The sequence below is a fragment of the Salvia miltiorrhiza genome, chromosome 7, assembly GCF_028751815.1.
Source record: "Salvia miltiorrhiza cultivar Shanhuang (shh) chromosome 7, IMPLAD_Smil_shh, whole genome shotgun sequence".
Taxonomy (NCBI): domain Eukaryota; kingdom Viridiplantae; phylum Streptophyta; class Magnoliopsida; order Lamiales; family Lamiaceae; genus Salvia; species Salvia miltiorrhiza.
The window spans coordinates 28,366,191-28,437,995 of record NC_080393.1 but is presented as its reverse complement, the minus strand read 5'-3'; the positions used below and the strand labels follow the sequence as shown (position 1 = coordinate 28,437,995).

At 37.5% G+C, this 71,805-nt stretch overlaps 6 protein-coding genes and 1 long non-coding RNA gene across 10 annotated transcripts; 2 read left to right on the top strand and 5 right to left on the bottom strand.

Annotated features, from left to right (window-relative positions):
* The first annotated feature begins 4,280 nt into the window (after positions 1-4,280).
* LOC130995845 (isopentenyl phosphate kinase) lies at positions 4,281-10,414 on the top strand. Of its 3 annotated transcripts, XM_057921289.1 has the most exons (12): positions 4,281-4,554; positions 4,966-5,184; positions 5,456-5,553; positions 5,763-5,805; positions 6,014-6,075; positions 6,155-6,211; positions 7,177-7,212; positions 7,289-7,366; positions 7,756-7,822; positions 7,928-7,990; positions 9,990-10,093; positions 10,204-10,414. In XM_057921289.1, the coding sequence occupies exons 1-12, from the start codon at positions 4,464-4,466 to the stop codon at positions 10,297-10,299; spliced, it is 1,014 nt and encodes a 337-aa protein (XP_057777272.1). In that variant the 5' UTR covers positions 4,281-4,463; the 3' UTR covers positions 10,300-10,414. The 3 variants fall into 3 exon arrangements, with proteins under 3 accessions (XP_057777272.1, XP_057777273.1, XP_057777274.1); XM_057921290.1 differs by lacking the exon at positions 6,155-6,211; XM_057921291.1 differs by lacking the exon at positions 10,204-10,414 and having other exon boundaries at positions 9,836-10,040.
* Positions 10,415-11,119: 705 nt separating this feature from the next.
* On the bottom strand, positions 11,120-13,365 carry LOC130995847 (eukaryotic translation initiation factor 5A-2). The gene is made up of 5 exons (XM_057921292.1): positions 12,952-13,365; positions 12,272-12,394; positions 12,123-12,179; positions 11,618-11,692; positions 11,120-11,514 (listed from the first exon to the last, which is right to left on the bottom strand). Exons 1-5 carry the CDS (start codon positions 13,072-13,074, stop codon positions 11,413-11,415), a joined length of 480 nt encoding a protein of 159 aa, XP_057777275.1. The 5' UTR covers positions 13,075-13,365; the 3' UTR covers positions 11,120-11,412.
* A 26,830-nt stretch (positions 13,366-40,195) lies between these two features.
* On the top strand, positions 40,196-43,171 carry LOC130995848 (uncharacterized). The gene is made up of 3 exons (XR_009092294.1): positions 40,196-40,442; positions 42,373-42,434; positions 42,952-43,171. It is a non-coding gene; the product is annotated as an uncharacterized LOC130995848 (long non-coding RNA).
* Positions 43,172-43,960: 789 nt separating this feature from the next.
* Positions 43,961-44,521, bottom strand: LOC130994035 (uncharacterized). The gene has a single exon (XM_057919074.1). It carries the CDS (start codon positions 44,519-44,521, stop codon positions 43,961-43,963), a length of 561 nt encoding a protein of 186 aa, XP_057775057.1.
* Positions 44,522-44,614: 93 nt separating this feature from the next.
* LOC130994034 (uncharacterized) lies at positions 44,615-45,751 on the bottom strand. The gene has a single exon (XM_057919073.1). The coding sequence runs from the start codon at positions 45,749-45,751 to the stop codon at positions 44,615-44,617; it is 1,137 nt and encodes a 378-aa protein (XP_057775056.1).
* A 2,418-nt stretch (positions 45,752-48,169) lies between these two features.
* On the bottom strand, positions 48,170-52,401 carry LOC130995844 (mitotic checkpoint protein BUB3.3). Of its 2 annotated transcripts, none has more exons than XM_057921287.1 (9): positions 52,239-52,401; positions 52,025-52,161; positions 51,381-51,463; positions 50,850-51,101; positions 50,468-50,537; positions 49,889-49,969; positions 49,732-49,813; positions 49,490-49,590; positions 48,170-48,556 (listed from the first exon to the last, which is right to left on the bottom strand). In XM_057921287.1, the coding sequence occupies exons 1-9, from the start codon at positions 52,341-52,343 to the stop codon at positions 48,325-48,327; spliced, it is 1,143 nt and encodes a 380-aa protein (XP_057777270.1). In that variant the 5' UTR covers positions 52,344-52,401; the 3' UTR covers positions 48,170-48,324. The 2 variants fall into 2 exon arrangements, with proteins under 2 accessions (XP_057777270.1, XP_057777271.1); XM_057921288.1 differs by lacking the exon at positions 48,170-48,556 and adding an exon at positions 48,746-49,094 and having other exon boundaries at positions 52,239-52,400.
* A 5,923-nt stretch (positions 52,402-58,324) lies between these two features.
* LOC130995819 (cell division topological specificity factor homolog, chloroplastic) lies at positions 58,325-61,027 on the bottom strand. The gene is made up of 2 exons (XM_057921263.1): positions 60,783-61,027; positions 58,325-59,131 (listed from the first exon to the last, which is right to left on the bottom strand). The coding sequence occupies exons 1-2, from the start codon at positions 60,873-60,875 to the stop codon at positions 58,520-58,522; spliced, it is 705 nt and encodes a 234-aa protein (XP_057777246.1). The 5' UTR covers positions 60,876-61,027; the 3' UTR covers positions 58,325-58,519.
* Between the last annotated feature and the right edge of the window lie 10,778 nt (positions 61,028-71,805).

Here is a 71,805-nt window from a genome sequence, read left to right as displayed (position 1 = left end):
GAAGTATCAGCCGAACTATCAATATCAACCCCCTTAGTCTCTAGAATGGCGAAGGCGTTAGAAGTGACAGTGACAGTGCCACCAACCGGCACTGAAAGTGGGGATCCTCCCTCGATAGTGTCTCTAATAATACCATTGTCAGGTTGCACAGCATCATCAGTAGTCTTTGGAGGGAATTTCCCGCCGAACAATCGAACGACCTTTAAGCTTCCGACACCTCTTATGCTTCCGTTTGTGATCCTGCTCGGCTGTCGGAGAAGAGGGATCCGTGTCCGTACGATTCTTCCTACAATCTTCAGTACAATGGCCAACAGCAGAACAAATCCAACAGAAATATGAGAGATTTTCATATCCAAATTCAATCTCAAAAATATCATCACCACATTTGACATCAAGAAACTCAGGGATCTCATAGCGACATTCATTTCAACAAGAACACGAGCAAAATATCCAACAGAGGCTCGAGCAGAACAACCATCAATAACAATCGGCATGCCAATATGTCTAGCAATACCAGTGAGGACCTCAGGATGCCATGCGGAAGATTGAAAATGCGAAGCCAAACTTGGACAAGAGTGGACGCAGCTTTGTTAGGATTAAACTTGGGAACCCAGGCCTGAAGATGGAGAATGCCAGTACGAAGGGGCCACGAAGCTTTAGAGAAAGCAACAGTGTAATCTTCCTGCGAGGAAAACTTCAGAGTGAAGTATCCTTTGCTAAGAGGAATAATCTCCCACGGAAGGCCAGGCTTCCATAATCCAGTGAGCTCATAGAAGAGATCAGCAGCAAATCACGGAGAATCACCTTTCCAGAGAAATAGTCGGCCATGGATGGCGAACTGAAATGAACGTACCTGCCGCTGGTGAAAGGCAGGAGAAATAGTGAGGCACGGTCGATCGTCTGCAACCGAAGGCTTGAGAACTGCGTAGTCGTGAGTCGGGACGACGTCGGCTAACCGACCTGCCCTTTGCTCGGCAGGGCGGCTAGCCCTAGCTTTCAGCTTATCTGCAAAAGAGGCCTTCAGTTGAGGTGGAGGCGGCACCTTCTGAGGGATCACACCTGACGGCGGAAGTTCAGTCGTCTCCAGGAAGAGAACACCGGTAGAGCCGTTCGTGGAAGAGGGCCTATGGTTAGTGTGCATACCAGTCGGCGCCCGAGTCTCAAGGATACCGTCGAATAAGTTGTTGGGCGTGTCGAGGGGGAGCGAAGTAGCAGCATGAGATAGAATCCGCGCTTCAACCTAGTCTGATTAGGATTAGCGTGCGGTGGCAGCAATTGAACAGACGCACACGACGTAGTAGAAAAGTGCAGAATCAGCGGATCGATGGCGATCATCTTGGAGGAACCCTCGGCAGTAGGAACGCCAGCATCGACCTCTTGAAGACCAGTCGCTGAAAAGGAAGTCATGGAAATCCTAGAACTCGAACTTGCCTCCGCCAGCATCGACCTCTGGGAACATGGCAATGACGATCGAGAGCAGCAGCGCAACAACCATTCCCGATTGAACGTGGAGAAAGGCCAATCGACGCGGGATAGAAGAAGGGACAATCGAAATTGCATGAAATCTTGGGAAACGCTGAAGGTGTAGATGTGGCAACCATCGCCGATTCGGAGAAATCAAGCCGGACGGTGAGAAGAGGTGGCCGGGAAGTTTACGGCGAGATGAAGGAGTCATCGCTTCAAGCAGTAGAGAGAAAACCTAGAGAGAGCGACATTATTTATTCACATCAATTCTCATGGATATAGGAATGAAATGAGTTCCTACAAAGAAAATATACCAAGCAAGGGAATGGAATAAGGTAGGAAATCACCATTTCATTCACACCTCCATTTCATCATACCAATCACCTCCTAATATATATTAAAAAAAAAAAAAAAAAAACAACAACAACAACAACAATTTTCAATTTGAAATCAATTATTTTTTAAATTGAGTGGCAATAAGGTAGGAAATCACCATTTCATTCACACCTCCATTTCATCATACCAATCACCTCCTAATAGATTAAATAAAAAAAAATTCAATTTGAAATCAATTAATTTTTAAATTGAGTGGCAATTTTGTAGTTACAATAAAATTGAATTTCTAATTTTTTTTATTTTTTGTTTATCTTTTTTTTATTTTTTTATTTTTTAAAATTACAAAATTTGATTCATTATTAAATATTTAATATGCATGACAAATTAAAGATCACGATAACAGCTGTAATTTGATATATTTTATGTAAATATTTGATTTAAAATGAAAAAATTATATTTATTTAAAGATTAAATTTTAATATTCTCTCTCATCTCTCCTATTTTTTTTTGAATAAATCAATTTTTAATTCTTTTTTTTTTTTGTCTTTCATAATAACCAAATTTTATCATTGTGAATTCTTCTTTATTAATATCTAAGTCAAATGCATTCAGTTTAAATTAATTTTTTTATTATATTTATAAGGGTTAATTGCCCCTAAATACACCACCTTTCATTGAATTCTATAATTGCACTTCACCTTTAAAATTCGCCCCAAAATACATCACCTTTATATTTTTTCTGTTTTTGCACATGATCAAAAAATTCTCAGTCAGAAAAATGACTTGGCAGTCGGAAAATAACACGTAATCACGTCGGAAAAGCATTTAAATGACGTGGCTTCCAGATTGACAAAACCGTGTCATTTTGTTATTTTGTCAAAATCCTAAAATCTGAAAGCCCTCTAAATCAAATTACACTCAAATTACACTCACGCATAACTCACTCAAATTACTCTTCAAGCGCGGAGGCTTTGCTCACGACGGCGCGGCGGAAGAGGCTCACGACGGCGCGGCGGCCGCAGTGTGTTGATTTCAGGCGAGCAATAGGGTGCCGATTTCGTGGGATTCAGGCGAGCGACGACGAGCAACAGACCACGCATAGGGTGCTGATTTCAAGCGAGCAACAGGGTGTCGATTTCGTGGGATTCAGGCGAGCGACGGCGAGCAACAGACCACCATAGGAGTTTCGTTCTTCCCTCTTCTTCCCTCTGGTATCCCTTGAGGTTGACGAGTTCGACATTGATGAGTTCGCCAGATGAGAGATTGAAGCCTCAAGGAAATCGACTACTTTCAAATTAGGGCTGGTTTCAAGAGCGACTCGTTTGCTTGGAAGAAGAATGGAAGAAGAAGGGAAGAATTCCGTTGAATTTCTGAATGGAATGGTGTGTTCCTGAAGGGCTGGTGTTCTTGCGAAGAAGAAGAAGAAGAATGGAAGGGCTGGAAATTAGCTAGGGTTCGATTATTTTAATTTGGATTTCACTTGTGGAGTATTAAAAATGACAGTTTTTTCAAGTTGGGTGATACGTCATTTTCCAGGTGTTCCGACGTGATTATGTGTCATTTTCCGACTGCCAAGTCATTTTTCCGATTGAGGATTTTTTGGTCATGTGCAAAAACAGAAAAAATATAAAGGTGATGTATTTTGGGGCGGATTTTAAAGGTGATGTGCAATTATATAATTCAATGTAAGGTGGTGTATTTAGGGGCAATTAACCCTATTTATAAATATGATAATTGAATTGTCATCAATTTATGTAAATATTCCCTTCGTCCATGAAAGAATTTCCTTTTTTTTTTGGACGTCCACAAAAGAATTTTCTATTTATTTTTTAACTATATCCCACTATTTATAAATATCTTATTTATCATTTACTTTTTACCTATTTTACTACTCTCAATATTAATTAAAACATATTTTTATAATTTCTAATAGGCTAATTATTATTTTTCTCTCTCTCAATTAGGGGTGTAATCGAGCCGAGCCGAGCCAAATAGTGTCTTGTTCAAGCTTGGCTCGTTTAACTAATCGAGCTGTTTGATTAATTATCGATTGAGTTTTAATCGAGTCGAATACAGTGCCAAGCTTAATCGAGCTTTTTAAATTTAAATTTTTATTTAAAATTTTAGTTATTTTCCTAATACATAAGTTAATTTTCAAATATATAAGTTATTTTGATTCACAAAAATAGTATATTTACTATTTTCTTGTGAATAAATGATGTTAATTAGATACTTAATCCAAATATATAGTATAAAATATAGTAAGACATTTAATGAATAATGTTATATTTTTAAGATAAATCCCTTCACGAGCTAACGAGCCGAATATCTTCATGCTCAAGCTTGGCTTGTTTAGCTAAATGAGTTGTTCATTATCGAGCTTTTATCGAATCGAACGTCGAATAGCTCACGAGTAGCTTGTGTCGTTTGCAGCCCTACTCTCAATATATTCAAGGTGTCACGCCCTCTTAAAAAGTGCATTCGTGAGGGAGTATATAAAAGGAATATTGATTGCGGTACAGTAGTTTTCGCCATTGATTCACACAACGCTAAAAGCATGGTCAATTATGCAACTGCACCCGTTCTAGAGAAGCAATAAACCAGCTTACTATTATATTCGGAAAGTATTCTACTTGTCGACATCGCTGCAGCTGCGAAATCTGATGGATCGGCGCAACAAATCCACCACCACTAACTCCGCCCCCGCCGCCGCCGCCGCAAATGCTAAGTCACTTCACTGCATAGTCAAGCTCGGTGAGATGGCTTTACATGTGGATATTATCTTCTAAACTTAGCTGGTTTAGTTAGTTGATTCATCAACTGCATCTGAGCTCTTTAATCAGTTTAACTCTGATGCGTTGAGCTGATCGATAATCTCTGTGCGATTAGACGCATTTAGCTCTGTTGAGATTAATTAGGTAAATGATTCTGGTTGTCCAATTTTACTTGTTATAGTAGCTAAGAAGTAATATAATAAACACAATTGTTTCAATTAAACATGGCATACAACTTAGAATCTTCATCGAGAACTTTTGTGATTGAACATTCATTTTGAGCAACACAATCGTGATTACTTTTGCGCTCATCATGCTTCGGATTATTAGATAGAAGTTTTCCTATTATATGTTCGTTTAGTTGGTGGAATGTTATTCTTTTGGCATGCAGGGGGTTCTGCAATTACTTGTAAAAATGACTTGGAGACAATAAATGAGGATAATCTTAGTGTCGTTTCATCACAACTGAGGCAAGGAATGATTTCGGGACCATGTCATGGGATGGATTGGAGCAGGAGGCCCGGGTCCACAGAAATCCAAACTGTAGCTGATGAATTAGATGATAAACTAGAATCAGACTGCAGACGTCTTATAGTTGTCCATGGCGCAGGTTGACATTTTGAGCTTGATTTGTCATACTTTTTGATTGACTATGGGACTTTTTGTGTGATTTGTAATATATCGTTTCCAGTAAGTCAATGCAAGTGAAGAATATAATCGCCTTGAATAGTGTATATGAGTGTTTTTATTGTATTTTCAATTAATCTGCCTTGTTTGGCTGGTTGAGTTGAATTAGAGACATTGGAGCATTTCTTCTTTCACCTTTTGTTGTCTCTTAATGTAATTTAGATTATTTTTGGGTCACTGATTATAGTCTCCAGGTTCTTTTGGCCACTTTCAAGCAAGCAGGTCAGGAGTTCATAAGGGCGGATTAAGCAAACCTCTTGTCAAGGCTGGTTTCGTTGCAACACGAATATCTGTAAGATCTACTTTGTCTTGTTCAGATTTTGCTAGTTCTCGTCTTGTGTTGTTCAAATCCTTGTGGGGTGAGAACCATGTAAACATGGTACATTGACATATTATCTGCTTTTAGGAGATACTATGATGAACTTGCTATGGTTCTTTTCTTTTTTGGGTTGTTCAAGATTTTGTCTTATTCTATAATCTCACATTTTCTTTTATTTTCAGGTCACTACCCTTAATCTTGAAATTGTCAGAGCACTAGCAAAAGGTATGAATTGGTTGGTCTTCTTAAGACACTTTTGGACCACTAATATGTTTCATTCTGTGGTGAATAATTGATCTAGGAGGCATATTATAACATTGAATTGGATGGCAATGCCGGATTTCATTGTCTTCCCTCATTCTTTTTTCAAGCTCCTCTAATGCTTGTACTGTGTTTGCTCTTTTGACATGCTGTGTGTGAATCTTTCCTACAGAAGGTATTCCCTCTATTGGAATGTCTCCATTTTCATGTGGCTGGTCAACTTGCGAAAGAAATGTAAGTCATCGAAGAATGATCAGTTTACCGATTTCTTTTCTTGCTATGGCTTTGAAATTTATACCCTTTACATTCACAGATAGCTGTAGCAGATACCTCAACAGTGGTTAAAGCTTTAGATGCTGGATTTGTACCTGTGAGTTTTAATAGTCAATCGTGCATATAGAGTTGCTACGATGGCTTTGAGTGCCCATTCTGCTGTGTGCTTCTTCATCTCTTTGATCAGTCTATATCTTCTCTTGTTCATTGGTTATATGACTGACTTACTGATTATAAGATATTATTTTTAATTATAAATCTATTAACCTTTTTTTGTTGGGGGGGGGGGGGGGGAATGGGAATCTGGTGCCTCCACTTTGTAAAAGGCTGGAAAGAAAACTAAAATATCAAGGCTTTATGATTTTCCTTGTGGTGTGCTTATTAACGAGATTAATTTACCATGCACATGGAGTTCCATTAGCAGTTCTGTATGTTCGATCCACCAGGTACTCAAGCTACAAGATTTACCTTTGGGCTTTTTGTTTAAATCTTGTAATGACAGAAAAGGATTAAGAGAAAGAACTTTTAGGCTGAGGAGTTTCACTGCAAAAGGTGTTCACAGAGATTTTCCAGCCTATACACTAGTGTCATAATGGGGAATAAACTAGCATCACAACGCGAGCAAGAAGTAATTAGCAAGATATTCAAATTCAATGACATTTCATCAGTTTATTGACTAATAGATTATACTCTAGCGTTATAATGGGAATAAAATAGCATCACAACGCGAGCAAGAAGTAATTAGCAGGATATTCAAATTGAATGACATTTCATCAGTTTATTGACTAATAGATTTGGAGAAGGCCTAATCGCACCATGCTCTGACATTGTTGCTTGGGGGGGGGGGGGGGGGGAATACGCAATTCCAGTTAAATGGCATTGCCAGTTGGTTGGTCACATTGTTACATATATTCACTAACTTTTTCGGTTTGGGTATCCTAACGATGTAGCCAGGAGAACTTCCTGCCATAGAATTCTTGATTTGATTATACTGTATGCTTAGAACATTCTCCTTAGTCTGAAGTGAAATCGAGAACTTATGACTGCTTAACAATGTTTCAGGTTTTGCATGGGGATGCTGTTTTGGATACTTCACGGGTTTGATATTTCTGTATATTCTGCAGTCAAGTTTCTTGGTATTCAAACGCTGCCAATTCATTTAAATCTTTGACAGGGTTGCACTATATTAAGTGGAGACGTAATTATTAGTCATCTGGCAGAACACTTAAGACCTGACTATGTGGTGTTTCTTGTATCCACGGCTGGTCAATTGATTTCTGATGGCTATTATTTGCATGACTCGATCTTATAGGCCAAGATACATCTAGTGTGAGTTAGTCCCAACTTCAAACTGATCATTACCTCTCATATATTTGGATGCTGGACAGATATAGACACACCAGTATGCCAGCACTGTCAGTAGTTGGTTTTTTTGGATCTTCTTTCTACTTCCTCTTCGGATATGAGAAAGCATAATCCTGGATCTTTTCTTAATTGGACTTATATCTCATAATTTTCACAAAATTTAACGTTTTGGTAGAGTTCCAATAACCCATGTGATAAAACCCCCAACTTTGTTGTTTGCTACATGTGTCATACGAAAAAACATATATGTTTATCCTATACACTGCTCGCTGTTAGACAGATGTTTTTGGGGTGTATGACCGCCCACCAACAGAACCCAGTGCAGTGCTTCTTAGGGAAATTGGTGAGTGTCTGATTGTACTGCCATAACTCATACTGGATCGAATATGTGTTTCATATCAGGTTTGCTCACTCTGGGCTGAAGGATGACTGATGTCTAATATTGCAGCTGTGCATGAGGATGGGAGCTGGTCAGTGCGGCAACCTAAACTGCAAGACGTGAGTAGGCAAGGTCAGTGAAGATATATGCTTGAAATTGCAAGTCCTAATAGGGCCTAAGCCACTTCGTGTAATTCTCTATAACACCCTCCCCTTCGCATCCAAGACACAATTCAGTGATGGCGACGGTCCAGGCCCAATTTTTTAATATATCTCATTAATTATAGGCTTTGTGTATATTAAAAAATATTAGATAACATAATTTATTGTCAAAAATTCAAAATTCAATACAAAATCAATTTCAAGTTAATTTGATGATAATTTTGTAACATAATTTTGACTTTTTGAGGGCCCAAAGTTTTAAATATATCTCATTAATTATAGACTTTATATATACTAAAAAATATTAGGCAATATAACTTATTGTCAAATTTATATTATATTAAAACTTCAAAGTTCAAATCGAAATATAAAATTATGCTGAGAATGCTAGTTACTGACTTAGTGTTCTAAAAGGAGCTTCTCAAGTTTAAAATTGTTGAAAACGTATTTGAGATCGTCAATGTTCCTAGAGAGATTGAATGATTTGACTATATATATATATATATATATATATATATATATATATATATATATAAGCTCAATCATTATAAAAAATAGTAAGTTATGTTTTCTCGCCAAAGTCACCTTATTATTTTTGGAAATAATTTTTTGTTTCTAATTTTTTTTATTAATTTCGTCTACTCTAGATAATAATAATAATAATAATAATAATAATAATAATAATAATAATAATAATAATAATAATAAAATTCATACAAAAACATACTAAAAATTTAATAAATGTAAATCATATTAGAAATTCTATTTTTAAGAGATATATATATATATATATATATATATATATATAATTATATAATTATTTATCTACAAATTTATATTTTAGGCTAAAGAAATATAAGTTTAATCTTTGTAATTGCATTAAATTGTTATAATAAAAAATATAAATATAAAAATAATACTATCTAGTAAAAATATAAAAAACAAAATAAAATAAACAAATTTTAAAATGTTATGATCCTTGATCATGACAAATTTTAAATTTCATGTTTGCTAGGTTGTATTTGTTAATTTTATCAAAATACAAATTTTAAAATTAAACTATATATTCATTAAATATAAAAATATATATATAGATATAATATATTAACACACTCACACACACATATATATATATATATATATATATATATATTAGTACTGTGTATATTTCAGTAGAAATTTTGTATAAGTTATTTTAATATAATGTGTATATATTATATCATCTTTAATTTTGTCAGGTATGAACGAAATTAAAATTCAGGGCAAATTACGGAATGAGCTAAAGTTTATGTATTTATATTGCAACTTTATAAAGTCAATTAACACCTCAGAAAAATATATTATGAAATGCAAATCAGTAAAAAATAATTAAAAGTTCCAAAAATCCTTTCAAAACTAATAGACAATTTGAAAGAAAAATATATAGATATTTTGGTGGAAATTTTTTAAATAGATAATAATAATAGTTAGTTAAAAAGATTTTGTCAAGATCTTGATCATTCATTTTATATGCCTTCAATTATAAGATGATTTTATCTTCATTTTAATGCTATTATCTTTATTAGAGCTATTTTATATAATAATATATGTAACTTATAGAATTTTATTTTTTAAATATAATGCTAATTATGTATAGAAAAGAGATTAATAAATTTTAGATAACATAGATTTGAATGAATGATGTCGTAGATGATTTTATAAGCAAAAATGCTAGATGAAGTCATTTTTTATAAGTAATGGACAATTTTATTTTTCCAGCGTTAATATATTGAGGGTTCATTTTTATTAATTTCGTCCATGGTCTCATTTTTCTCAGGACCGGCGTCTTTGTTGACATGATCAGACTTATAGCTTTATACATGCTGATTCCTTGACATGATCGGACTTATTGCTTTATATATGCTTACTTCAAATAAACACTTTCAAGAAATAACATTATTTTTTTAACTCCGGCAATTTATTTCCAACAGTTGAAATAACAATAGCAGCACATGATACAACTGGAGGCATGGTGACCAAAATAACAGAAGCGGCTATGATTGCCAAATTGGGAATTGATGTCTATATAGTGAAGGTAATTTAGTTACCCAGTTCAAAACAATGTGTTTGTATGTATCTTCTATTCCCGTTTTTCGTTTTCCATACAAATGTCAACACAACACACAAACCCATTCATCAATGCAGGCAGCAACGGAGCACTCAGCGAGGGCTCTAAAGGGACAACTCCCAAAAAATATACCGGATGATTGGCTTGGGACAGTCATACGCCTCGCCAACTAGTATAGAAACAGTACAACATAAACATCGTTGTTGCTTGTTAAACCACTTTGTATTGCTCACATTCATTTTCATATCTAACTTACTGAGCTTATGAGAAGGCAAGTCCCATAACCAACTTACTGAGTTTACATTCATTTTCATATCTAACTTACTGAGCTAACTTACAATATCTAACTTACTGAGCTAACTTACTGAGCTTATGAGAAGGCAAGTCCCATAACCTCATGTCACTTGTTGCGTCTCCATCGTGTCCCATTTATACACTCTCGCTCTATAAAATCCATCGTGTCCCATTTATACACTCTCGCTTTATAAAATCAACTTACTGAGCTAACTTACAATATCTAACTTAAGGCAAGTCCCATAACCTCATGTCACTTGTTGCGTCTCCATCGTGTCCCATTTATACACTCACTCTATAAAATCCATCGTGTCCCATTTATACACTCTCGCTCTATAAAATCTCCTCATGTCACTTGTTGCGTCTCCATCGTGTCCCATTTATACACTTACGCTCTATAAAATCTCCTATGCGTCTCCATCGTGTCCCATTTATACACTCTCGCTCTATAAAATCTCCTATGCGTATACACTCCCGCTCTATAAAATCTCCTCTGCGTCTCCTCCCTTGTGTCTTAGGTCGAGAGGAGGCTTTATCAGTTATTCATAGATATGATTTTTCCTCTAATAATCAAAATGGCACTATATCGCCTATCTTATTTATTTCACATTGTGCAAATTATACAAAGTACAAACCCCTCACCAACAATCATAATTCAACACATATATATAAACACATTGTTACGTAAAAGGAGTCTCGTAGCCAACACATCAAATCTAAAATACCACACGGTAATAAACATGACAAGTAGTTCAAACAGAGGCTAAAGAAAAACAAAAATGGAAATAAGAAAAGAAACATAATAGCGACCTAGACATCCTAAGCAAAGGAAAGTGGTCTCTTCATCGTCGAGGACACAAACCATCAATAATTCAGTCTAAAACTATCCTGAATAATAAGATGGCAAATGGTCCTCCCATCATTTACTTAAAACTATAAATCATCATATCATGTCATGTCATATTCCAGTAATCCATGTTGAGTGCAACCCTCTACTTAGGACCAATATCCTTGAGAGCACAGATCTGCTCCTCACCCATTGCAGACATAACACTGACAACGAGGTCCTTCCCTTCAGCAAACCCATCTTTGATCTGCAAAGTGAAAGTCATAATCAAAGAAGTCGTGAGATGGCTAGAGCCGTATTTGACGTATTTGAAATGATTATGGAAAACCTTACAGACATCATGTCATTACCTGGGTGAGGAGATTGTCGTCAGTGGGAAGCCTGAGGTCATCCTTGGTGTTGCCATTGTCAGTCAGCAAACTCACCTATGGATTTATTTATTTCATTATGGTGTTAATAGTATATTTATGTAAGCAATGTAAAACTTGAACAATCAACATAAGCTAGACACATACAAGATATCATAAGCTAATTCATTAGGCTCACCTATGGATTTATTTATTTCGTTATGGTGTTAATAGTTTATTTATGTAAGCAATGTAAAATTTGAAAAATCAACATAAACTAGACACATACAAATTCATCTTCAGAGATGTCATAAGAAAATTCATCCTCATAGATGTCATAAGAAATATTCATCCTTAGAGATGTAAGCTAATAGTTAGTGGATTTATTTATTTAATTACGGTGTTAATACTTTATTTATGCAAGCAATGTAAAACTTGAACAATGTATATAAAATTATTTATGTAAGCAATGTAAAACTTGACAAATCAACATAAACTAAACACGTACAAATCCATCCTCAGAGATGTCGATAAGCTGGTAGTCAGTGCGATTAACATGTGGGACCTGGAGAGAAATACAAATACAAATACTAATATAAGAATATAAGAATACTGTGCACGGATGAGATTGATAACAATACATAGATGTATCTATACATCACAATTGTGAGAAGAGGGAACGATATCCTCGAGTTTCTTGGAAGTGAAGATATCGATAGCTACAAAGTGGCATTTGGCATGGCCATGCTTCCCAGTTTTGGAAGTTGAAACCTCCACAACCTGTTGAGATCAACTATTAAAAATTGAAATAAGGGCATTCATGTTTTTGGAACAATATAAAATTGAAGATTATTTTCAAAGTATGGATCAAAATACCCTCCTATTATATTTTGCCATAATCAATCGCAGGTGTGTAAAGCTTGTATTACACGTTGAATTGAATAAAGCACAAATAAATCGACCAAATCAATCAAAACTATGGATCTATTTAAAGGTCAAATATCAGAATTCAATCACGAGCTATTATGATTAAAGCACACAAGTCATACTGGATTACTACTATATGTTAATCATAAACTAACTTTAGAAAATTCAATAATCAGCAACAAAAACCTAATCAATGAACCGCAGACTGAGCAAAAACAAATAGGCAAATAAATTAAATAGATCATATTAGTCAGATCCCAAGGAACTAAAAATCAACAATGGGCAGTGGCGCTAACTCTTGCAGGCTTCAAATTGAAATCAAATTCGAATACACTATTAAAAACAAAACGAACAGCTGATATCAAACCAAAAAAATCAATTAAAAAGATAAAACAAAGCGTGAAACAAACCTTGCAGGGGCGGCCTTTAATAACAATGTAACCGTTCTTACGGATAGTTCCGGCCTGCTGGGGGTAAGTCTTGGAGGCGCCGGCGTCAGCCTTTGACTCGAACTGGTGTTCCTCGTCCGACATCCTCTGACGGCGGCGGTTTGAACGAGGACGATAATAGCTGAAAACAAACTATTTAATGTTATGTATACTGAAACCAAAACTCAAAGCCAGAGTAATAGCAGGAGTAATGGCGATGTGTTTTTCTATATATAGGGTTTCAGTTATAGAGAATTCAGAGAAAGGATAATTTAGAGTTTTCGCATCTGAGATTGATTTATGGCTGTTGATTGCGAGATGAGTGGCTGACGGACGAGATTTTCTGGAGAGATCTGCGTTAAAACGACGCAGTGTCTGAAGAGGGCTTTTTTTTTGGGTTTATCTCTTTAGCAAGACTTTTATATTTATATTTAGGGATTATAGCCAAAAAATACACGAACTTTGATAAAAGTTGTAATTTTCATCTGAATTTTTAAATTGGCCAAAATATACGTGAACTTATATTTTTTGTTGTAAATTTCACCTCAACGGAGTTCAATCATTGCAAGTTCAGGTGAAATTTACAACAAAAAATATAAGTTCAGGTATATTTTGACTAATTTGAAAGTTCAGGTGAAAATTGTAATTTTTATCAAAGTTCGTGTATTTTTTGGCTATAATCCATTATATTTATAATATTGAAGTGGGGCTATACAGTGATGTTCGCGCACCGGCTTTAATGTGGACCGAACAGCTGCTTACCGTGGATCTATTATGGGTTAAATACATCTCCTCACTTAAAACTTTATTGAATAAAAAGTTGTGTGGAATAAATTGATGGAATAATACCGGCAAGTTATCTCTATATATTTATTCCAATCAAGAAGTTACATTTAATTAGTTTTACTCGTATAATATATACTATTACGATATTTATTTAATTAAAATAATAAGAAAATTATATGTTTTTAAATCAACAACATTTTTCAATAATATAATTGCTTAGTAATAATATCACAATTTAAAAATAAAATTTATGATTTTTTATATGATACTCTCTCTATTCTCTAAAAAAAGTCTTAGGAATAAGGGATGTTGAGAACTTAATGAAATATCATAATTCTTGTTTTGATGATACCAAAATTCTTAGGTTTTCCTTGTAATAGACTAGAACTGTTCGAACTCAAGTGTTAGAGTTATTTTTCTAATTTAGTTAGTGTTCTGGAGAGTGAAGATTGAAGATCGGAGGATTGAAGACTGAAGACTGAAGTTGCCGACTGATGTAACGAACTAAGGCAGAGTCAAATACTAATATTTGACTGAACAGTCCAAGAATCAGTTACGACTGATTACTTAATGCGGGCCACGTGGATTCAGCGGACTGATACTAAAGTCAAGTATCAGTTAAACATTCTTTCTGGGACTGAACCTCCAAAGTTAAAAGGAAGCCACGCACTCCCAGAGTACAGCCGCATTAAATGCAGGGATCTCAAGCATCGTCTTTTCTCTGCAGAGCCTTCCTTTTTGGTGATTACCTTTTTCAGAGATGTCCTATCTCCTGCTCCTTGTAGCCGTTCTCACCAAATAAGGAGCCTCGAAGATTGAAGCCTCAGCAAAGTTCAAATCTATCTCCAACGGATGAATTCTCAAAGACCATTTTAGCCAACGGATCTATTCAAGATCTCTCCTATAAATAGAGCTCGATGATCACTTCAATCTTCACCGATTCAACTACACAAGCTGAAACGCTGCCGAATTCGTCACTCAGCAATTCAAAGCCATTCTAAAGTTTGAATCGAAGAAGAGAATTACAAAGCCAAAATCAGTCACTACTGATTACATACATTCTCTTAGAACATAGGCAAATATTGTATATCCAAAGCCTAGGTATAACTGATTACAGAGAACTTGTTCTTTGTAATCTAGTTGGTAAGTTTTCGAACCTCTATTCAACTAACCGAATTGAGATTTTTAGCCGAGAGGAGTTCAGACCAGTGCTCTGACTCCGTGAGATCTTAGTCTTTGCGGAAAGGCATAGTTTTGTCTCAGTAAAGTTAAGAATGAGAAATCCAACCCAGTGTGTTGGTACTGAAGATTGGATTTTCGGTTGTTTAGGTCTACTGTGCACCCGTAAGCACAAGCCCAGTGAAGTTGTCAGTGTGATCAACTGACCGTGGATGTAGGAAGTATTTTCCGAACCACGTAAAAATCCTCTTGTTGTTTATCGCTTTCAGTATTTACTTTCCTTATCTGTGCACAAACCTTTCGATAACTGAAACTGATTAATAGCAAAGTGAAACATAAATCTTGACAACTTGTTTAAATCACAAAGACTATTTCAAAAGAAAAAATTTCCGCTGCCAGTGTTATTAGTCTAACTGATAAATTTTTGGATAGTCAGTAAGATTCATAACACTCCTCTGTTTTACATACTCGACTGAAGCCTAACGTGTATCAGTTAAAGTCTTTGACTTAACTGACTGAAGAGTATTCAGTATTAGTCGTCAACCTAAGTTTTGCTAAACTCATTTTACTGAAAAAGATTGTGTCAGTTTATTTTCGATTTAAAATAGATTATAGGTGTATTCCCCCCATACACCTATTCGAGACCCTCAAGGACCTAACAAGTGACATGGAATTTTAATAATAAAAAAAAGTTAAGTATAATATGAGTGGATAAAGAGTTTCACCTTAAAGGTAAATATTAATGATGATAATTAATTGTATTATGAGTGGAGAGAAGGTCTCACCCATTAGTAGAATAGGTATATAAGTCGTTAGTATGATAGGTATATAAGTTAATATATGAAGAATAATTTATTTTGATAGTGTCCATAAATAGAATATGACAATTCTGTGGACAGAATATAAAATAGCTCTATTATTTCATAGTTTGAGGCATCAAATTAGTGACCAATACCTTGACAACACATTTTTTTTTATCGAATGAACATTATTATATGGTTAAAGTTTTCATCAAATTATCTAGATATGTTTTCTTCTAAGTTTCTAAGAGTAATTTTTGGAGCTTTTAATTACTTTTTATATCTACATTTGACAATATATTTTTTGGAGGGTTAATTGGTTGTAAATCTATAAACTATTAGTGAATTTTACTATTTTTCTAACTCTATAAAGTTAAAATATATAAACTTTTGTTCATTTTGGGATTTGCCCCGAATTTCAGTTTCGCCCAAATCAAAAATTGGCATGGCGAAATTAAAGTTGATGTAATATACACAAATTATATTAAAATAACATATAACATCCATATCCATTGAATAAGGAGCTTACTCAATAGACTAGGGGACCACTTTTGAGTAAGCAACCCACATTGGGGAGACTCATTCACCTTACTCATATTCATTATAAAAAGTGGATGAGTAAGTTATTAGTAAGCCCTTATATCCGTTGAGTAAGCATAAAAATTGGCGCGTGCATTGCACGTATTTTTTAAATCACCCGTCAAGTCTTACTCATATTATCGAATAAGCCCCTCATAGGAAATTCTTTCGTGGATGGAGGGAGTAATATTTTCTTTATTTCTTTTTTCTTTTTATTCTTATTTTGTTCTTAAAAATATATATTTTAGTAAATAATAAAATATTCAATATACATATCAAATTAAAGATTGTGAAAAATTTATATATAATATGTAAATAATAAATTTAATATAAGAAAGTTATACAAGTTAAAAGTTTCAAAATAATATATTCTTCACTCGTCTTTTTTTATTTTACACAATGTTACTTTTACTGCATTTGAAAATATTATGTATACATGTAACTATTTATGGAACTTTTGGACATGGTGAAATAAAAATCAAGATAATTGTTCAAATAATATATGATTTAATATTATAATTTAATTTAAATACACGTTACAATTTTTATGTTTTGACAATATCACAATCTTAACCTTGAAAATAAATTAGAAAAATTATTATAGTATGTGTTATATTTACAACTTGATACTATACTCAAGCATGATAATTTATACTTCTATGTACTTTTCTCATATAGTAAAGTGTAAATATAGATCATTATTGTTTATAATAATAAGCAAAATATAATTGAATGGCTTCATATTACATTCTTCAGGTTATTCATGATATTTTCTTTTGTTGGATGATACAATTAAATTATGTTTTTAAAAATTTCTTAGCATTAAGTTACTCATTATTTCTATGTGATTTTTTCTTTATTTATTAATCTTTTGTTATTTATAGTTTATTTAATTTAAATCAATTCAACTAAATAAATAGTTTAATTAATTTAATTTGATCAAATTGGTCATCCCTAAATGGATCCAAAAATAATTATCTATAAATATATAACATTATGAAATACAATTTGGAAAAATGACATCGACTAGGGGTGTGAATTCCTAGAAAATGAGAAGATATATGGATTATGTAACTTTAAAAAATATGATACTTTTATTTATTACACAATTGTTTATGTGCAAGAATAAATTAATTTTAATTACAACGTCTATTTTTTCCAATCACTTAAATTTTATCCCTTCGTATGCCTACATCTTTGCATTATATGGATGATCAAGGCCACCAAAAATCATAAAATTAAGTGAACATTTTTACCACTCAAATCACTAACATTAAAAAATACTCCCTCCGTTTCATTGGGTTTGTCCCATTTGATTTGGGCACGGTTATTAAGAGAGTTAAATTAGAGTAGTAAAAGTATGTAAAGGTGTGGGGCCCATATTATTTGTAGTGTAAAATTATTACCAGAAATAGAAACAGGACAAGATAAATGGGACAACCCAAAAAAAAAAACAGGACAAGAACAATGGGACGGAGGGAGTAAAATGTACTCCCTTCGTCCCGCTATTTATGGCTGGTTACTTTTCGACATAGAGATTAAGGAAAAGAAAATTAGGGATTAATAATGTGTTTAAGAATTTGTTAATCACCAATTTGTTCAGTTCGATTTATGAAAAATCCAGAAATGAAATCTGACCAGTTTCTTACTAAAAATCGAAACAAATTTTAGAGATCTACAAACAAATTTCAGAGGTCTACAAATTTCAGAAATAATTATACAAAAACCCACAAACAAAATCGAAACCCAAATGAAAACAAAATCAATACCCAAAATTCAGTTCCACCCCTTCCCCAGCACCGAATCCACCACAAACGGAATCACCTAGCGCTGCTCGCACTCCATCACTGCTCTGCCATTAGGGTTCACTTAGAGGGGGTGGACGACTGGTAAAATTAGGGTTTGATAGACGGTGGCTTTTTCTCCGCCGGTGATTTGCTGAATTACAGAGGAGGTGGCGGCGTGGAGCAGGCGGAAGGTGAGGTAGGCGACGTGGGTGGAGACGCGAGAAGGGAAGACGGTCGAGGCGCGATGAGGGAGGTGGCGGAAGAGGGTGGAGACACTAGAGGCGCGAGGGGAAGAGGGTGGAGGGTGGAGGCGTGAGGGGGAGAGGGTGGAGCCGGCGCACAGAGAAGGGAGGGTGGAGGGTGCAGCGTGCAGGAGGCGGCACACAAGTGGAGGGTGGTGCCGGTGAGGTACAAGGATGGAGGCGCAAGAGGGTGGAGGAGGTGAGGTGCGGCGGTGGAGGCGTGAGGGGGAGACAGTGGAGGCGGCGCGTAGAGGAGGGAGTAGCGGGATGTTTGTAGAAGTGAATGGATCAAATGTTTTAGGGTTAAAATGGTGTTATTAAGTTTATATATGAGGGTCAATGGAGGTAATATCGAGATCCTCCTGACTATTCTATTTTTGAGGAGAATAATCAGGAGGATCTCGATATTACCTCCATTGAGGCTGTGATTGATGAAGTGGTTGATGATTATCATAATAATCTTCTAACCCGCATACCTGACAGTGACGAGATCAAGGCAGCTATCTTCGGAATGGACGCTAACAGCTCATCGGGTCCCGATGGCTTCTCTGGGAAGTTTTTTCAGAATTGTTTCTGTGGTGTTCGACAGGGAGATCCTCTTTCTCCTATCCTTTTCGAGATCGCTGAAGATGTCTTGAGTGCCCTCTTCAGGAATTACGTTGAGTTCGGTCATCTTACTCCTATGACCATGTGCAGAGCTTGCCCTTTTCCTACTCATCTTTTATATGCCGATGACATTTTAGTTTTTTTTGCAAGGCTTCTGAGCAGAATGCACATACTATTCGGCATATTCTGACTTTTTATGGTTCCATCTCGGGCCAAGTTTATAGTCCTGAAAAGTCTCACATTTATTTCTCTGACCGCGTTTCTACCACTTTGAAACGTGCCATTGGCAGATCCATTGACTTCTCCCCGGGGTCATTTCCCTTCATTTATCTTGGGGTGCCTCTCTTTGTGGGAAGGATTCGAGCTTCTTATCTTCGGGTTATCCATGATCGTATTCTGTAGAAGTTTGCTCGTTGGTGTGGAAGACATCTTTCTATGGCTGGGTGTGTATGTCTTGTCAAGTCCGTCATACAAAGGCTCTCTTACTCATTCCATGATGGTTTACCACTGGCCTCTCTCTCCTTTGAAATTTCTTGATATCAATTGCCGTAATTTTATATGGACAGGGAATATTAAGAAAAGATTGGCTTGTCCGGTTGCTTGGGCGAGAGTATGTGCCATTAAAGAAGAAGGCGGTCTTGGTATTCGCTCTTTTACTCTCATGAATAGAAGTTTTCTTATGAAACATGCCTGGAATGTCATTTGTGGAACCGATTTTGGCATGAACATTATGAGGCAAAGATACCTCAAAACTTTCGGCCAGGTGAAGGCTGTCGCGGCTTCTTCTTCTGTTTGTCTTGGTCTTCGGCCGGAGATTGTGCCTTTGATTAACGATTCTTATTATTACATCGGCATGGGGGATTATACTAACTTCTGGAATGACGATTGGGTGGGATACTCTCTTGCTCACAAATGTGGTGTTCCTCACTATATTAGGAATTTTTTAATTATTCTATCGCTGATTATTTCTATGACAGAATCTGGCACTTCACTCAAGATTTTGTGGATTCTTTCCCAGAAGTTGTTTGCGATATTCTTCTGTTTCCTATAAGCGAGGATCACAATACTAAATTCTGGAAATATTCGCTCCACGGTAATGTGACTGCCTCGTTGGCCTTCACTTATCATTGTAATCATTTTCCGGCTGTGCGGTGGGGCACTTGGATTTGCGAACGGTACATTCGCACTCGCCGATCCATAATTTATTGGCGGCTTCTTCACCGCCGCCTTCGAACCTTTGATACCCTCATTGGTCAGGGCCTTATCATTCCTAATTATTGTCCTTTTTGTTTCCAAGATTGTGAAACAATTGAACACCTTTTTCTGGAGCTACTGTAAATCTGTCTGATGTGGATCAATTTTCTGCGTTGGTTCAATCATATACAAGACACACATAACTCGGATATCATGAGTATGTTGGTGGCGGCTTGGGAGCTACTAGAAAGCGGGCATCATTACTTTAATATGGAGCATCTGGATGCAGCGCAATAGATGTATCTTTGAGGATGAAAAGTTCGATAATAGGAAACTGCTACTTTCGGTCAAAGTAGCATTTAAAGAGATGGAGCAGAATTTTAGCTTGGGTTCTATGTCTAATACTTGTGAGGAGCTCTCGGTTCTTAAGAAGATCGGCATCAAAGGCCGCGTATCACCGCCGCCTTCCTTCATATTTATTTCTTGGTGGCCTCCGTCTAATCATTGGATTAAGGTTAACACGGATGGGTCTGCAATGGGGGCTCCGGGAAAGATTGCAGCTGGCGGGGTTTTTAGAGACAATTATAGTTGGGTTAGGAGATGTTTTCACATAAAAAGGGGCATCGGTTACGCTTTTGAGGCCAAACTTCTCGTTGTTATCACTGCTATTCAGATCGCGTATGATCGCCAATGGCATTATCTTTGGATTGAATCAGATTCAACTTATACTGTGCATCTTTTCACTGTCCGGTCCTTATCGATACCTTGGCGTTTTATTGCTTCTTGGAGACGTGTGCTCTCTTTTTTAAAGCATTTTCAGCTTCAAATCACTCACATATACAGAGAAGGGAACAAAGTTGCCGATATTATGGCAGATATTAATAGGGAGGAAGGTTGGTGGCCTTTCAAAATTGATGCAATTAAAGCTGCGGTTAGACTCGATATGTCCTCCCATAGCCATATGCATATGGTGCGTTAGTTCTGTTTCCATGGTTGTTGTTGGGTTGGAGGTTCTTGGCTTTTCGGTTTCTCTGCTTGGTTTTGCAAGGTGTTCTGTTCATGTGTGGAGGGCCGGTTTTCTCTTCATTCCATTTGGTCATTTCTTGGAACACTTAATCTGCATCATTGGGGTTTTGGCGGATTGGATTTGGTTTGATCTGTTGGCTGGCGTAAATAGGTGGATGGTTGGGACATCATTCCTTCTTTTTACAACTTTTGGGCGAGCTCAAAGCTGGGGTCGGAATGCTCGGGTCCCCTTGGTAGCTCGGCGATAAATTCTTCTCTTTATCGACGTCGAGAGTCTGGACATGGCAGTATGCAGTCGTTGACGTGCCATGCTCGGTTTCTTTTGGAACATTTTCTCTGCTTGATTTACATGCATTTTTCACTCCTTTATCGCATTATTCTTGGTACTTTGGGCGCTTTTATTGAGTCGTTGAGTTGTCTATTGGTTATTTTGCATATTTTTTGTAGAATAGACTACTCGTCCATGTTCGTGCAATTTTTACAGGTTTTTGGACTCGATTTGAGAAGGTTTTGATGATATTGAAGAGTATTACATGATGAGACGAGTCCATAGGCGCAAACGGAGCTCAAATCGGACATCCGACGAGCAAAAACGAGCATCGGGAAGTCTGCGTGTCGGGTGACACGTGGCCGCGAGCAAGGATCACACGGCGGGAGGTCGCGCGGTCCGAGCATGCGGCCGCGCGACGAGTTAGAAATTTATGTACAATCGCGCGGGCACGTCACGCGGCCGCGCGAGAAAGCCGCGCAACGTCGCGCGGCCAGAGCATGTGTTAGGTCCGGAGGGTCTCGAATAGGTGTATCTATAGGCTATTTTTAAACAAGTTAGACAATATCTCAATACAGAGATCAAAATGAAACTTTAAACACAAACTCAGACACCTATTTACAGAAAAGAGTTTTGACCAAAACAGGGTTGACGACTGATACTGAAAGACTCTTCAGTAAGGAGTTATCAGTTAAGTTATGAGAACTTAACTGATGCACGTAAGGATTCAGTCGAGTTTGATAAATAGAGATGTTATAAGTCTTACTGACTATCAGAGGACAGATCAGTCAGACTGATAACACACGCAGCAGAAATCTTTTATTTCGCAATAGCCTTTTGGGTTGAGCACGTTGTTAGTCTTTAGTTTATCTTTCCAATTAATCAGTTTTCAGTTTATGAAAGGTAAGAGCACAAGTAGGAAAGTAAAACTGAAAGCTGTAAATAACACAAATATTTTTACGTGGTTCGGAAAACACTTCCTACATCTACGGTCGGTTGATCAGACCAACAACTTCACTCTGCAAGTGCTTACGGGTGCACTGCAAACCGATGCTTGTGCTTACGGGTGCACAGCAAACCGAACCGTGTGCTTGCGGGTGCACACAACCGAATCAACTAAAGATCCAATCTTCAGTACCAACACACCTTGTTGGATTTCTCACTCCTAGCACGAACTGGCACTAGGATCTCCAGAGTGAGAGTACCTTCCTGAACTCATTTGCAACTCAAACACTCGATTCTATCGGTCGAAGGGAGGTTTGAAATCTTGCCAACTAAACTTCAAAGAACAAGTTCTTTGGAGTTAGTTTGACCTAAGCTTTGGATAATCAAGGTTTGCCTAAGGTCTAAGAGAATTTATGTAATCAGCAGTGACTGATTTTTGGCTTTGGGATTCTCTTCTTCGATTCAAGCTTTGGGAAGTTAGAGCTTTGGCTGAGGAGCAATTTTGGCAGATCTTCAGCTTATGTTGTTGAATCGGTGAAGATTGAAGTGGTCCTCGAGCGCTACTTATAGGAAAATTCTTGAATAGATCCGTTGGCGGAGAAGGTCTTCAAGATTTCTTCCGTTAGAGAATAATTTGAACTTGGGCTGAGGCTTCAATCTTCGAGGTTCCTTGTTTGGTGAGAACGACTATGTTGAAGAGCAGGAGATGCGACGTCTCTAATAAAGTAGTCACCAAATAGGAATGACCTCTGCAGAGAAAGGACGATCCTGAGATCTCTGCATTTAATGCGGCTGTACTTCTGGAGTATGTGGCTTCCTTTGAACGTTGGAGGTTCAGTCCGAGGAAGAATGTTTAACTGATACTTGACTTTAGTATCAGTCCGCTGATTCCATGTGGCACGCATTAAGTAATCAGTTCAAGATTGATTCTTCGACTGATACTTCAGTGTTCAGTCTTCGGTCTTCAGAACAGCAACTAAACTAGAAAAGAACTCTAACACTTGAGTTCGAACAGTTTCTAATCTATTACAAACAACGCCTATGGATTTTGGTATCATCAAAACAAGGATTAAGATATTCTATTAAGTTCCCAACAGCATGCGGCCGTGTGATTGGACCGCGCAAGTCGTCGTATTTTAGCCCAAAAGTCCGTTTTTCTGCTGCTGACATAATTTTGGGGTATTTTTGGAGCTACAAGACCTAGGGCATATAAATACTCCCCAAGAACTTATTCTCTGCACCTTTTATCATTTTTTTTCTATCTTTTGGAGAGCTTTGAGAGACGGAGGACGGAGCTAGAGCAAGAACTGAAGATTCTCGATTTTACTACGGTTTTTATTGTTAAATGTTTTACTGTCTTATTGAGATATTGATTCTAGTTCATATGTCTATGTGTCGCTAGAATCCATTTTCCCAGGGTTTAGGGAGTAGACATGATTTGATTTCCTAACTGTTTGATTCAATCAATTGAGATTTTTATTCCTTTTTATGTTCTTGTATATCTTGTTTACTTTATTGATTGGCCGCCAATTTAGCATAATCATAGGTTTTAATTTGATATCGAGAGATGATGATTAATACCTGAACTAAGAACATAAAACAAATTTATTTTAATTCTAAAGGGAATTGATATTTGTGAGGGCATTAATCCTAGGAACTTTTAGGAGTTGCATGTTAGAAGTGTGATCTGGAGACAGTAGCCTTGCATGTAGTCAACGGTTTGTATGCCATGAGAGTGGGTATAGACTAGTTTGGAGATTACCTTAGGAATTATCTTGATGATTGAATTGAACTTGTTAGTTATGAGAATCTGTTGAAACCTTTGTGAGAATTTTTGCTCATATCTGTTTCTCTATATTTCTCAGCTTGATTTATTTCTTTCATGTGTTTGTTCATTTTGTTTTTTAAAACAAAAACTCTCAATTTTGATTTTCCAGATAGAAGTTATAGTCTAGGATAGGAATTGGTTTTAATCAGTCTCTGTGGATTCGACCTTGTTTGCCAATATACACAATTGCACCCGTGCACTTGCGGCGTGTAAAGAAAATAATAGGGGTGAGCAGAAACCGAACCGACACTGAAAACCGAACCGAACCGAACTAGATTGGTGCGGTTCGGTCCCAATTCTATTGGTTCGATTTTCGATTTGGTTTTGAAAAGTAAAAACTGAAAATTTTCAGTTTGGTGTCGGTTTTCATTTTTTGGTTCTGTTTTAAACCGAACCGAACCGATACATATTAATATTTTATTATATTTAATTATTTTATAATATATAATTATTTTTCTAATTTTTTAACCTAAAACTAAAACCCTAATTCACAATTATAATATATAATTATTTATCATGTTCATGTTGTGGGGATTTGACATTTGAAATTTGTGTATTTTACAATTTTTAATTGGTATTTTCGAATAAAATAAAATAAAATGAATTGCATTGTTCGGTTCGGTGAACCGAACCGAAACCAATGGTTTTTTCGGTTCAAGTTTCAGACCCCCAATTGGTGCGGTTCGGTTCCAATTTTAACCATCGGTTCGATTTTTAGTTTTGAGTTTTTGGTTCGGTTTTGCACCGAACCGAACCGATGCTCACCCCTAGAAAATAGCGAATAAGTTTTTGGTGCCGTTGTGGGGGACTGATTTATTATCAGTACTATCTGTTGATTGTTTGAGACTACTCTGGATTTGATTTTTGTTATTTATTTAAGTTCTGTATTTCTTTCTTGTGGTTCTAATTTGAAACAGGTGAATTGTTTAGGTGGTATATGAACACAAGATCTAAAAATTTACCTTTAGTAAATTTTGATCCAGAACTTGAAGCTATGCTCCGCCTTAACAACAGCCAGAAAACTAAAGCCACACTTAACACGGTGGCTACTGCAGAGGAAGTCCGTGCTTTGAGAGAACAGTTGCAAACGTTGTTGGATGCTCAGAAAAAAACTGGTGAGCATAAATAGGCCCCAATTGATGAGGCGTTTACTCCTTTGTATCAGTACCGAAAGCCACCAAGAGTCAACGCAAATAACTTTGAGTTGAGGACTTGGGCTGATTACCATGGTGCAACAAAATCAATATGGAAGTAGTGCCGTAGAGCAGGGGCGGATCCAGGATTTAAGGTTGGGGGGCTGAATTTATTGATCTCCGACGTCTAAAGACATTGACACGGGGTCAGCGACGAACCCGTGCGAGGATCCAACATTCCCTGAACTACCATGTGGTCCAGGAGTGCGGCCACTCGAGGTCGCACGGTCCAGCCATGTGGCCGCGCGACGCGCCCACGCGACCTGCGCCTTGACCCGCCCAGACCGGTTTCCACCCTATTTCTCCCTCTTTTCACGATTTTTACACACACAACACCCACTTTTGCACACACAAACACCCACATTCATATTTTCTTCAACTTTCTTTCTTCAAATCCATTCAAGGTATGTTTTTCTTGCCCCAATGACTTGTGTTATTCAATTCTTGGCATGATTTACTAGCTTTTGACCGATTGTTTTGCTTTATTTCTTGATATATGTTCTTAGTTCTAAACTAGGGCTCACTTTGGGGATTTTTAATTTTTTCTTGATTTCTCTAGATTACATGCTTCTAGTTGGACGAATTCTTGATTAGGGATGTCTTATATATCATGGGTAAACTTAATTGTTGGTCAATTTGAGCTCTTGGTGTGGATCTGGTTTTTATGCTATGATATGGGGGATGGATTTCTTTGGCTTTATTCTCTTGCTCTATATTGTTTTAGCTTATGTATGTACTCACATGCCACATGTTTTATGCATAAGCAACAAATGAGTTTGGCCTTTGAATTGTTTTGATATGTTGGGTGGTGGCATGATTTGCCTTAATTTTTATTGTCTTATATGTGTAAATTAAGCTTGAAGGGTTTTGCTAATGAGGCATTTTTGGGTCTTTGTAGTACCCTCATCATGCCTCCCAAAGGAAAAGCTACGCGAGCCGCCAAGGGTAAAGGCAAGGCAACCGGTTCCTTTTCTCGAACTACTCGTTCGGCAGTTCCTGATTCTGAGTTCGCGCCATCTCACTTTGGAGTCGAGCTCCCTGATGATGCATCATTGGGTAAATGGGAGAAGCTCATTCACATCCCCGTCAAACCCACCAAATATATATGTCTGACTACTATTCAAAAGTTGGGCATCGAAGATGATGTGTGGACATTGCTTGATAGAGTAGGACTTCGGCATATGTTGACCGGGAATTGGCTCACCTATAGGATTCTAACGATCGAGTTCCTTTCGACCTTGACAATCACTTACGATCGGACCATTCCTATGGAGTGTTCTTTTCGCCTGCAGGACTACAAGCTTTCTTGCAATAATTTCATTGACATACTCGAAAGTCCGCAGAGCGGGGTGTATGGTATTTCCGGTTTTCAACCTCAGACGTTCTGGGCCGCCATGGCCGACTTAAATCTTGAGGATGCCAAGCACTTTGTCACCGGCCGTGCTAAGGCAAAGGCGTTGAGAAATCCAGTATTCGGATATCTACAGCGGGTGACGGCATACAACTACTTTGCTAGGAAAAATGTGGGCAACCTCCAATCTGACGAGTTGCTACATTTCAAGTGTATGCTCAAAGGCGACAAGATTGACTTAGCTCCTCAGTTGCTTGATCAGTTTCACAGTCAACTTGCCTCCCCGATCGTCTCCATTGGCATTGAAGGATTTGTCACCGCACTTGCTGACGAGTTGAACATCGAGATCACGGAAGACGCGGTTTCTGAAGATATCTTGGTGGATTTAAAGGTGTTGAAAGTCGCGGGACACATTGCGGGTGGCCGGAACTTATATTGGGTTTTGAAGCCTAAGCTGTACTTTCCATTGCCCAACCCGCATCTGACTACTATGCTGGATGTGGCGAATCGCTCGAATTGGCTGATGAACACCCACGAGAACCTCGCCCTCATAGTCCAGCGTACACCAACAGCACAGGCAGGACGGGCCGCTGCAAGAGATGAGGCTGTAGAGGAGGAAGCAGCTTATGAGGCAGGGGGCGACGTGCCCCAAGGTTCTGAGGCGGGGACTTATTCCTACTTTTTCCACCACCATGCTCCGCCGCCGCTGCCCGTAGGATATGATTTCAATGCTATGGAGCAGCGGCTTTATGGCCACATGGATGCCGGCTTTGCCAGAATGCATCAACACCTTTATGGCCACATGGATGTAGGTTTCCAAAACCTGCAAACCAACATGTACGGCCATATGTACAATCAATTCGCTGCATTTCAGAGGCAGCAACAGGGCTACTTTGATGCCCAATTTGAAGCTGAGCGCGCTGCCCACCTAAAGAAGTATGAGGAGTACGTACGCCAACATGAAGCGTACATGAGGTTGATGAATGACTGGCAGCGAGCCTTCCCAGGACCACCGCAGGATCCTCAGGGTCCCCAGGACCTTTGATCACCCCGGTGAGTTCGACTCCATGCCCTACACTTCCTTTTCAAACTTATTCTTCCTTGTGTAGAATAAGTTTGGGGGGATGTGGTTGTGTGGGCACTCTATCTTTTCTTTTGCTTTAGTTTGCTTGTTTTAAGTTTAGAGTCTTTGTTTTGTTGTCGTGTCTTTTAGTCTTGCTTTGGTGGTTTCTCTGTGATGTTACCTTGATGAAAAGATGAGGAGTGTAGAGATTGGTTGGATAACTGGCTTATGATGATTTCTGGGAATTGCATGTGTTTGTGTTGATATTATTGAGATTGAGCATGATTGATGAATGATAAGCATGGTCTCTATGTGTTAGCAATCAATGAAATAAGCTGTGAGATTTGAGCCTTGACTGTCACCATTTTTACAGTATTATTTCTTATTCTTGAGTGATTGTTCGAGCATATATGTATCTCACTAGAACTTGTCTTGGTTTCTCCCTTGAGGTCACATAGTGTGCTTAATAACTTCGAGATTGAGATGATAGAAGGTCATCTTTGCTAGCCTATATATCCCATTTTCGTCCTATTACTATATATGATCCTAGTTTGCCCCCATTGAGCCTTAATTTTCATTTTATTTGATTTATCCGTAGGTGGGACCTTGGAGATTGTTGATAGGGGATAGTTGGTTTGTGGAGATGTGTGATTATGGTTTATGAACTTTGTTCTTGATTGAAAAAAATCCTAGTACCCTGACTTGTTTGAAAAAAAAAAAGGTACATAGGATGTTTTAGAAAGTCATAATACCAAGATCAAAAAAGGCTATAATGAGGGTTGTAATGTAGGCTCTTTGGTAGGGTAGGATATATTTGGCTAGGTGACTAATAGATACGGCTCAATGTAGCACAATCACCAACCTTATAGCATTCTTACTCAACACAATCCTCTACCTCCCATAAAACTAGATTTTTCAATACAAAATTCATCACAACTCATCAGTTATTCCTCATGACATTATGACTTTCTAAAGCATCCTATGTACCATTTTTTTTCAAACAAGTCAGGGTACTAGGATTTTTTTCAATCAAGAATAAAGTTCATAAACCATAATCACACATCTCCACAAACCAACTATCCCCTATCAACAATCTTCAAGCTCCCACCCCCGGCTAAATCAAATAAAATGAAAATTAAGGCTTAGTGGGGGCGAACTAGGATCATATATAGTAATAGGACAAAAATGGGATATATAGGCTAGCAAAGATGACCTTCTATCATCTCAAAGTTATTAAGCACACTATGTGACCTCAAGGGAGAAACCAAGACAAGTTCTACTGAGATACATGCATGCTCGAACAATCACTCAAGAATAAGAAATAAGACTGTAAAAATGGTGACAGTCAAGGCTCAAATCTCAGAGCTTATTTCATTGATTGCAAACACATAGAAACGATGCTTATCATCCATCAATCATGCTCAATCTCAATAATATCAACACAAACACATGCAATTCCACAAGTTTTAAAGCAAGACTAAAAGACACGACAACAAAATAAATACTCTAAACATAAAACAAGCAAAATAAAAGATAGAGTGCCCACACAAGAATAAGTTTGAAAAGGAACTGTAGGGCATGGAGTCGAACTCACCGGGGTGATCAAGGGTCCTGGGGACCCTGAGGATCATGCGGCGGTCCTGGGAAGGCTCGCTGCCAGTCATTCATCAACCTCATGTACGCTTCATGTTGGCGCACGTACTCCTCATGCTGCTTTAGGCAGGCAGCGCGCTCAACTTCAAATTGGGCATCAAAGCAGCCCTGTTGCTGCCTCTGAAATGCAGCGAATTGATTCTCCATATGGCCGTACATGTTGGTTTGTAGGTTTTGGAAACCTGCATCCATGTGGCCATGAAGGTGTTGCTGCATTGTGGCACAGCCGGCATCCATGTGCCCAAAAAGCCGCTGCTCCATAGCATTGAATCATATCCTACAGGCAGTGGCAGAGCATGGTGGTGGGGAAAGTAGGAAGAAGTCCCCGCCTCAGAACCTTGGGGCACGTCGCCCCCTGCCTTATATGTTGCTTCCTCCTCTGCAGCCTCATCTCTTGCAGCGGCCCATCCTGCCTGTGCTGTCGGTGTACGCTGGACTATGAGGGCGAGGTGCTCGTGGGTGTTCATCAGCCAATTGGAGCGATCCGCCACATCCAGCACAGTAGTCAGATGCGGGTTGGGCAATGGAAAGTACAGCTTAGGCTTCAAAACCCAATATAAGTTTCGTCCACCCGCAATGTGTCCCACGGCTTTCAACACCTTTAAATCCACCAAGATATCTTCAGAAACCGCAGCTTCCGTGATCTCGATGTTCAACTCATCAGCAAGTGCGGTGACAAATCCTCCAATACCAATGGAGGCGGTCGGGGAGGCAAGTTGACTGTGAAACTGATCAAGCAACTGAGGAGCTAAGTCAATCTTGTCGCCTTTGAGCATACACTTGAAATGTAGCAACTCGTCAGATCGGAGGTTGCCCATATTTTTCCGAGCAAAGTAGTTGTATGCCGTCACCCGCTGTAGATATCGGAATACTGGGTTTCTCAATGTTTTTGCCTTAGCACGGCCGGTGACAAAGTGCTTGGCGTCCTCAAGACTTAAGTCGGCCATCGCGGCCCAGAACGTTTGAGGTTGAAAATCGAAAATACTATACACACCCCGCTCTGCGGACTTTCGAGTATGTCATTGAAATTATTGCAAGGAAGCTTGTAGTCCTTATTGAGCAGGCGAAAAGAACACTCCATAAGAGTGGTCCGATCGTAAGTGATTGTCAAGGTCGAAAGGAACTTGATCGTTAGAATCCTATAGGTGAGCCAATTCCCAATCAACACATGCCGAAGTCCCACTCTATCAACCAATGTCCACACATCATCTTCGATGCCCAACTTTTGAATAGTAGTCGAACATATATATTTGGTGGGTTTGACGGGAATGTGAATGAGCTTCTCCCATTTACCCAATGATGCATCATCAGGGAGCTCGACACCAAAGTGAGATGGCGCGAACTCAGAATCAGGAACCGCCGAACGAGTAGTTCGAGAAGAGAAACCGGTTGCCTTGCCTTTACCCTTGGCGACTCGCGTAGTTTTTCCTTTGGGAGGCATGATGAGGGTACTACAAAGACCCAAAAATGCCTCATTAGCACAACCCCTCAAGCTTAATTTACACATATAAGACAATAAAAATCAAGGCAAATCATGCCACCACCCAACATATCAAAACAATTCAAAGGCCAAACTCATTTGTTGCTTATGCATAAAACATATGGCATGTGAGTACATACATAAGCTAAAACAATATAGAGTAAGAGAATAAAGCCAAAGAAATCCATCCCCGACATCATAGCATAAAAACCAGATCCACACCAAGAGCTCAAATTGACCAAAAATTAAGTTTACCCATGATATATAAGACATCCCTAATCAAGAATTCGTCCAACTAGAAGCATGTAATCTAGAGAAATCAAGAAAAAACTAAAAATTCCCAAAGCGAGCCCTAGTTTGGAACTAAGAACATATATCAAGAAATAAAGCAAAACAATAGGTCAAAAGCTAGTAAATCATGCCAAGAATTGAATAACACAAGTCATTGGGGTAAGAAAAACATACCTTGAATGAATTTGAAGGAAGAAAGTTGAAGAAAATATGAATGTGGGTGTTTGTGTGTGCAAAAGTGGGTGTTGTGTGTGTAAAAATCGTGAAATGAGGGAGAAATAGGGTGGAAACCGGTCTGGGCAAGTCAAGGCGCAGGTCGCGCGGGTACGTCGCGCGGCCGCATGGCTGGACCGTGCGACGTCGCGCAGCCGTGCTCCTGGACCGCATGGTAATTCAGGGAATTTTGGCTCTTGGCGCGGGTTCGTCGCGCGGCCACGCTCCTTGACCACGCGGTCCGGACGTTCAACTCCAATTTGATTGTACCCAGAATACCCGTCAAGAAAATAATAAAACTCATACCCAGCCAATATATCAAGCATCTGATAAATAAAGGGGGGGGAAATGGTCTTTCCTGGTAGCAGCATTCAACATGCGATAATCAATACATACTCTCCAACCAGACACCACACGAGTAGCAATCATCTCGTCAGACTCTCCATTCACAACAGGCATCCCACCTTTCGTAGCCACCACTTGGGTAGGACTTACCCACTCACTATCAGATATAGTATATATAATCCAAGCATCAAGCAATTTCAACACTTCTTTCCTAACGACCTCTTGCGTAATAGGATTCAAACGCCTTTGAGGTTGAACTCTAGGCTTCACATTATCATCAAGCAAGATCCTATGCATGCAGACAGATGGGCTAAAGTAACACCCCGTACTTTTCCTTATGTTGTGAGATAGTGTCTTAACACTATTGAGAGTACTGAGATGTCGAGATGTGAGATTTTTTTTTTTATGACCAGATAAGACAGATTGTCTTTTAAAAAGAGTTACGAGTGAACAAACGAATGATGGAGTTAGAGTGATGAGATTTGAGAAATGAGTTGAGTTAGAAATGCTGATTGAATTGAGTTGAGATTTTATTTTATTTCCGACTACCGGGAATAGAATTACCGGATATTGAGTTATCAGAGATTGACTGTCCTATTAAGAAAATAGGAATAATGAGTTTGACATTGAGTCGAGAAAGAAAGAGTGAGAACCTTGATAAAAAGAGTCGGTCAGAGAGAGACGTCTAGTTTGTCTGTGTTTGCCGACTGCTTTGATGTGATATTATGTTAATTTACGTGACTGATTGATTATGTGATTTTTGTTACGTATGTCTTATGAGCAAATTATCATGATTTTTATTTGAGGACTTTAGCACTTGGAATTTTAATTAAGTTTCAAAAGCAAGTGCGGGTTATTTTTACCGAGAAATCGAATGATGCCGGTTTATGGAAATTTTTCCAAGCACAATATTTTTAAATTATTTTTCCTACGACAAGGAATATTATAATTGAGTGAGTGCACTAATATTAGTGCTATAATTATTTTATTTGGTCACATGAATAATTATGCTATGGTATTTTATTAATGAGTAATATTTCCATAATTATTATGGTTATTATTTAATCACCCTTCTCACATTATTATTTTATATCTTTGAGCATGTGCCTAATTACCAAAAGATGCCAAGTGGATTATTGAGAGAGTGTAGAGATTAGAGAGAGAGAGATTGATCACTAATTTCTTAGCAACAAAAACTGCAACTACACAGTGTAATTATAGCATAGAATTAGCAAGCCAAGTATCGTATCCACAGAGACTATAATAGCGAAATTACTCTAGCTATTCACTAAACAGACTCTAACAGTAAACAGGTAAACAAGACTGAGGATGAAACACGAACTAAAATAAATCAACTTAAACTAAAGAGCATATAAAAACGATTACTAAATCAAATAAGATAAAAACTCTGACCCTAGGGATGTATTTTCACTAATCAACTATATGTATTCAACCTATTGATTCAATTACCAATTTTAATCCAACCCTGATGAAAGATCACTATAGTGTTCACAAGCGTCTCTAACGACCACCTATAAACGTAGATTAATCTACCCCTTTTCGCATTCAAGACTCCAAGGAATAAACTAACTCCCAATAGCACATAAAGAATAGCTTCCTATAGCTTCACCTATCGCATTCAAGACTCAAGGCTAACACTATATCATGCATTCCTGAATCGGCTGAACAATTATCGCATTCAAGACTCAAACTGAACAGCTAAACATGTAAATCATTGATCAGATAATTCACAAGAGATTAAGCACCAGGAATCATGAATCATAAGTTGGAGGGCAAATTGATAACAATAAATCAAAAACACATAATCAATCAGCTATATACAAACCCTAGGTTCAGATTAAAAGACTAGCCAGACATAATAAAATAAAACATAAACATAATTAATAAGAAAGCAATTGAAAGAACTGAATTAAATAAAATTCTGAATAAAACAATTGTAGCGACTTGAATCTTCAATCCTGATCCAAGCCTTGAAAACTGGAAAGCTAAAAAGTTCTAAAGCTATGAAACTGAAATATGAAAGTTGGGAACTGTAAAACTCAAGCTGGGAACTCCCTAGATAGGTCAAAAGAGGACCTATTTATAGTCTTAGGGTGAAAAACAAAGTTCAAAACCGAAAACACCTCGAAAAACGTAAAAAACGCGGAAGAAACGAAACACGCGCCCCGTTCGGCGACCCGTTCGGCGATCGCCGTCTGGGTCGCCGAAAATCAGCCTTTTTACTCTAAGATTCGGCGATCGCCGAATTTTCCACCGGAGGCCAAAATTGAAACAGGGAATTCGGCGACCTGGCCGGCGGTCGCCGTTTGGGTCGCCGTTTTTCTTCTTTAAAATGCCAAAATTCGGCGGTCGCCGTTTAGGTCGCCGAATTTTGACTGCTGCGCGCGACGTTTTTGTTTCGGCCATAACTTTCTCGTCCGAACTCCGATTTATGATCCGTTTGCGCTCACGAACTCGTATCGAGACGATCTACAACTTCTATTTCAGTACAATTCTCCAAATTCGAACTCAATAAATCTGAAAATTCCTTCAAAGTTCGAGTAAGAATCATGTTTCACAAGATAAAGCAAATTAAGCACAAAACAATCATCCAACACTCAATTTCCTATAAAATTAACATCATATGAACATTAAAAAAACCATGGAAATATGAGTGTTATCAACTCCCCCAAACTTAAGCCATTGTTCGTCCTCGAATAATGAGAAGAACACAATCAAAAACACGAATGGGTAAGAAATCTAGCTCATCGATGCCTCCGAAAGATAAAGGATAATGGAATTCTCAAATCTTCAATAATCAAGCACAAAATTCACCAATAAACATAACCTATAGCAAAATCAACCTTGACATTCCAAACAATTGAATCTCACAAGGTATGTGTATCACTCAACTCTCAATTTGATGGAATAAATAGGACGTGTATGCTCTCATCGAATTCAATGCAATGCAGATCACTTACCATAGGCTTGCCAATCGTCTACAATCTCCATCGCTAAAAGTGTGCCAGGACTAAGATCAGAAAGGTCTTTTTCTTTGGGTTATAATGTAGGGACATTGGTTAAGGTAGGGAAATATAGGCTAAGTGACTCAAATAGATCAAGAACACCAACCTTATAACTTCACAAATCAAGTATGGAATAAATTCCATCTTCCTCCCAACTATGCCACCATAAACAACACAACTCAAGGGATTTAATCATCACAAAATAGAACTAAACACTCTTTTATGCTCTCCATTTATTTCCAACACACGAAGTCGATTTTCTAACAAATTTCTCAATATACACTCGACTTCACTTTTTTTCTCTTTCTTTTTCTTTTCTTTTTTTTTCTTTTTTTTTTTTCTTCTTTTTTTTTTTCTTTTCTTTCCACAACTTTTCTAGAGCTTATAAGAGTAAATAGTAACACAAAATCATCCCTTCTTTTTCACAACCCACTATGAATATTCACCACGCAAAGATTCTCATATACTACATCACCCCTATCATCCGGCTAAAGAATAAAAGCTAAATAGGCTCAAAGTAGATAACAAAGGATAATTTTTCGTTAAGGACAGTGTTTGGGAAAATAATGTGGCTAACAAAAGATGGCCTAAAATCATCTCAAAATCCTGGGCACAACAGCAACCTCGACACAGAAACCATGGCAAGTTCTAGAAGATCACTACATATGCATGACAAAACTCACAACAAAGAATAAACTGTGCATGATAAACAGTTATAGCTCAAATCCTCACAGGTTTATTCAACGTCCAAAAGTCAAGGTCAAAATCACTCTAGAATTATGCAAATTAGTTCCAATTATGCTTAAATCATCAAAGAAAATCAAATTCAATTTTTTTTCACAGAAATCATCATTGGCATCTCACCAGAAATCTAATGGAGTAATAACCAACTCAAAAATAGAACAATCACACACCACCAACCAAGCAGGATAAAATAATAAAGCCAACAAAAAAAAATAAATAAATAAATAAATAAAAGTGATACACATATCTACTCTCACCCCCCTCCCCCAAACTTATTACAGAACATAAGTTCGAAAGTAAGTTTGGAGGGATGATGATATGTGTGTCACTACTCACAGAAAACACATGCTCCACGGTGGTAGTATGGACAAGGCGCGAGTTCCCGCATCTTCCAAGCTCAACACTGCACTAAACTCCCAAACAAAACAAAGAAAACAAAGAAACAAAAAGAAAATAAAAGAAACTAAAAGAAAGGAAAACAAAACAAAGAAAAACAGTTGGGTTACCTCCCAACAAGTGCTTAATTTAACGTCTAGAGCTCGACGGTACCTCATGGTCTCAATGAACATCAAACGCAGCAGGCGTGACAGACCGCCTAACACGAACAGAGACAGAGGACTCATGCGCATCAGCTGCGTGAAAAACGACGCTTACATTCGGCACATCTATCATAGCTCTTCCCGTAGCTAAGAATGATCGACCAAGAATCAACGGCGGATTTGTATCTTCAGGAATATCGAGGACCAAGAAATCCGTAGGGAAGACGAGCTGGTCAACCTTCACAAAGATGTCGTCAAGCTTTCCTCTCGGCTTCACTCTTGATCTATCCGCCATCTGAATCTCCATCGAGGTCGACTTGAGATCTCCAATTCCCAACCGCTTGAAAACAGAGATGGGCATCACATTGACACTAGCCCCTAAATCGCATAGAGCCTCGGGAAAGAGCTCTCCTCCTATCTCGCACTCAATGGTGAAGCTACCCGGATCTTTCTTCTTCGAAAGTAGCTTCATTGGCAGCTCAGTGCTCACAGCTTTCGCCTGCGAGATTTTCCTATCCTCATCACCCATGTTCTTGGTGTGAACAACTGCCTTTTCTTCTTTATCCTTGGGATCCTGAAATTTTGAGAGAGTTTGAGGCTGTGCACGCCGGTCCGATTCTTCAAGTAGTCTCTCAAGCTCATCCACTATACGTCTATGCTCTGTCTCATCGGGATTGGCAATTTTTTTCTCATTCTTGCAATGGGAGATCTCCAGCTTGATTTCCTTGGCATCCACCTTTTTGCTTGGCTGCACAGCACATTGCTCTTCAAGCACCTCCCTCTTCATCAGCCTACGGGGGAATGGAGCCTTTGGGATGTATTCCCTAAGTGGAACAGGAGCTTTGTATGGTTCCTCAATCAGAGATTCATGCTCCTTGCTCATCCTCCTATCCTTTGGAGACAGAATACCATCGAAAATAGCATTGCATTGGCCCTTAGGATTGACAGTAGTGTTGCTTGGGAATTGGCCCGGCTTGTGCTGTGCCGCCGCTTGGTTGGCAATCTGACCAACTTGATTCTCTAACATCTGTACCTGCTTAGATAATGCTGAGAAATTATTCTCCATGTTAGAGATTTTATTTCCAACATTCACCTCCATCCCAGTCATCTTCATGAGCATCTGCTTCATCATGTCCTCCATCGAATCCTTCTTTGGCTCATTGATGACTCCCCCACTAGAAACAGAAAATCCTGGTGGAGGTTGCACAGCATTGTTTGGGTTTCCATAGGAAAGATTTGGGTGCGGACGTGCTCCTGGCTGAAACTGCTGCTGACCCTGCTGATATGGCTGACCTCTGTTATACATCCCTGGCTGTCCTTGCTGAAAATTCCCATAATTTCTGTCATTGATATAATTGACGTTTCCCAAGCCTGATGGGTCTATCACAGCTTGCTCCTGACGTCCAGCATTCAGTTCACCAATTTTTGCAGTCAGCTCTGCCAGTTGTGTAGCCATCGCTGCCTGTTGAGTCACCATTGCTGCCATAGGGTCAGAACTAGACGCAGCTGCAACCTTCTTCAGTTGTATACGCTCAGATGGCCATTGGTAGCTCGTCGAGGCCATACTATCAATAATGTTCCACGCTTCAGAACTGCTTTTCTGAAGTAGAGATCCACCTGCAGCTGTATCCATGTGCATCCGTGTACGCTCCCCGCAGGCATTGTAGAACATTATCACTAGTGTGCCTTCATCAAATCCATGACCTGGGCACTTTCTGAGCTTCTCCTGATATCGCTCCCACGTCTCCGCTAGCTTCTCTCCCTCGTACTGTTGAAACTGCACGATGTCCATCTTCAATTTCAATGTAAGGCCAGGCGGATGAAATTTTCGTAGGAACGCATGAGCTAAGTCCTCCCACACAACATTATTTCCCAGCTGCAGCGTATGATACCACGACTTCGCCTTATCCCGCAGTGAAAAGGGAAAAAGACGAAGACGGATAATGTCATCAGGGACACCATTCATCTTCACCGTGCTACACAGCTCCAGGAAATGCGCCAGGTGCGCATTAGGGTCTTCGGTCGCCTGTCCACCATATTGGCTCTGTTGAACCATCGTGATCAGACCCGTTTTCAGCTCAAAGTTGGTAGCGTTCACACGTGGGGGCTCCTGGTATACATACTGTGGTATGAACGCTTCATTGATGGCTGGTTGTTTCGGAGCCTCTCTCGTCTCCTGTGCGTCAAGCAGCTTCTTCAACTGCTCTTGCAGAGCTCGAATTTGGATTTGCTCTGGAGTAGCCATCGTATTAGACTCAGCTGAATTGCTCGAACTTGGGTTGTTCTGCTTCTTAAGATTGCGCAAAGTCCTGTCGATTTCAGGGTCGTACTCAAATAGAGGATTTCCTTGAGATCGTGTGTTCATATGCAACCTGCAGAAACAAAACTTTTAAAAGTCTGCAAACAAAATAAAAACAAAAATAAAGCCTGTAGTACTATAGAGTCCTATCGCAAATATTAAAGTAAAATCTAAATAGTCCCCGGCAACGGCGCCAAAAAGTTGATCACTAATTTCTTAGCAACAAAAACTGCAACTACACAGTGTAATTATAGCATAGAATTAGCAAGCCAAGTATCGTATCCACGGAGACTATAATAGCGAAATTACTCTAGCTATTCACTAAACAGACTCTAACAGTAAACAGGTAAACAAGACTGAGGATGAAACACGAACTAAAATAAATCAACTTAAACTAAAGAGCATATAAAAACGATTACTAAATCAAATAAGATAAAAACTCTGACCCTAGGGATGTATTTTCACTAATCAACTATATGTATTCAACCTATTGATTCAATTACCAATTTTAATCCAACCCTGATGAAAGATCACTATAGTGTTCACAAGCGTCTCTAACGACCACCTATAAACGTAGATTAATCTACCCCTTTTCGCATTCAAGACTCCAAGGAATAAACTAACTCCCAATAGCACATAAAGAATAGCTTCCTATAGCTTCACCTATCGCATTCAAGACTCAAGGCTAACACTATATCATGCATTCCTGAATCGGCTGAACAATTATCGCATTCAAGACTCAAACTGAACAGCTAAACATGTAAATCATTGATCAGATAATTCACAAGAGATTAAGCACCAGGAATCATGAATCATAAGTTGGAGGGCAAATTGATAACAATAAATCAAAAACACATAATCAATCAGCTATATACAAACCCTAGGTTCAGATTAAAAGACTAGCCAGACATGATAAAATAAAACATAAACATAATTAATAAGAAAGCAATTGAAAGAACTGAATTAAATAAAATTCTGAATAAAACAATTGTAGCGACTTGAATCTTCAATCCTGATCCAAGCCTTGAAAACTGGAAAGCTAAAAAGTTCTAAAGCTATGAAACTGAAATATGAAAGTTGGGAACTGTAAAACTCAAGCTGGGAACTCCCTAGATAGGTCAAAAGAGGACCTATTTATAGTCTTAGGGTGAAAAACAAAGTTCAAAACCGAAAACACCTCGAAAAACGTAAAAAACGCGGAAGAAACGAAACACGCGCCCCGTTCGGCGACCCGTTCGGCGATCGCCGTCTGGGTCGCCGAAAATCAGCCTTTTTACTCTAAGATTCGGCGATCGCCGAATTTTCCACCGGAGGCCAAAATTGAAACAGGGAATTCGGCGACCTGGCCGGCGGTCGCCGTTTGGGTCGCCGTTTTTCTTCTTTAAAATGCCAAAATTCGGCGGTCGCCGTTTAGGTCGCCGAATTTTGACTGCTGCGCGCGACGTTTTTGTTTCGGCCATAACTTTCTCGTCCGAACTCCGATTTATGATCCGTTTGCGCTCACGAACTCGTATCGAGACGATCTACAACTTCTATTTCAGAACAGTTCTCCAAATTCGAACTCAATAAATCTGCAAATTCCTTCAAAGTTCGAGTAAGAATCATGTTTCACAAGATAAAGCAAATTAAGCACAAAACAATCATCCAACACTCAATTTCCTATAAAATTAACATCATATGAACATTAAAAAACCATGGAAATATGAGTGTTATCAGAGATCAAGGTAATTAATGCCCAATATTCTCAAAGATTACAAATCTTTCATAAGATTTCCAAATCCATTTCATATCTTGCAAATTTTTCTCTCACTTCTCCTACACACCATTTTCGACCACCACCTCTTCTCCCTCATCTCTCACTTTCCACCATTGTCAACCATTAATGAAACCTTCAAAGCTTCACAAAATCATACCAAACACACTAATCCACCACTAAATCTTGCCTAAACACCTTCAATCTCATTGAATTCAAGAGGATCATTGAAGATTGGTTTCAAAGCTAGAAAGAGAAAGTGTGAGTTTTGGTGTAAGTTTGGGTAAGTGACCTTTAAATCCATAGATATAACTTGTATGATGATATATGTAAGTATTTATGGAAGATTGAAGCAAGAAAATCACCCCTTCTTTTTTTTCCAAATTTTCGAAAATCAAACCCTTCAAAAAAAATTCTTTTTCTTTCCTTGATTTGGGGTGAAAAATGAGATCTATGTGATGTTTGGTGATGATTGATATGTGTTGTGAAAGGCTATGCCTTGAGATGTGAAAGTTGGATGTGTTTAGTTTACCCAAAATTTGGGAATTTGTGAGTTGATGTGTTAAGTGATGAATTGATGATGAGAATAAGTCTATGTGATGTTTATGATGATGATTGATGGAGTAGATTGAGTATATGATGTCAATTGATGAATTTGATGTGAGTTAGTTTAATAAAATTAGGGATATGTGTATCTATGCCCTAAATTGTAAATTGATGGTTTATATGTAAGTTTAAATGGTTAAAATTGATAGATCTATGATTAGATTAAGGTTTCATGTGTGTTTATAAAATTTCAAAGAGTTTAGTTTAATAAAAATTAGGACTTTTTGCCTATGTGTTATTTAAGTGATTTTGGTTTAGGATATATGTAATTGAGCATGAAATTAGTGTCTAATTATGCTTGATTAAGTCTTTTGTTGGCTAAGTAAAATTTTGACTTAGTTTAGTTTATATGAGTTTTTGAGTTTTCGTATTTTGAGAAGTTGATGAATGGTAAAATAAGGTCTAATTGCTTTATGATCATTATGTGAACGTTTGTCATGCCTTTATTAAGAGTCTACGTTGATACATGAGTTTTTGTTAGAGTTTAGTTTGTATGATAAAAAGGGAATCTATGTGTGTATAATGAGTTATATGATGTATGAGATCATGTTTGAGTATTTGAGTAATTTTGAGCATGAAAATGAAAAGAGAATTGAAATGATGCGTTGGTTGAAACGTTTTCCTTGAGATTTGAGTTTAAGATGTAAGAGAAGAGTCAAGATTGAGTATGATGAGTATTATGATGTACTTGAATGTTTTTGAGTGCTATAAGTGTTTAAAATGAGCTTTGATGAGTTTTCTTTGAAGGAATGTTGAGTTGAGCATGTTTGCTTGTGTGATTGAGTTCGGAGTCATTTTTCGTGATGCACTGACCTACTGTTTTCGAGGTTTGTTACCCAAACACCATGAAAATTTTATGGTAAGTATATTTGAGAGTCTTGAGCACACCGGTAAAATTTCAAGTCATTTGGATTTCGTTTACTATTTTTATAAAATATAAAACCAAAACTACTACGTTCTGCCGAATTGTTCGGTGGGTAGCCAATAGAGTCACCTTTTCCAGTATCTTTCCCTAACTTTTTGGAGACCAAATTTTTATTTTTAAGACATAAGTGTCTTATCTATGTACCCACCAAATTTCAGACCTTTTTGACAATGTTTACTATTTTTCAAAAATCAAACTTTTCGATTGCTAAAAACTGCCAAATATGCTAGACTGTAGTAAAACGGTCATATCTCCTAAAATACTTGGAGTTTTTTATCTTACTTTTTTTTAAATGAAACTAGACTCAAAGAGGTTTCTTTTGGTATAGATTATGACTCCAGGGGAATTCTGTATCGAGTCTAGTGAAGTTTTGAAGTTGAGTCAGTGCAGAGTGAAGTTTATTTTTGACTTGTCTATGTGTGATTTTCGTATGCTTAAGTGTTTATGTTTGTTTATGTGCTTGATTGCTATGAGTTTGGTCCGAGTTGAGAGTTAAGTCGAGAGTAGGACGTGTAAATCCTTAGAAGTTAAGTATACCTAGGGATTGAGTTTTAATGGGTAAATAGACGTTGAGTGAGAAGTTATAGTTTGAGATGAGATTGGATTTAGTAATTGAGTTTCTGACTAAGGTTTGTTTTATCACATGAACCTTCGATGACGATGATGATGATGATATATGAAGGCCCGAGCGAGACGAAGAAGTAAGTCGCCTGATTTCTTTCCAGGATTTGCGAAGGACTTCAGGTGGGCAATATTTTGAGTATACATATATCATTCGAGCTTTCTAAAATGATTTGATGATGATATTTATGAGTTTATCAAATGTGTTGAGTTAAATGATGTTTAAGAACTGTTTGACTTGCCAATTTTTGATGATGAGCTTGTGTGTTACCCTCTACTGTTGAGACGAATTCGGTCCTGCCACAAGCGGGATTTTGTGCACAGAGGTGACTGTGAGCCGTCTTCGGGTCGGCCGGTCACGGTACTTGAGAGGGAGGCCTACTTCTCAGTACCTTTGATAATGATGAGTTGTAGATGTGGTACATACATGATAAGTACTTTGATAGCGCTATCATTTCTTTATGATATCATGATTATGAAAACTGCTTACACAGGTTCATTTACGCTAACTTTATTCATGTGTATTGCTGAGATGTGGCAAGTTTCAAACTTATAGCTCTAAGAGCACCTTTCTTATTTTTCGGCATTTGCCCACTGAGTATTATGTACTCACGCCCTGCATATATTTCTAAATGTGCAGGCTAAGCAGGGAGCGAGATTGGTCTGGTGCTGGTGGGGGAATGTTTCAATCGACGTAGTTATATTTCCGTATTGCCTTTATGTTAATAGAGACATAACAATTTGAGATACTTTACTTTCTTTTGAGATCAAGCAATTTACTCACGGTTATGTGTCTTCATACATATAATCGGTTCGCCTTTTGCTGCGATACTCTGAATATTATTCTTCCTTATGAAAAATGAGTTATACCCGTTTTGTTTTTGTTCGTGAAATTCCTGATATTTATAAAGTTATGACGATGTTGATGTTTTTACCCTTGGGTTAATTTATGATGAATTTCCTTAGCATGCTTTGATGTAAGCTTCCGCATGACGTTCAATCTAGTTCTTCTTGTCTTTTATTCTTTTAAAATAGTCGTATCGATACTCGTACCCCGCTATCACTAGCGTCGGGAATCGGGCTGCGACAGCTAATCCCTTTCAAATCAGATAACGACCAACCAATAGCAGACTTATGCTTTCGCAGAACACGCAACAACGAATCCAATTCAAAATGAGAAAGGTAAGCTGATACAATTACCTGATACGTCTCACCATCACCTAGGAAGGTGTATTTCAAGTGATCCGGCAACGGCTTCAACTCAAGCTTTGGGGCAGCCCCCTTGTCCTCCTCCGTCTTTTTTTTCTCTTCCTCGGTGCGCAGCTCTAGAAATCATCTCTTCCCCGTTGCAATCTCTGCTACACTCTCCAATGCACTACAACACTCAAATAACTCATTAGAAAATAAGTGCATATCAAGGGGAAAATCAAAATCAGTAGAGTAGATAGAATGAGAAATGCAAGCCTCAAGAGCCTCGCCGAGACCCTTCCATGAAGACGGTGTGTCATAGGAATCAACTATACTCAACAGCTTGCACTCCTCCATATTCGTGGCTTCTTTCTCATCATAAAACTTCAAAGCTCGGTATATGGAGAAGGTGTGTTTCTCATCATTCACCCTCAAGGTAGGCTCGCCATTGGCCACATCTATCAAAGCTCTTCTCGTGGCCAAAACGGTCTCCCTAGTATCAACGGGATGGTTTTGTCCTCCTCAAAATCCAACATCACAAAATCGGCAGAGAATATGAACTCATTGACCTTCACCAAAACGTCCTCCACTATCCCCCGTGGGTATGTCACCGACCTATCTGCCATCTGCAACGCGATCGACGTCGGCTTCATCTCTCCAATTGCCAGTCGTTGAAAGATAGATAGGGGCATGAGGTTGATACTCGCCCCCAAGTCGCAGAGCGCCTTCCCAAACTGTTGGCCTCCAATGGTGCAGGAAATAGTGAAGCTACCTGGATGTTTGAGCTTTGCTGGGAGCTTCCACTGCAAGATTGCGCTGCATTCCTCATTGAGATTTACCGTCTTAAACTCTCGCAGCCTCTTCTTCCTCTTGATAATATCCTTCAGGAATTTAGCATACTGCGGCATCTCCTGCAGTGCTTCCACCAATGGAATGTTAATATGCACCTTCTTGAAGATCTCTATGAACTTGGAGAACTGCTCTTTCACCCTCTCTTTCTGATAGCGCTGAGTGAATGGCATGGTCACAGTTGCTGGCGAAGTAGCTTTCTGCTTTTCATTCTTCTTTTTGCCAGAAACCTCAACGGCGACCTCCTCAACTTCTTTCTCAACGACCTACGGTGTACTCTCGTCCTCGGGCATCTTGGGCCCCTCATAAGTAGTCCCACTCCGCAAGTTGATCGCTTTACAGTGCTCTTTGGGGTTGACAGTTGTATTGCTCAGAAACTGGCCTTGTTGATGTGGATTTGTAAAAGCATTGGCTAGTTGACCCAATTGGGTCTCGAACATCTTCATCTGAGTCCCCAAAGCAACGGTAGTGGACCCTAACTTCTCCATTCTCTCGTCGGACTTGGAGACAAACTTCATCATCAACTCCTCCAAATTTGGCTTTTTCTCTTCATTTATAACTCCAGTGGTTACCGAGAAGCCTGGTGGAGGTTGAATTGCATTGTTGGGATTCTCATATGCCAAATTTGGGTGTAGACGCCCTCCTTGCTGGTAATGTTGTCCTCTATTGTAGCCGTCTTGCTGTCCACACTGGAAGTTTCCATAGTTCCTTCCATAAATGAAATCGGCATCTTCTATGCCTGCCGGTTCCTCCACAGCTGGTTCAGGATTGCCCATAGATAACGCTGTAATTCTCGAGTTCATCTCTGCCAGCTGAGTCGAAATCAATGCCATGGGATCTGAGCTAGACGCAGCAGCAATTTTCTTCAACTGCACTCTCTCGGATGACCATTGGTAACTTGTAGCGGCCATACTTTCTATGATCTCCATTGTTTCCGAGCTCCCTTTCTTTAGCAGGGACCCTCCAACTGCGGTATCCATGAACATCCTCGTGCGCTCTCCACATGCATTGTAAAACATGACCACTAGAGTCCCCTCATCAAAGCGATGGGACGGGCACTTCCTTAATTTCTCATGGTACCGTTCCCATGTTTCTGCTAGTGATTCCCCTTCATACTGCTGAAATTGAACAATGTCCATCTTCAGCTTCAATGTGAAGCCAAGAGGGTGAAACTTTCGCAGAAATAAGTGCACCACTTTCTCCCATGTAGGATTGGCTCCCAATCGTAGAGTGTGGTACCATGACTTAGCCTTGTCCCTCAGTGAGAAGGGACATAAACGAAAGTGAATGATGTCATCTGCTACGCCGCTCATCTTTATCGTACTGCATAACTCTAAAAACTGCCTCAAGTGTGTGTTGGGATCCTCTACGGCACTACCTCCATATTGATTTTGTTGCACCATGGTAATCAGCCCAGTCCTCAACTCAAAGTTGTTTGCGTTGACTCTTGGTGGCTCTTGGTACTAATACAAGGGAGTAAACGCCTCATCAAGGGGCCTGTTTCTGCTCACCAGCATTTTTCTGAGCATCCAACAACGTCTGCAGTAGCCATCGTGTTCAGTGTGGCTTTAGTTTTCTGGCTTTTGTTAAGGCGGAGCGTAGCTTCAAGTTCCGGATCAAAATTTACTGAAGGTAAATTTTTAGATCTTGTGTTCATATACCACCTAAACAATTCACCAGTTTCAAATTAGAACCACAAGAAAGAAATACAGAACTTAAATAAATAACAAAAATCAAATCCAGAGTAGTCTCAAACAATCAACAGATAGTACTGATAATAAATCAGTCCCCAGCAACGGTGTCAAATACGGCGGAAATTGCTATCCCCGGCAACGACGCCAAATACAGCAGAAAGTTCCTCTCTGTTGATTGCCAAATCCGGGAATGTCTCCTTGACTTATCCAGAGTGGCTAAATTGCTATGCTGCTTTCGAGAGCTTTTGTTTGTTGGGGCGGTGCAGGCTTCTTTCTATTTTGTTGGAGGGCGAGAAGAGGTGGATGGTTGGGGGGTCACTCCTTCTCTTTTACAGCTTTTGGGTGAGCTCAAAGCTGGAGTCGAAATGGTCGGGTCCCGTTGGTAGCTCGGCAATAAAGTCTCTTTATCGGCGTCGAAAGTACGGAAATGGCAAGATGTGGTCGTTGATGTGCCATACTCAGCTACTTTTGGAGCTTTTCTGCTATGCTGCTCGCATGATGTACAGCGTAGTTGTGTTATTTTTTGGTTTTGCTTGGGGTGTTGCCTTCTATATGTCTACTCGACATTTTTTCAAACACCTAGTATGCATGACCTTGCTTCTCTTTTTTTTATTTTCTCACAGCTTTGGTTTGTTGGAGCGTTTCTAGTTTCTTTCTGTTTCGTTCAGTTTTGTTCGCTCAGGGAATGTCGGGTTTACTTGGAGGCGATGGTTAGGCCGGAGCTCCCAAAGTCTTCCCACTTTCCTAATGCTTTTTTTTTAATCTTTTTTGATACTTTAGATGAGTACTCTTTTTCCTCCCTCTCTAGAAGGTTTTAACGAGGTTCAGACCTTGGTCTGCTTTTTTGTGCTTTCAAAGGTTTAGGTTCTTTTCTCTTTTCTTTTGAATAAAATCTATATTTAATAATGAGGGTTAATTAGTGATTTAATTAACTTTAACTATCCCCTTATTATTTCCTAAAATAGAAACGGGCCATTTATGATGGGACAACCCGAAATAGAATACAAGCCATGAATAACGGGACAGATGGAGTATTAGTTTATATAATATTTCAAGAAAATCGTATTTACACTACAAACTCCATAATAGCAAAAACAACAATTATAAGCACTAGGTTTGTCGAAATCGAAATAGGTAGACCTATGCGAAAATGAAATAAATTTATTATTATTATTATTATTATTATTATTATTATTATTATTATTATTATTATTATTATTATTATTATTATTTAGATATATTCTTTTTATGCTTTTTATTGTTAGATAGTATTTTTTTTGTTCTCTTTATTTTATTGGATGGTATAGTATTTTTTAAAATTGTAAATTAATACTTTATCTGTCTCATTAATAATGTCGCATTATTTTTTGACACAGATTAAAAAGAGTGTAGTTAGGGTATAAAATGAGTTGGTGGTAGATATTTAAAAATTATTTTAAATAAATTGGTGTATAAAGTGAGTTGACCCACTGTTAATAACATTTTAAATGATTAAATTTTTACTAAAAAATGTATAAGACATTGTTAATGGACGTCCCAATATAGTAATTGAGACATTTCTAATGTGATGGATGGAGTAGTATCTTTTCAATCATTCCAACACTACAAATAATATGCCTTTTTAAAATATAAATAATTTTTCTAAAGTAGACGGGATGAGATATATATTTATAATATTATAATGAAGAATACAATTTCATTTTGAATAACATCAAATGTAATAAACTATGGTCTTAATATAACATTGTAGTACCTTTTTGATTTTAGTAGCAATAAATGTTAGATTATTAAGATATTACTTAAATACAAGATATTACTATTAAGATTGAAACATAGGTATAAGACTTTACATAATTACATATTATTAATACAAATTATATGTGATGTATTAATATATAATATTGTTTAGTTCATATTGTCTTAATATAATATTATAGTACATTTTTAATCTTGTGATAGTAAATGCTGAGATTGTTCTGTAATATTCAAGTTTATATTGAGATAGATAATCAATTACCGTGACAAATTATATATAAATTTAAATATGTATGAATAGTTAACGCATATTACTATACATAATGTAATGAGAACGAATAGTAAAATTGATATTTACATATCAAATTTAAATTTATCATTCTAATACAAAGATAATTTTATTTATTATAATTATAAATATAATTAAAGTAATTATCCGTCGAATTTTAAGGACCGGTAAGACTAATTAATTACCTAGAAATTAGAATCCTTCACAAACGATAACATATAGAAACTGAACTTACTCGTTACAGCAACTCGGGACTGTTATTATATCTAGATAGATTTAGAATCCACCAAACGCTTTGCAGTAGCCCTGAGCTTTTCGATACACGTGCGGAGACGCAACTTGCAAACACACGCACATGAAAGAGAATAAATAACCTGTATTTGTGTTGGTGTGTGTGGACACCCCTCTTTGTACTTCTTGATCTTGAGTACTCCTTGTACTCATGTTGTTTTGAATAAATTTTATTTGACCTTTCAAAAAAAAAAAAAAAATAACCTGTATTTAAAAATCTTCCAGAGAATTTAAACAAATTCTATGATCCTAAATTCCAGAAATACTGTGATCCCCTATTTCCTTTTGGGTATCAATTTTTATTTCATTTTATTTTAAAAGTCATGATAAAGCTAAAAGGCAAGGAAAATTTTAAAACGCTACACACAATGAACAAGGACAATATCACTATGTTAGAAAAATAATAGAAATTCCTAACATTTGGTGTTCAATTCAATGTGTAACACTGATGGATCGAACAAGATTTCCTCCACGAGATCAAATTAATATCATGTATTCACATTGTATACATGACAAATGGACACTAGATGTAGCATACAGTAACAAAATAAGTTAAAATGAAAATCAAGTAGCCATATAGTTTACAAGTAAAATGAAGGTGAAAAATAGACTTAACTTGCCCTCGGCCTCAATCATGTCTTCCTCGAACCACTAGCAGATATTGATTCAATGTGTTTAGCATCAAGATGATGCATGAATATCTGAGGTTGCTCTTCTCTGTTACATAACGAGTGCATGCTTTATTGGCTTAATAAAGTGGAAGAATATGTATGCATGTGGTCTTGCCTAAGGATTCACTATGCTACCAATCATGAACTACCAGATTTAAAATTTACTTCAACTCTGTTTATATAGGAGTGAGTTTTGAAATGCAAATAACACAGGGATAAACTACCCAAAAGTAGCTTGCAGAGAAGGGAAGTATGTTAGGGCGACTTATGTAGTTTGGAAAGATTTTACTTTTTTTTTTTCAACAATCAAGCTTATCTTGGATGATGATGCAATAAGCGTTGTGTAGATGCAATTTGGTACAAATTGTCATAACTAGCAACTTGAGGAAATAGATATCCAAGACATAAAAAAGGACAAAGAAGTGGAGTGACCATGGTTACCTTTCATTGGCCTCCTGGTAAGTGTAACTTGATGCGACCGCCAAGAGCTGCCCCCCGTGATTACATGCCAAAGATGCAACACTGTTTGGATATCTAGGAAACTGAAATCAAGAGGGATATTTATGAGATATGGTAGAGTTAAGGAGCACCAACATAGAATGGATTTACTGAAGAAAAGAGAAATAGTCAAGAATACTGCATACTACGGACACTAGCAATCACAGTAGTTAAGATTAGTATACCTCCACCAACCGTTTCCTGTTCAGGACATCCCACATTGTAGCATAACCCTCATTATCACCAGTAACAACGACCCCACATAGGCTGATATAGGGAAAGATTTAGTCATGTGAAATTAAATATCTGTGTTGGAAAGCTAAAAATGAACAAGACACATACGATGGATTAAATGCAATGTCATTTACTGCCACAAGATGTTGTCTTCCTTTCCTATCCTTTGGATGGCATCTGAAAGCATATCTGCAGAAATTCGAACTGAGTTGAAAGGCAAGCTGGAAAATTTAATAATTAGGAAGTGCATGAGTTGCCAATATGGTCCCTCGTAATAAATAATCTCCAGGTTTCAAAAGAAAACAACCTCAAACTTTAAATGCCAAGACCCTTGTAATAGTGCAGTATGGAGAAATAGTAAGAAAAATCTGAATAAGTATGTCCACAGGCCATAAACTTAACTATTTTATATATGTATATTGTATTTCCATGCAGGTGAAGCTGGTAGATTAATCTGAGGAAAACAACTTAATTAATTGCAGTATTCCCCTGGTAAGATGGGGCTCAGAAGATATCTGAGTGCCTAGTCAGCCGTGAGAATCATTCTTGCTCCTGTAATTCTTTCAAGAATTCAAGGACCATTTCACTCTAGATCTAGGTTAATGATAATAAAAATGAATGGGAAAGCTAAAAGAAAAGAAGAAAGAATTAGCCAGTAAACATTACTAAGCACAAAACTATACTGACCCTTCATTTGTGTTGGACTGACCAACATGTCTCAATGCAACCCGTCCATCTATTGATCCAGCTACAAATCCTGCATGATAAGCATCAGCATTCGAATCAACTCAATGATTAGAACAACAGAAACAATAGCCCCAAAATACATAGTGATAACATTTAAGAAATGCAAAACTAGCCCAACATGGATGGGAAAGTAGAGATACACTGAAAATTTGGGCAGCAAACTCAATTACCAAAAGCTCAGGTTCAAGCACAATTTATAAGAGGGGGAGGGGGAAGAAGAAGAATGTGGGAAACAAGCGACAGTTGAACTTTTGAGTTCACAAGAAAATATCGTATGCCTGTATTTCTACCAAGGACTGAAACATAGCTACTGTTGCAATACCTTCTAGTTCTGAATTTGTACGGAGGCATTTTATTTGGGCATCCATGAAGTACTCTTTGGCTTGAACTGATCTATCTAAGTATCGCAAGTCATAAAGATGCACTGATGACTTGTGAGCAACCATCAGAAGTAATCCTGAAAGAGACATAGATTCTACATCCTTGCCTAAACTACTCAAACATCCAAGAGAGCTAGTTGAGCGTGGATCCCAAAATTGTACTTTTTTATCCCAACCGGCGCTGATTACTTGACCTGCAGATACAGAAAATTTTGAAAGTCATATTAATTTCATAGATATTGCTACTTAACGGCGGTAACGCATTTTAAGGAAGAAAACCATTTTCTAATAGTCATCTCGACTGGGACGACTTCAAATGATTTTTAAAAACAAATCCTCTACATTACATTCATTATCATCCCAGAGACATAAGATTAGTAAGCCCCCTGATTCATGCACATCCTTCATAAATGGAAGTAGCAAGCAGATTCGCAGAAGATGACAAATAAGATTACATGCTACCAATATCTTACGTTTTTCCTCAGAATATTCAATACAGGTAGCCAAGTCTTCATGGTTTCCTATTGCTTTGCTGTTCCCCACACGCATGTCATACCTAGGAGATACAAAGCATTATCAATTCATGATGGAAAGAAATGAACATCGAAACATAAGCAAATTTGTTTTGTGGGTGCCGAAAGTTGCTGAATGAATTGTAATAGATATTCGGTTTGCTTTAGTAGTGAACCATCATTTATTAGAGAAAGAATCAGGCCTGTTACAAAGATGCTAATCTGTATAAGAGCAGAACTTAAGGTAATTTTGCTAGTTTAGTACTCCCTCCGTCCACGAAAAAGAGTATCTTTCCAGTTCATAGCGATTTCGACAGATTAATTGAACTTGCAGGTGACGAACCTATTTCATCAAATCAGCTTCGGATATGAAACATCATAAGAATGATGCAAAACTATTTTAACACTCCAGTTGATAAGTTCACGGCAGGGGCGAAGCTTTAAACATATCCTTTAAGAACCGCTCAGTGCACGAAGTCGTGAATAATAATTCAGCTAAGAACAATGTGTTTCCCAATTTATTACTGGCTATATTCTAATCAGAGAGAAAAATACCCCTATCTTAGGCATATCAAACACACATGCATATGTCGCAAACGGCAAACCTGAGAATGGAACCATCAGAATTTGCAGCGAGAGCAACTGATTCACTCTCGAAACAGCAATCTAGAAGCGCCGCCGAGCCTCCATTAGGAGCTTCGAATCTGAGCTCGCATTTATCCACATCGAAAAGTCGGAGACTCTGCTCGAGAACACAAGATGAGAAACTCTTAATTGCGTAACATAAACAGCGCAGAAATAATGAGTGATCGGAGTTACCGAATCCCAAGAGGAAATAAGAAGATTGTTCGAAACTGGAGCAAACCGGATCCTGGAAATGGCGTCTCGAATCGGGCTGTCGAAATTCAAGCATGAACCGTTCATTCTACCGAAGAATTTCTCGAAATTGGGGAACTCAGAAGTGGGAAGTATTTTGAAATAGAATGACCTGAAAATTTCCCGCCTATTTGTGGACTGAAAAGTAGTATCCAAGTCAAAAAAAAAAATTAATCCATATCCATATCAATTTAAAATTAAATTAAGGTTCTATCTAAAATAAAACAACTTAAAATCATAATTGATACAATATTATGTAATTTAAATTACATAAAAGTATCAAAATATCATTATTTGTAAGTTAGTTTATTTGGCAACAAAAAATAATTTATGTTAATATTGATTTGAAGTTGTGTACAATAACAATATTATCAATTCAATGAGTATAATATTGTTGGGAATTTAATGAAATATCCTAATCCTAGTTTTGATGATACCAAAATTAATAGGTTTCAATTGTAATAGACTAGAATTGTTCGAACTCAAGTGTTAGAGTTCTTTCTCTAGTTTAGTTGCAGTTCTGAAGACTGAAGACTGAAGAACGAAAGACTGAAGACTGAAGATGCTGACTGATGTAACGATTAAGGCAAAATCAAATATTGACATTTGACTTATCAATTGAAGGATCAGTTTCGACTGATTACTTAATGCGCGCTACGTGGATTCAGCGGACTGATACTAAAGTCAAGTATCAGTTAAACATTCTTTCTCGGACTGAACCTCCAACGTTCAAAGGAAGCCACGTATTCCAGAAGTACAGCCCCATTAAATGCAGATATTTCAGGATCGTCCTTTCTCTGCAGAGGTCACTCCTTTTCGGTGATTACCTTTTCAGAGATGCCGCATCTCCTGCTCTTCAAAGTAGCCGTTCTCACCAAATAAGGAACCTCGAAAATTGAAGCCTCAGCCCAAGTTCAAATTACTCTATAACGGAAGAAATCTTGAAGACCATTTCCGCCAACAGATCTATTCAAGACGTCTCCTATAAATTGCGCTCGAGGATCACTTCAAACTTCACCGATTCAACGACATAAGCTGAAACGCTGCCAAATTCGTTACTCAGCAAAACCAAGCCTCCCCAAAGTTTGAATCGAAGAAGAGAATCACAAAGCCCAAAAATCAGTCACTACTGATTACATACATTCTCTTAGAACTTAGACAAATATTGTATATCCAAAGCCTAGGTAAAACTGACTGTAAAGAACTTGTTCTTTGTGGTTTAGTTGGCAAGTTTTCAAACCTCTCTTCAACGAACCGAATTGAGTGTTTGTGTCGAAAAGGAGTTCAGACCAGTGTTCTGTCTCCGTGAGGTCTTAGTGCCCAATGTGCGCTAGGAGTGAGAAATCCAACCCAGTGTGTTGGTACTGAAGATAGGATCTTCAGTCGTCTCGGTTTGTGTGCACCCGCAAACACACGTTCAGGTTTGTGTGCACCCGCAAGCACACATTCAGGTTTGTTGTGCACCCGTAAGCACACGCATCAGTTTGCAGTGCACTCGTAAGCACTTGCCCACTGAAGTTGTTGGTCTGATCAACCGACCGTGGATGTAGAAAGTATTTTCCGAACCACGTAAAAATCTCTGTGTTAATATCACATGCTATTTCGAAATAAAAGTTTTCTGTTGCGTGTGTTATCAGTCTAACTGATCTATCTTCTGATTAGGGCTGTCGATCGGTTCGGGTACGGGTAACCGTACCCGAATTTTCGGTTACCCGAACCCGAAATTGCCATATTTCACTAACCGTTCCCGAATCGTTTTAGGTGTTCGATTACCCGATTCGATTATTTGGGTATCCGAAATACTCATTTAAAAAATTAAAATTTAAATAATTTGCTAGATAAAGGATTTGAACCCTAGTCACCAGAAAATACACAAAGCAACTTATCCACTAGACTAAAGCTCATTCTTATACTTTAAATATATCATAGTTTTATTTTACCTAAGAATCGATTTTTTTATTTAAAAATAAATAAATTAATGAATTAATAATTAAAATGTATATAAAATATATATTAAATAATTTGCGATCATTTCGGTTAACCCGTTTGAGTTATTGAGTTAACCGATACCCGAAATTTTTCTAAAAATGATACCCAAAACCGAACCGATAACCCAAAAATTCGGTTATTGGATACCCAAACCCGGGAATTTCGATTCGATTAACGGATTATCCAAAACCCGATAACCAATTAGACAGCCCTACTTCTGATAGTCAGTGAGATTCATAACATATCTCTGTTTATCAAACTCGACTAAAGTCTTACGTGTATCAGTTAAAGTCTTTGACTTAACTGATAACTCCTTACTAAAGAGTATTCAGTTTCAATAAACAGGTTGAGTCAGTTTGTATTTAAAGTTTCGTTTTTACTAAGAAAAATAGTCCATAGGTGTATTCCTCCCACCCCCCATACACCTATTCGAGACCTCCGGACCTAACAAATATCAAATTTAATGAGTATCGTATAATAATAATAATTAAATTTATAAATTATAAATAAAATAACTAAGTCGATCTCATTTGAGCAAATAATACTAAACCATCACTATCAAAACAAAAGTCTAATTAATAATCTAAAAATATAAAACTGATTAAACAAATTAATTGGGAATATGATATTCTTGAGTAAATGAAATTAAACAAAGAACCAAGTCCCCAACAAACATAATCATGTTATATCTTATTAAAATAAAGATGCCAAAAATAAATATTGAACAAACAATAAATGGTAAATAGTTAAGATATTTAAAATTTTAGATTTTAAATAATAGTAAATCATAAATGATTTTATCATAGGTGTCCATGTTCCCAACTATATAATCAGTAATCTTAATTTATTTCTAACACGATCTAATATATAAATAATTATTTATTCATATCATATGATATTTTTTGAGTTAATATATTAAAATACCCACTTCCATAATATGTCTATGAAAAATACCCACCCCCTAGTAAGGGGGTGGGTATTTTTCATAGATGTATTATGGGGGTGGGTACTTTTAATTCCACCCCATATTTTTTTATACATATTATATTTGTATTATTAAATACAAAAACTAAATTACTTTATTTCACTATCATCTACCCGTAGCTACTTTTATTTCAAAGATTTTTATCATACAACAATATTTTTGCATATATATGACAAATGTTATCACAATTCTTTTTTTTTTTTTTTTATCTCCTTTAGGTATATAATACTAAAATAATAACAAATTTCATTTGTTAAGGTATATTTTTTAAAAGAGTAAAATTTTGAAGTAGCCAAAATAAAGCATAAAACACAATTTATGGCCACACATTGAAAAAACATAAAATTTGGCCATTTTTATTGATTTGGACATTTTTACCCTTAATAAGGTGGACCGGGTAGGATCAGGCACGCGAGTCGCGTGCCGGGTTGGGTTAGGCACATATGGCACTATTAGTGCCATAAGTGTCAAAATTTTACTTTGGTTTTATTTTGGATTTCCGTTGGCACTTATGGCACTAACAGTGTCATAAGTGTCATACGTGCAACAAAAACAACAGTAGTAGAATCAAGAAATCATAAATGAATCATATAAACCCTAAATGGATAATCTAAAGGGCAAAGGTGCAGATTGGTCCCTGAACTCGACCCCCTAGAGCATTTACCCCCCCAGACTCGGTCAAGGCGCGTTGACCTCCCTGAACTCTCGAGAAAAAGGTGCAACTAAATCCATGCGTTTAACGGCGGTTTAACGTTGTTTCTTCCAGTTTTTCTGGCGTAACCGGAGCAGATCTGCAGCGGCGGCGACATTCGAAATTGAATTCATTGGCGAGCGCCGCCACTCTCCGTCGTATGTCTCCTCTCCCTCGCCACCAGCAGACGATCTCCAAACCCTCATTTCCATAAAATACACCTTCCAAGATTCCAACACCGGAGCATTCGATTCCTGGGAATCCAATTCAAACGTATGCAAACTTCGCAGGATTCACCTACGATTCCAACGGATTCGTAAAGAAAATCGAACTCTCCAATTAGAATCTCAGCGGCGTGATTCCTTTAACAGCCATCTGCAGCCTCACCCACCTGGAGAAACTGTCGTTGGGATTCAACCAACTAGGCGGCCACGTTGCAGAGGATTTGAATAAATGTTCCTCGCTTAAATACTTAGACATCGGGAACAACTTTTTCTCCGACTCGTTTTCGGATATATCTTCAATCCATGGATTGGTTTACCTCTACGCTAGTTGCAGCAGATTTTTCGAAGCTTTTCCTTGGGATTCTCTCAGAAACATGAGTGGTCTTCAAGTTCTGAGCGTCGGCGACAACCCGTTCGACTGGACGCCATTCCCGGCGGCGATTTTGAATCTCACGCGGTTGAGTTGGTTCTACTTGTCCAACTGTAGCATCGCCGGTGATTCGACAGATGAATATCGCCGGAAAATTGAAGAAAATCTAGCCGGAGAAGATGACCCAAATATTTATACAAAAAAAAATCATTTAACGGCGTTAAACCGCCGTTAAACATGTGGGTTTAGTTGCACCTTTTTCTCGGAAGTTCAGCTCGGTCAACGCGCCTTGACCGAGTCTGGGGGGGTAAACGCTCTAGGGGGGTCGAGTTCAGGGACCAATCTGCACCTTTGCCCTAATCTAAACCCTAAATCGAACATCTAAACCATAAATGGATAATCTAAACCCTAAATGGAACATCTAAATCCTACAAGGAAGTGTTTAAAATGGTTCTTTTGGCACTTATAGCACTATTAGTGCCATAAGTGCCAACGGAAATCCAAAATAAAATCAAGTAATAAAATGATGCGCGTATGGCACTTTTCCCCGCGAGCGCGCAACTCACCCATAAGCTTCCAGCGGCCGCGCAATCATCCAGCGGCCACGCAATCACCCTAGCGGCCGAGTAAAAAGGGCAAATTAGTCATACCACCTAATTAATGGCCATATTTTGATGTTTTAAGATTAGGGGCCAAAAATTAATTTTCAATCTTCATTATGGCCATTTGACTACATTATTTCTTTTTAAAATGTCGATAACATATATATTTGCTATTGCAAAAATTGGAATAATTTTGAGAGGAATATTTTTGTATTAATTTTAGAATATAACTATAAATAAATACTCCCTCCGTCCACCAATTAAAGGCCTATATGAAAAAACACGGGTTTTAAGAAAAAAGTATATTTTTATTAATTGAGTGGAGAAAGGGTCCCATTTTTTAAGAAAAAGTGTATTTTATTAGTTGAGTGGAGAAAGGAGTACCCACTTTTTTGTAAAGAATCTTTGACTTTTTTGATTAAATAATGAATAAAAACTTACCAAAAATAGGTAGACCTTGTTTTTGTGGACGGACCAAAAAGACAAGTAGGCCTTGAATTGGTGGACGGAGGGAGTAAGTTATAATATTATAGAGGTGGTAACTGTGAACTCGAAAAGCAACTTTAAGTTGCAACTCAAAATTACTTAGAGCATTGGCAACGGCATCCTCGATGCCTTACTCGAACTCGAGTATTGCACTCGAGTAGGCGATGCAGGGAGGAGCTACTCGAGTTTTCGAGTATGCTCGAGTGATTTTCTTTTTCTTTTTTCTTTTTTTTTTAATTCTCTTCTCCTCTTTAAAAATTTATCTCTCCTCTTTAAAAACTAAAAAAATCAAGTAGGCTATCAAGGAACCCCAATGCAGCACTACCTACTCAATAACACAACCACTATCAAGTAGGCTATCAAGTAGGACCCCCAATGCGGATGCTCTTACAACTCAATTCACTTTACATACCCAACTACTCGGTCATTAATTTACAGCATATGCGTTCAAAAATAAATAAATTACAGCAATACCCAACTCAATTGTCTTTCCATGTGCACCTTCAGATTCCCTTTCAAAATACCATCCAAAAGTTAGTAAGTCTTTGGAGAAGTTTGATAGTTTAGACTCTTGAGTTTTCTCTGCTCATTTAATGTTGGAACTCTTTTGAGTGTGTACGAGTGTTTCGAAATAAAGTTTTAAGAAGGCGGACATTCAAATGTAGGTTTAGAATTCAAAATATGCAAAACACAAAATTAGAAGCATTTCTCCAATTAGCAAATTCCAAATATATACAGAATATATTCTTCTCCAGTGGTTACAACACCATATAACGAGTAGGAGAACCTCTAGTGCTTAAGAAGAAAAAGAAACAATTTTTAGGAACAAATAATCTCCACCGTGTCTCAAGCATCCATAACCCCTTGTTTTCGCACACTAAAATCCTTGAAGTTCCTCACTGGGAATGTAGAAATCAAACTTCACATCAACAGAACCCGAGCTTTCTCCGGTGTCTTTGTATTGGACATTCGTAATGGATCCAGATTCGTCGTCGATTTGATATTCTGTTCTCACTCGCCGCACAGGCACCGTGACGGAATAGATGGTGCCAAGATCTGGGTCCGTTGAGACACTCAATTGAACTTTGTCCTGCGATTCAATCTCAACAAAATCAGACAGTGCACTGACAACGTTGCTTACTATCTTCTGCTTCGCCTCTTCACTGACTGCACAACGATCTGAGAAAAGAATCATCTTCAGGCGTTGCTTGGCAATGTTTGCATTGGACTTCTTTCGGGACATGGGTGATGGAAATATGATCTTCCAAGCCAAGTTTAGACGTTCAAAGAAGTTCATGTTGATCGCGTTGAGGAGAAATTCTTCAACCTCTTGGCCGAAAGGATTTTGTGAAAGCTTATAATCTCCGAAAACTCCAAGAGGCCGTCTAGAGTGACAACGAGTATTGTGGACATCAAGAACAGCACGCGAACATCGTGGCATTGCCTCAATAACGCTAGATGCGCCATTGACGAAAACATTGCAATCAACCTGTAGAGGAACAAATATTCTTGATTCAGAAAAACAATGCACAACAATGATTCTATCCACATTAATGAAATTAGTTCAGATTTCCTCATGTTACAAACCATATACGATTTATATTCCCTTAGGGACGTCTACTTTCTATGATTGATAAAATACATGATTGAAATTTTTTATCATCATCACTAGGATTTCTCCAATCACACCCTCTCAATGAGATATGAATCCAGCAAAATTAACTCAAATGATGGAGAGGGCCTTGGGATAGCCCAAAGTTCCAATCCATCTTAGTAAACAATGGATTAGCCTATACTATTTTTATCTCCCTAGGCTAATCATCAAAAGTAACATCCCCTTAGGCGTATACTTTGCATGATTGATATTATGCATGATTGGGTATTTTTATTCTTAAGACTTGATACAATGCATGATTGGGTATTTTTATTCTTAAGACTAGGATTTTTCCATTCCCACCCTTTCAATGAGATATGAATCAAGCAAAACTATCTAAAATGATTGAAATAATCAAGGGCCTTCGGATATCCTAAAGTTCCAATCTATTTTAGTAAACAAGGGATTAGTTTTACTATTTTTATCTCTCAAGGCTAATCCTCAAGCAAGATGAGAGTTAGCAGTACGCATCAGCCAGTAATGCCACTTATAATTCATGCACTTTCCTAACCTAAAATGCTCGTAGCAGACTCCAAATCTAGTTAGGTTGAACCTGCTTTCTAGAAACGTAACAGACAATAAGGTAAGTACATTAAATACTTTTCCAGAAAAGATAATGAACAATACCAATTTTTTTTCTTTTCCAACTACAACCTAACTATGCCAATTTCTATGTTCATGTTAGTGTTTAATCTGCCTCAAAATATGATTACAGAAGCAAACGCAAAGCACAACACATGGAAACGATAAACTTCAGAGATATTAAATAAAAAATCACACACTACATATCCAAAAGGAGAGTTGCATAAATTTGTCAGCACAAGACATAAATTAAACTCGTGAATGTTGCAAACACGCATCAAGCACAAGATCAAAGAGGAAAATTATCAATCTAATTCAGGTTCCACCATTCAGAAAAATGGAAATAAATGCAGCACCGCCAGAAAGAACACAATAAAACTTCAAAAAGCCCATTCATAAATATAAAAGTCAATGTATCTTCACCAGAAGAACACAAGAATAAACTTATACATAAAAATGAAAATCCACGAACCTTCACTGCAAGAACAATATAATCTCCCAAACAGTCGCTACATAAAAATAAAGATTGATGTATTCTCACCAGAAAAAGCAGAATAATTAGTGAAAATAAATTCTCTGGGCAACTCATCCAACAATCAATAACATAATAAAGGCCCTAAACAGTTTATCCAAAATGCTGAAAAGAAACTTCTATCAGTGTATCTTTCACCAGAAAAAACATAGTAATAATTAGTCAATTTAAATTCTCTGAGCAACGTTTCTAACATTTAAGAACATATGATAGCCCCGTTACTGCATTTTCTACCCAAAAATGCTGAAAACAAACCTCAACCAGTTTCGATATTATCCCATGTTAAGCGAAAAACAAATTAAAAAAGTAGATGAAATGAGAGGAAAATCTATACGTATTAGAAAATTTGAGAAATTGCCACAGACACAAAACCTTAGACGGGGGAAAATGCGACGCCGTGCGAAGAGGATTGAATCTGTATGAACTCAGAGCTGCGGAAACCCTAAGATCTCCTGAAATAGCCATTTTCCTATCAAGATTCTAGCTCACTCTGATTTGAGAAGTGGGTTTTGTTGGATTTTGCTCTCTATTTCACTAGGGCTTTCTCAGTCACTCTTTTCGTTACTAATTGCGACTAGTGAGAGAGTGAACACCGTAGATATTCACGTAACGACGTCGTCCAAGGGTCAATCTGCTACCGCTGACTAATACTCGCACCGTCCCATAAAAGTGTGCATTACTTTTGGTGACACAATTTTTAATAGATGTTAGATGAGTGTATTGGGAGTTGAATACGTGAATCACTTTATTATAAAATAAAAAGTAAGAAATAAAGAGTTAGTGGTGGAGTAGTGTCCAAAAATAGCAAATGCGCACTTTTGTTGGACGTCTCAAAATAGAAATAAGGGCACACTCTTATGGAACGGATGAAATAAGTAATTATACTACTACAATTTTTGGTGTACATGAGTTTTAAGAAAATATTCATTATGTTGCATTATTTCTGGCTTGTATTTTATTTAGGGGTGTCCCAAATTAAATGACATATTTTCTATGATTTTAATATAGGGGTAATTGCCCCTAAATACATAAACTTTTACAGATTTTTGGAATTGCACATCATCTTTAAATTCAGTCTCACAATACATAACCTTGATAATTTTTTGATTTTTTTCCATGGCACCTGAAATCCCCAAATTCATAAATGACGTGGACGCCGGAAAACACACGTGGACTCGCCGGACAGTTGGCCAAAACGACGTCGTCTTAATTTAATAGGAAATGACATCGTTTCCTATTAATTCCCAAATTAAATCTTATTTCCCCTTTCCCTTTTGAAGCTCCAGCCCTAATTTCTTCCTCTAAAGATACATTCAAGCGAGAGACCACAAAATACATTCAAGTGAGCGTCTGTGAGAGAGAACACAAGCTCCAGCCCTAATTTCTCCATCTGAAATCGCGTCTGTGAAAGAGAGAATGCCTGCGAGAACCAGAGTTCCTCTTCGATGAAAGAGCGCGCGATACCTTCGAACGGGCGATTTGCAACGTCGAAGAGAGCATGGAGAAAGAAGCAGGGAGCAGTGAGTGTTCAATTTCGCTCGATACATGCGAATGAGTGAGCATCTTCTTCAAATCGCGCGTCTTCTTCTTCAAGGTGAGAATAGTGAGAACCAGAGTTCCTCAAATCGCCCGTCTTCTTCTTCAAGGTAGAAGGGAGAGCCTTCGTCTGAAATAATGCCGAACTCTTCGAGCTTAAGGGATTCAATTGGGTGTCAGAAATTGTGTGGGCATGGTATTCCAGCGATTGAGGAAACCTCACACACTCAGAAGAATCCGGAAAGGAGATTCTACTATTGTTCTCGAATGAAAGTAATTTCATCTATTGATTTTATGGTTGAATTCTTACTGTAATTATTTGATAGTTCATTGTGTGTTCTTAATTTGTTCTACTTGAATGATTGTGGTTTGTGGAAATGGGTTGATCCTAAGCTAAGCGCATACTACAAGTTGTGCTTCAATAATATTAAAAATGAAATGGATAAATTGGTAGAGAAACTAAACTGCGGAACTATGTTGGTGGAAATGAAGAATGGAGAAATTCGAGCTAAAGTTGAAGAAGTGGCTGCAATAAAGCTGAGATTTGATGAGACAAATGCCGAGCTTCAAGATTTGAAGAAGAATAAAGAAAAACTGGAATGGAAAGTAAAGTATATGTTGTTGATTGTACTCCTTTGTGTATTTTGTGTTTTGGTTAAGTGTTTGTAGTTTTGGTGTAGTAGTAGTAGAAGTAATAGCTCTATTGATGTAATGGATGTTTTATTTGTTTTTTTATCATGTGATTTTTTTGATTGTTTCTCTATTGAGTTTATATTCTTGGTTTTGGTTTTAGCGTTGCTTGTTTGAGATTATGGTGTAAACTGATTGAGCGATTAGTTTGGTGTAGCTAGTTGTGAAGCATTCCAATAAGTTATCTAATGTTGCCATTAGATTATACCAGTTCTGCACAGCAACATTTCACTTTTAGTTAGTAAAACTTGTTGTCTAAGGTTTAAGAATTTAGTGAACAACTTTCTAGGCAGTGTCTCGCCAAGTAAAGGACTAATCTAAAACAAGCATTGCATAACTAAACGACAGGGATAAGAATGATCAAATCCACAATCGTAACACAAAAAGGCAGAAGTAACTTGGAAATGAAATGCATATAAGATTGGGTTAAAACAAATCACAGTGTAAAATAACATAGAACAGTCTCAAATGCATATATTAAACGGTAAACAGCACAAATGAAAACCAGCGATTGAAGCGAGAAATCAATTGCGGCAACTAGTTTCACCGATCATGAGAGTCGCATGGTTCAAAAGTAACTCATTGCTTTAGAGTAAAAACCATCAACCGGTTTCAAATAAAACTATCTATCTAGCAATTAACACCGAAAGCGAAAACCAACAGTTGAAAACAATAGCAACCATCTCATTAAGTTCAACAGACCATGTTTCATATGTTTGAAAAGTTGTTCTAACACTTCTAACACATAAAATACATTCAAAAACAAAATGTAATTGCAGCTACACTCTATGCGCATTATCACTAGCATTTATACTCTCTTGTGTAGAGGGAAACTCCTGGTTAGCATGGCTATTAACGACATTTCTCCCTGAATTTGTTGCATTCCCTATTCCCCTGCCACGATTGACATGACGCACTCTCCTTTGAATTGAAGCATGAATGTAGATATTCCCAGTACCTTCATAAACAAATACTCCAACACCTCTTTTTGCAAAATTTCTTTCTCTTGCTATTATTGATGCTTCATTTGCTTGAGGTGTGCTCCTTGACCTACGATTTGCATTGGAAGTGCTTGTTGAAGCATCCTTTGGTTTAGATGGCCATCCCCGTTTCCCCTGAATTGAGAATATAAAACAAGATTTAGCAAAGTCGGTTTTTTAGTATAGTTAGAAAATGAATCAATAAAGACATACATTTTCTTTGTTTGGATGGACAATTGGATCATTCTTACAGCTTCTCATGTTATCACCAAGTCCCCCACATTTTTTGCAAGTCATCTTAATCCCCTTCTTTTTCAATTTATTTGGATTTTGTGGATCCCTTTCAGCAATTGACCCAGTTCTCTTCTTCTTAGGTCTACCTCCTCGCTTTGTTATCATCGGTGGTTTAACCTTGAAGCCTGTGACCTTTGACCACTATTTTTCTCCTCTTATTGGTTCCAAACTATAATGGTAACCAAGCATATACCTTTCTACTGTGTAGTATTGGTGCACATAAAATACTGGATCCTGATTCATGAAGTAAATAACAGCCATTGCATGCAAGCAGGGTATTCCACACAGATCCCAAACTCTACATGAACAAGTTCGATTCCCCAAATGCACTACAAACTTATCTTCAAAGTGGTGCACCTCAAATTTCCCCCACAAATGTGGTGAACTACCAAATTACCACAAGAAGCCTTGAGTTTTTCTATTTTCTTCCTAATATTAGGGAAAATGGTATCAATTACCTTTTTTATGGCCTCCAACTTATTCACTTGTCTAACCATCAAATTGCACCTAATCTCCTCACACATATGTATAATATGCTTTCCTCTAGCGTTTAAAATGTATCCATTAAAGGTCTCTGATATGTTATTATCTATCATGTCACTAGAGCAAATGGTAGAGATAAAGGCCTTACAAAACTTTTTTGTGTCTCTGTTGATGAAGTCCTCATAGGCAGCCTTGTCTTCTTTCTTCATTTTCTCCAAAACATCTTTGTACTCCTCAAGATAGGTACTTCTCACTGCCCTCCATAACATATTCTTCAATGTGGAGCCCTTATACTCCTTTTTCCAGTTCATATACACGTGGCGTGCACAATTCCTGTGTTTTGCAAATGGTGCTAAAGAAGCCATTGCATTCTCCAAGCCCTGAGATAAGAAGACAGTTCATACACATGTCAAAATCATGCAACAAGAGATACATGAATGAATCTACTTTAATTTGCTGCCAAATGAAAACTCGACTTTAATTTGCTGCAACAAGAGATACACATAATGTACTGATGAACTTTAATTAGTTACAGCTGTTAAGAACATATTGCATGCCCAAATGATTATTGTTTATTAGTGTTAGGCAATAGGTATTGAATATGAGATAACTAATTTGCGGACTCAAAAGCTGTGTGCAAGGTCTTATATTTGCTCATATGTGGTATATCATAGTTGAGCCTTTTATAGTCATTGATGAAGTATTAGAACTACGAGGGTTTCTAACAGTTGAATCTCACATGGTGGAAAAACAGGAGTATAAATTGTAGTATATCACATTAATCACCTTAGCTTATCACCAATCATTATATAATACTGTTTGGGATTCCTGGCCTCCCCTTGATTTTAGGTCCTAAGTGGCATCGTCAGGAAGCTTAATTTCAAATCCTTGCAATTCCAAAGCTTCTAGCTTAATAATATATTGCTTACGTGGCAATGTAATTCCACATGTAATATTTTATTTTTATTTTACATTTACTATTCAAATTATGTATAAATCAAATCAAAAATAGATCCTTAATTAATTCAAAACCCACATCCGACGAAAACCCATTGCCACCTTACACCATCCAGCAATGGCTTCCAACTCCCAGCCCTCCAGCAATTCGCGTAACTCCCACCGCCACCGGGGCCATCACAGTCGCGATTCGTCGCGCCGACCACCGCCGCGATTTGCCACCTCCATTCTCCTTCGCGATTCGCCCTGCTGGCCCCAGCCTGCGATCTGCCACCTCCCTCCGCGATTCGCTGCTGCAACTCCCACCGCCAATGCTGCTGTGACAACCCCGAGTTGCCGCGCCAGCCACCGCCGAAATATGCCACCTTTTCCCTCCACCGTGATTCCCCGCCAGTCCTCCGATTTGCCATCCTCCCCAAAATTGATTTGGGGAAAACTAGAAATTTGTTCAAAGAGTATGGATGGCCGCCTGCTTCTTCTCCGCCGGCCGCGACGCCGCCGATCTCCGATCTTCTCAACACCAATATGGAATTAATCTGCCCCCTCCATCTTCTTGACTCGATCTGCCACCTCTCTTTTCCCCCACCCAGGGGCGGATCCAGGATTCAATGTTAGGGGGGGCTGAATCTATTGGACTACGGTGCTTGAAAATATTTACACGGGGGTTCGGGGGCGGGAGCCCCCGAAGCAATTTTTTTGAGCATTCCGTACACTCCATTTCATACATTTTTTCAACAATCACTTAATATAATAAGATAATTGTTCGCAATTCAATTAATTCAACATCAAGTAGATTGAAAGCATATAAAAACGTACTTTTATTCATTTTTCTTAAAAAAAAATTGTTTCATCTTCTAAACAAATAAACTAATTTTCATTGTTAGTAATTAGTAATTTTACTTTTACCTTTAGAATTGACTCAAATTTAACATTAAAAATTAACTAAGAAAGAAAAAATGATAAAAAATAATACTATAAATGTAACAACTCCATGTGTTGAGCAATTAATATGGATAGTTGGATACTATAAATAATGTATTACTATATTTTTTCTTGTATTTTTTTATTTATATACACATATATATAGATATAAAACAAAATAATAAATATATATATCTATAATTAAAAAAAAAAAAAATTGGGAGGGGGCTGAAGCCCCCCCTAGCCCCCTGGATCCGCCACTGCCCCCACCGTGATTCGCCGCGCCAACACCCTCCGCGTTCTACCGTGATTCTTCCTACACAGTCATGGTAAGTATTATATTAGTGTCCTGATGTAATTCCTACAAAGCCATTGTAAATATAGAATGATTATGGTGAACTTTAGAAATAATTTTTTTTGGAAAGAAGTTTAATAATGGAAACTTAAAACCTAAATTTTTAGCTATAAATTTCTTAATTAATAATGATTTACGCCGCATTGTGTTTTTTCAGCCAACGCAAGGTACTTTTCTTCTTCTTTGTTGTATTTTTTTCTTCTTTGTTCATTGCTTCGTTTTTATTTCGACGGAATATGTAAACCACAGTTGATTAGGTCCATATATTTCCTAATGGTTTCTTCTTCTTTTGCTATGTCTCGGGAGCAGAGCAAACTGGCCTTTTGCTATGTAATTATATAGTGCTTTATATTTGAATAAAATTTGTTTCTGACTTGTGAAAGAGGATTGCATTAGTTCTAAAAAACTAACTTATATATTAAGCCAATTTGTCAAATTCTATGTTAGTCACTGTATTAGGATTCTAGGATTTCTGATTTTTCATATATGATGTCAATAACAATTTCTAAGGTATTAGAATTGACATATTGACTTGGAATTGGATGAAGGTTCCGAGCGAGTCGCTGCGTTAGATTAGTGAAATGGAGAGATTGGAGACACTGCAAATGGTGGGGTATGGATCGTTGGATGATATGGGATTGTTGCATGTGCAAATGGATGTGCTTCGCATAAGGTAAATAGTTATTGATTACAACAAGTTATTGAACATTTCATAGTTAAATACTATTTTCATTTGATGTTTAAGTGTCTGAGTTGTATGTCTCATTCTTGATTCTAGGCAAGTGCATATATAGTTCCTTTTATAATGAATAAGAGAATAAGTTGTTCCTACTTATTTGAACTATATAATTTGTGTTGCATATGCATATGATTAAAACAGTTGTATATAATGTGTGTGTGTGTATATATATATATATATATTATAGTTTTATCATAGTTTTGATTTGAGGATATGATTTGAAGGAAATATCTCAAATGACCCCATTAATGGAGTATAATTTTTTCAGAATTGATCAACAGACATTTGGAAACAAAATGTTATTCCTTGTATGCTTAATAAAGTGAGAGCATCTAAACTATATCGGGTCGATTTTGAATTCATTTCCCAAATTCTTCGTTTCTAATCCAATCTTTTGGTTTTTTAAATTTTTTAACGGATTTCATTAAGTATGATCTGCATCTATTTGTAGGTTTTACTTCATGATCCATTGGATGATAATGTAGTTCCTATAGTGAAGGACCTCTGAAGGCAATTGAAAACACTAAATGATAATCGAGAAGTTAATGGTGATGGGAAGGAGCTGCCTGCGTAGCATGATGTTGAGACTGGTGAAGAAGATGGTATATCCATATATACTAAGTTCTTTTTTTTGGGCTTAAGTGGGAGAAGTACAGTTTTTGTTACTTGATAAAGAAATGGATCTGCTTGCAATCCTTTCATTCCCTCTATGCATTATTTTTATGTTTTTTTTTATATACAATGCAATCTTATGCAGATCCTGACAGGTTCACTAAGAACTGCATATTTTTCATTTGCATTACGTACGGGCCCTTAAGTTGGCATTGGAACTTGGAAGCTATTTGTAGTTTCCTTTTTTTTTTTTTGCACAATTGAATTGGAGAGATGGGTTTAACCAGCTTTGGATATACTTACGTTAAAGGTAATTTTATTTCAGTGTTTCAACAATATATAATTGGAAACGGGTAAAGTCTACCAACTAAGAGTAATTCTGGAAACGAAGCCATAGACAACTAGGAGCTTGCATAGATTGAGTATACAAAACATGCATCTGTGTGGGATGAAGCTAAGTATGCTGTCAAGTTCATTCTTTGTAGTTTGAAATGTTGGAACTACTATATTTTGTAATCAGATGCAGCTTTTGACTTAGTTGAATCTGATTTTGAGATATAAACGAGAAGAAATAAGAATTCAAGTATGGGAGAGTCAGCAGAAAGTAAGGCTTAAAGCTAAAATGAGGCAAATAGAGGTAAAGACATCTCATCTCATATCAATGAAATCCATTAAATACTATTTTGGTTCAGAATGAAAACTGATAAAAATCGACACTCAGGTGCAAATGAAAGCACAAGCTCAAGCAAAGATGGTGAAGAAGGTAGCAATGGCAAGGCAAAAATTAGAGGAAAAACGAGCTGCAATAAGTTTCTTACAATTTAATTTGGGTGTGTGGCTATTGTACAATAACTATAATCAGAGGAAAATTACTCCCTATATACATGCGAGTTTCGAGCAAAAATTTCACCCTTTAATTGGTGGTGTGATTGAGATTAATATGATTTGAATTCCATCATCAATTTAACTTGTGGTAGTAAATGTTGAGATTATTAGTATATTATTTAAATAACGGGCATTATTATACAAGATTGAAAAGTGAACAAGTAGAAAAATTATTTTTTAATTAAATTTGGGACGAATAAGAGTACAAATTATAAACAAGTATAAATATATAGATGTGTAACAATATTTATTTATAAAATTAAACAAGTTCGAGTACTAAATCAAATTTGGGACGGGTACAAGTATATACATTTTATGCGATCGATCGCAACATCAAAAAGAAAGTTTGGATTATCCACGGAAGCTGGCTCGAAATATTTTATATTAGGTGTGACATGCCTACGTGGAGCGTTCTCCAATTATAAGTACTTTGGTTATTTAAATTATTTGGATATGAATAATATCCATTCTTGACGGGTACAAACATTTATCAACGCGTCTACATATTTTTTTCTAATTTTTTAAACTCTTATTATTGTATATTACTAATATTTATTATGTAATTGTTCAAGTCTTTATTAAAATGGGTCAATTATGCGTGTGGGTAGTGAACACATATCACAATACATTTTTGTGATGAGAACAAGTAGTAAAATTATTTTTTATATATCAAATTGAAACATATGGCTCCGATATAATATTGCTTCATTTATTATAATTATAAATACAACTAAAGTGATTACCCGTCGAATTTCGACGGGTTACACACTAATAAGGGTCATTGTTTAGCTTTTTCAGAATAGTTAACCTAAAAAATAACTGAGAAATACTTTTTGGTAATTGATAGCACTCCACAAAGATGTAATCCCTTTAGCTGTGATTCACCACATTCATCATTCATAGAATCCCTGAATGCCATATAAATCGTTTTCTTGGATTTAGCATGTTGCTGTGAATTTCTTCCTTTACAATTCATCATTCATAGGCTGCTAGCAGGTTCATTTCATAATCTGATTTACAGTAGCTAATTGACAAAAAGTTTGACAATAATCAGAATACAAAGGAGCAAAATCTAAAAAATAGTAGAGTTGGGCTTCGTCCAGAATTAGATGCAAGAAAAGTAGAATTAGATGCAAGAAAACTAGCCAACAGATAGCAGCCAAACTAAAAGTTAGATAGTTGACAACAAATGCAATAATCAGAGAAGTTTTTACTACTTATTGTTAGACAACTGACCTTTTGTTGGTCTGAAATGAAAGTAAATCCACTTCCACTTCCAATTCTCATGTCCTCTATAAAACATTTCAAAAATCAGCTCCAATTCTGCTCATTTTCTATCTTAATAATGGCCAAGCAACATGATACATCTGATCATTACCGTCCTTCTCTATAGCACACAACAATATCCCACCTAGATATGTTTTGAGGAAGCAACCATCCAAACCAATTAAAGATCTACAACTCTGCTTGAAGCCCTTTATCAGTGCACTAAAGCCCAAGTAGAAACCTTTGAAAACTGAATTAACTCCTAACAACAGTTCAAAACGCCCATCCCTATCCACCCTTCTCAACTCAGCTGCATATCTCCTAAGTATACCATAATGATGGTCTATTGTAGCTCTAACAAGTTCTTTTGCTATTGCGCCATGTACAATCTACCTTAAGCAACTAATACTTCAGCCTAGCCATAACATCATTTCTCAAGTTTGCACATGAGAACTCTGGCCTAACTCTGAACACATTCAAGTACCTCATTGCTATCCATTTAGATGTCAAAAGCTTATTATTTATTGACCTTGGGCAGCTATGATCCCCTCCATAGGTTTTTATATAGAATGACTTGTCATCTTTCACCAAACTAGCATAAACTCTCCACTCACATGGTGGAATGCACCAAGCTTCACATTGATGCTTAGAAACCCTCCTAAACTGCACAAAACTATTGACATTGTAGTTAAAGTATTCCTACAATGCCATCCATCCTGAAACCTCATCCCAACCACCAACTGAAGTTCTTTGTGATCACATTTAGGATCATACACTATTATGTTTAAGTTGGATTTAATGGTTTCCCCATTCTCACCACTTTCATTAGAATTCACATCCCCCCTCTAAGTCTTCATACCCAGATTCCTCTACTTCTATATCATCAAGAGTTGGTGGTACATATTCTTCCACAAGCTTTTCTAGTTCCTCAACCTCACTTTCTCTAGCCCTCTGTCGAGCTTCTATACATTCCTCATCACCCCCTGCTAGCTCATTATCATCTACCCCAGTCTCTTCAGCCCCCTCTCATGCATCCCACTCATATTCACTTTCCTCTAGATTATCACCTTTCCCTGCACATCACCAACAGCTGCCACGACACTCTCAGTTATTTGCTCAAGCCTAAGGTTACTTTGAAGTGTACATGTGTTGTCATCAACCCCACTTTCCACATATACACTCAAAATTCTACATTCTTTAGTCAACATTTTTAACATATCCTTCACTTCTTCGTCAGTTTTAATCCACCTAAATGAATTACTCTTAGGAAATCATTACCATAACTTAGTCCACGAGGTATAACCTATTGACTTGACAATTTCATGAAGTCTTTCTAAATCAAAATTATGCTCTTCAAAGTCATATCTTCCTATATAATGCCCCTTCATATAACATTCAACTCCATCCACATCAATAAAATATCCACCATGGTGTATGAAAAGAGCAAATAATCACTGCAAATGAAAAAGAAAAATCAATCATTCAACCAACGAACTGAACTGAAACAGAACAATCATAATTTGAAAGCACAAGATGCATACCACTCTCCCATGGCTCCCTTCTCCTTGCTTCCTTCACCCTGCTCTTTCACGGCGATATCAAATAGTTCTCCAGCGAAGAGGAATTTTGGTTGTCCCTGTTCTCTTCTCTCACAGTCGTGATTTCAGACGAGAAAGG

Coding starts and splice junctions, on each gene's coding strand:
- LOC130994034 (XM_057919073.1), bottom strand. CDS start 45,751: ATGGTGCAACAAAATCAATATGGAGGTAGTGCCGTAGAGGATCCCAAC.
- LOC130995819 (XM_057921263.1), bottom strand. CDS start 60,875: ATGGCTATTTCAGGAGATCTTAGGGTTTCCGCAGCTCTGAGTTCATAC. Junction 59,132..60,782: donor CGCATTTTCCCCCGTCTAAG/GTTTTGTGTCTG, acceptor GTTCCTCTACAG/GTTGATTGCAATGTTTTCGT.
- LOC130995845 (XM_057921289.1), top strand. CDS start 4,464: ATGGATCGGCGCAACAAATCCACCACCACTAACTCCGCCCCCGCCGCC. Junction 5,554..5,762: donor TCGTTGCAACACGAATATCT/GTAAGATCTACT, acceptor TTTTATTTTCAG/GTCACTACCCTTAATCTTGA. Junction 6,076..6,154: donor GGTCAACTTGCGAAAGAAAT/GTAAGTCATCGA, acceptor TTACATTCACAG/ATAGCTGTAGCAGATACCTC.
- LOC130994035 (XM_057919074.1), bottom strand. CDS start 44,521: ATGCCATTCACTCAGCGCTATCAGAAAGAGAGGGTGAAAGAGCAGTTC.
- LOC130995844 (XM_057921287.1), bottom strand. CDS start 52,343: ATGAACGGTTCATGCTTGAATTTCGACAGCCCGATTCGAGACGCCATT. Junction 51,102..51,380: donor TGAATATTCTGAGGAAAAAC/GTAAGATATTGG, acceptor CTGTATCTGCAG/GTCAAGTAATCAGCGCCGGT. Junction 49,814..49,888: donor GACATTGCATTTAATCCATC/GTATGTGTCTTG, acceptor TCCCTATATCAG/CCTATGTGGGGTCGTTGTTA.
- LOC130995847 (XM_057921292.1), bottom strand. CDS start 13,074: ATGTCGGACGAGGAACACCAGTTCGAGTCAAAGGCTGACGCCGGCGCC. Junction 12,395..12,951: donor TTAAAGGCCGCCCCTGCAAG/GTTTGTTTCACG, acceptor TGATCTCAACAG/GTTGTGGAGGTTTCAACTTC. Junction 11,693..12,122: donor ACATCTCTGAGGATGGATTT/GTACGTGTTTAG, acceptor ATAAATCCATAG/GTGAGTTTGCTGACTGACAA.